Source organism: Coregonus lavaretus (assembly GCF_964263955.1).
Source record: "Coregonus lavaretus genome assembly, chromosome: 19".
NCBI lineage: Eukaryota > Metazoa > Chordata > Actinopteri > Salmoniformes > Salmonidae > Coregonus > Coregonus lavaretus.
The window spans coordinates 2,275,103-2,347,191 of record NC_140006.1 but is presented as its reverse complement, the minus strand read 5'-3'; the positions used below and the strand labels follow the sequence as shown (position 1 = coordinate 2,347,191).

At 44.1% G+C, this 72,089-nt stretch overlaps 1 protein-coding gene across 1 annotated transcript; it reads left to right on the top strand.

Annotated features, from left to right (window-relative positions):
* The first annotated feature begins 15,400 nt into the window (after positions 1-15,400).
* Positions 15,401-44,419, top strand: LOC311146830 (bromodomain-containing protein 1-like). The gene is made up of 14 exons (XM_084183426.1): positions 15,401-15,714; positions 19,176-19,750; positions 20,972-21,795; positions 23,617-23,782; positions 24,077-24,208; positions 26,602-26,730; positions 27,429-27,741; positions 29,645-29,947; positions 32,355-32,906; positions 34,715-34,853; positions 35,175-35,308; positions 36,468-36,577; positions 43,186-43,340; positions 43,604-44,419. Exons 2-14 carry the CDS (start codon positions 19,193-19,195, stop codon positions 43,785-43,787), a joined length of 3,699 nt encoding a protein of 1,232 aa, XP_084039552.1. The 5' UTR covers positions 15,401-15,714; positions 19,176-19,192; the 3' UTR covers positions 43,788-44,419.
* Positions 44,420-72,089: the final 27,670 nt, after the last annotated feature.

Here is a 72,089-nt window from a genome sequence, read left to right as displayed (position 1 = left end):
TGAAAATAACTTACTGGGCTTGCGCGGACGAATACGGACACGATACCTGTCTACGATTACATTTGGTGGAGTCGAAAGAGATGGAGGGCCCAGGTCCTATATTTAATCCATTAATAGCGATTGACCAAGTAAATCAGTCAAGGGATGACGGAGTCAATTCAACTAACCCGTCCACTATGAAAGATTTTCTCCTCCAAGAATGGAACCAAGGGGAAGTAGAGGGAGTCCCGGATGAAAATCTCAGGTTAAAGTGGATGAAGTACACTGCTAGGGCCTTGGGGGAGACCAATTGTTATGCATGCTCCATTGGGCGACCGACAATGTTGACCGCCCCAATGCCAAAGGCAATGTTTCCCTGTGTATTAGACCTGGGGTCCAATCAAAAAGAGCACAATTGCACAGGAATTGGGCTAGCAAAGTTGACTTACTCGGCTAGCCCACCTAGGTTCACTTTAACTCCTGGCGAATACCAGTGTTACAGACATAGAAATGGCACCCGTAACTTGGGTGATTTTGATGGCTGTAAGGAGATAATTAATGTGACTGATTTAGATAGGGGAGGGGGGAAAAAATTATGAACCTTACCATCCCTCTGACTGATGTGTGGTGGGCATGTACTAACAAAGGGAGCATTCGACAGACATTACCAGAAGGATGGGTGGGTACTTGTGCCCCAGTATTGTTGGTCCAACCTGTAAGAATTAGTCATCAAAGACCAGTGACAGGAAGAATAATCAGGAGGAGAAGAAATATAGGTCAGGAAGGAAATAGCCCAATTTGGATAGATGGTATAGGCATCCCCAGGGGTGTTCCAGACTAATACAAAGCTATGAATCAAATATGGGAGGGTTTTACCACAACATTTTTCTGGTGGGTGACAATAAACAAGAATGTGGATTGGATTAATTATATATATTTTTTATTTATTTTATTTATTTCACCTTTATTTAACCAGGTAAACCAGTTGAGAACAGGTTCTCATTTACAACTGCGACCTGGCCAAGATAAACCAAAGCAGTGCAATAAAAACAACACAGAGTTACATATGGGGTAAAAAACATAAAGTCAAAAATACAACAGAAAATATATATACAGTGTGTGCAAATGTAGCAAGTTATGGAGGTAAGGCAATAAATTGGCTATAGTGCAAAATAATTACAATAGTATTAACACTGGAATGCTAGATGTGCAAGAGATTATGTGCAAATAGAGATACTGGGGTGCAAAAGAGCAAAATAAATAACAATATAGGGATGAGGTAGTTGGGTGGGCTAATTTCAGATGGGCTGTGTACAGGTGCAGTGATCGGTAAGGTGCTCTGACAACTGATGCTTAAAGTTATTGAGGGAGATAAGAGTCTCCAGCTTAAGAGATTTTTGCAATTCGTTCCAGTCATTGGCAGCAGAGAACTGGAAGGAATGGCGGCCAAAGGAGGTGTTGGCTTTGGGAATGACCAGTGAGATATACCTGCTGGAGCGCAGACTACGGGTGGGTGCTGCTATGGTGACCAATGAGCTAAGATAAGGCGGGGATTTGCCTAGCAGTGATTTATAGATGGCCTGGAGCCAGTGGGTTTGACGACGAACATGTAGTGAGGACCAGCCAACAAGAGCGTACAGGTCACAGTGGTGGGTAGTGTATGGGGCTTTGGAGACAAAACGGATGGCACTGTGATAGACTACATCCAATTTGCTGAGTAGAGTGTTGGAGGCTATTTTGTAAATGACATCGCCAAAGTCAAGGATCGGTAGGATAGTCAGTTTTACGAGGGCATGTTTGGAAGCATGAGTGAAGGAGGCTTTGTTGCGAAATAGGAAGCCGATTCTAGATTTAACTTTGGATTGGAGATTCTTTATGTGAGTCTGGAAGTTGAGTTTACAGTCTAACCAGACACCTAGGTATTTGTAGTTGTCCACATACTCTAGGTCAGACCCGTCGAGAGTGGTGATTCTAGTCGGGTGGGCGGGTGCCAGCAGCGTTCGATTGAAAAGCATGCATTTAGTTTTACTAGTGTTTAAGAGCAGTTGGAGGCTACTGAAGGATTGTTGTATGGCATTGAAGCTCGTTTGGAGGTTTGTTAACACAGTGTCCAATGAAGGGCCAGATGTATACAAAATGGTGTCGTCTGCGTAGAGGTGGATCTGAGAGTCACCAGCAGCAAGAGCGACATCATTGATATACACGGAGAAAAGTGTCGGCCCAAGAATTGAACCCTGTGGCACCCCCATAGAGACTGCCATAGGTCCATACAACAGGCCCTCCGATTTGACACACTGAACTGAGAAGTAGTTGGTGAACCAGGCGAGGCAGTCATTTGAGAAACCAAGGCTATTTAGTCTGCCAATAAGAATGCGGTGGTTGACAGAGTCGAAAGCCTTGGCCAGGTCGATGAAGACGGCTGCACAGTACTGTCTATTATCAATCGCGGTTATAATATCGTTTATGACCTTGAGCGTGGCTGAAGTGCACCCGTGACCAGCTCGGAAACCGGATTGCATAGCGGAGAAGGTACGGTGGTATTCGAAATGGTCGGTGATCTGTTTGTTAACTTGGCTTTCAAATACTTTCGAAAGGCAGGGCAGGATGGATATAGGTCTGTAGCAGTTTGGATCTAGAGTGTCACCCCCTTTGAAGAGGGGGATGACCGCGGCAGCTTTCCAATCTCTGGGGATCTCAGACGTTATGAAAGAGAGGTTGAACAGACTAGTAATAGGGGTTGCGACAATTTCGGCGGCTAGTTTTAGAAAGAAAGGGTCCAGATTGTCTAGCCCAGCTGATTTGTAGGGGTCCAGATTTTGCAGCGCTTTCAAAACATCAGCTGTCTGAATTTGTGTGAAGGAGAAGCGGGGGGGGCATGGGCAAGTTGCAGCAGAGGGTGCAGAGTTGGTGGCCGGGTTAGTGGTAGCCAGATGGAAAGCATGGCCAGCTGTAGCAAAATGCTTGTTGAAATTCTCGATTATTGTAGATTTATCGGTGGTGATAGTGTTTCCTAGCCTCAGTGCAGTGGGCAGCTGGGAGGAAGTGCTCTTATTCTCCATGGACTTTACAGTGTCCCAAAACTTTTTGGAGTTAGTGCTACAGGATGCAAATTTCTGTTTGAAAAAGTTAGCCTTTGCTTTCCTGACTGCTTGTGTATATTGGTTCCTAACTTCCCTGAAAAGTTGCATATCGCGGGGGCTATTTGATGCTAATGCTGTACGCCACAGGATGTTTTTGTGCTGGTCAAGGGCAGTCAAGTCTGAGGAGAACCAGGGGCTATATCGGTTCTTAGTTCTGTATTTTTTGAATGGGGCATGTTTATTTAAAATTGAGAGGAAATTACTTTTAAGGAACAACCAGGCATCCTCTACTGACGGAATGAGATCTATATCCATCCAGGATACCTGGGCCAGGTCAATTAGGAAGGCATGCTCGCTAAAGTGTTTTAGGGAGCGTTTGACAGTGATGAGGGGTGGTCGTTTGACCGCGGACCCGTTACGGACGCAGGCAATAAGGCAGTGATCGCTGAGATCCTGGTTGAAGACAGCTGAGGTGTATTTAGAGGGTATGTTAGTCAGGATGATATCTATGAGGGTACCCATGTTTACGGATTTAGGGTTGTACCTGGTAGGTTCGTTGATAATTTGCGTGAGGTTGAGGGCATCTAGCTTGGATTGTAGGATGGCTGGGGTATTAAGCATATCCCAATTTAGGTCACCAAGCAGTACAAACTCTGAGGATAAATGGGGGGCAATCAATTCACATATGGTGTCCAGGGCACAGCTGGGGGCTGAGGGGGGTCTGTAGCAAGCGGCAACAGTGAGAGACTTATTTCTGGAAAGGTGGATTTTTAGAAGTAGAAGCTCAAACTGTTTGGGCACAGACCTGGATAGTATGATAGAGCTCTGCAGGCTATCTCTACAGTAGATTGCAACTCCACCCCCTTTGGCAGTTTTATCTAGACGGAAAATGTTATAGTTGGGGATGGACATTTCAGAATTTTTGGTGGCCTTCCTGAGCCAGGATTCAGACACTGCTAGAACATCAGGGTTGGCAGAGTGTGCTAACGCAGTGAATAACTCAAACTTAGGAAGTAGACTTCTGATATTTATGTGCAAGAAACCAAGACTTTTGCGATTACAGAAGTCATCAAATGATAGCGCCTGGGGAGTAGGAGTGATACTGAGGGCTGCAGGGCCTGGGTTAGCCTCTACATCACCAGAGGAACAGAGGAGGACTAGAATAAGGATACGGCTAAAGGCTTTAAGAACTGGTCTTCTAGTGCGTTGGGTACATAGAATAAAGGGGGCAGATTTCCGGGTGTTAGAGAAAAGATTCAGGGCATTATGTACAGACAAGGATATGGAAGGATATGAGTAAAGTGGAGGTAAACCTAAGCGTTGGGTAACAATGAAAGAGATAGCATCGCTGGAGGCATCAATTGAGTCGGTCTCCGCGTGTATAGGGGGAGGGGCAAAGGAGCTATCTAATGCAGGTTTAGCTAGGCTGGGGGGTCTACAGTGATATAGTAAAATTAGAAATAACCGAAACAACAATAAACTAACCATGTTTGGGCTGAGGCTAAACATAAACAGGATGTAGTACCGTAAAAAGGAACAGTCCAGCAGACATCAGCTGTATAGCTGAGTTATCATAAGGTCCGGTGGTAAACTAGTGAGTAAGAGGCCACGGCTAGCGTGTGCTAGCGGGCCGGGGCTAGCAGATGGATGGAATCTTCGTGGTTAACGTCGTAACCACATCAGACGATTTCGTCGGCAGACCAGTCGTGTAGGATCGGCGGGGCTCCGTGTCAACACTAGGTGGTCCCGTCCGGTTGACAGAGAGGTAGATAGCCGGGAGATGGGCCTAGCTCAGGATGATTAGCCAGACCACAGCGTCCGTTTTGTTGTAGCTAGCTGATAGCGATGAATCCGGAGTTAAAGGTCCAGTGATTCAGTGATTCCGGGGGAAAAACTGATATGTTCTGGGTCGATAACGTGCTGTGCAGACTGGCCGAATATCCGGTGATTAATGTCCAGTGATTAAAATTAATCCCGCAGAAAAAAATCCAATGTTCTGGGTGAAATACCGCTAGCTGAGGCTAATAGCAAGTAGCTAGTTAGCTGGCTAGCTGGCTAGCTAGGTTCAACTGGAGATTCTAGATTCTAGATAAAGGTAAGTCAATAATAGAATCCGTTCCACATTGAGTGAGGCGGGTTGCAGGAAAGTATATTTTGTAGAAGGATGAAAAGTCTGATATGGAAATATGTACGAAAAATACAGAAAAATAGGGTATTTACAGGCTATTTACAGACATACGATAAAAACACAACTGCACTACTACGCCATCTTGGTAGCCTATTACAACCAACAACGATGTATTAACCAGACTAGAGATGCAGTAAAGGGGATCTCCGAACAATTATCCGCCACTTCACTCATGACTTGGGAAAATCGGTTGGCTCTGGATATGTTGCTGGCAGAACGGGGCGGAGTCTGTAAAATGGTGGGGTGCCATAGTTGCACATTTATCCCTAACAACACCACACCGGAGGGGACGGTAACCAGAGCTCTTGCAGGATTAACTGTTCTAAGTGAAGAATGGGCTGAAAACTCAGGAGTTAGTGCATCTTGGACAGGGTGGTTTGATACCATGTTGGTAAATGGAAAACCATAGCAGCCACCATCTTAGGGGCAGTCAGCGTTTGTATGAGTATTCTTGTATTATGTGGTTGTTGTTTTGTTCCCTGTGTCCGAGGATTGGTGAGTAAGGCTTTGATGAATGCAGTATCTCACCAAATGATGAGAGATGGACCGACTCCGGACTCTGACGAGGAGAGTGGGAAATGCGATCCTCCAGGCTTGGGGGATAACAAGGACTTTGACCCTGAAAGACCGCAATTGGATGAAACGTTTATTGGTTCTGACGTATGAAGGTCATAGGGAAAATCTTAAAAAGAAGACATGGAAGGGCACCTTAACACGAACAGTAGGAATCCCTAACCTATAAGAATATTGACGATCAATAAAATTCCCAGCTGCGCCTGAATCTACTAGCGCCTTATGCTGGGAATGAGGAGAAAACTCCTCTATACACAACTGACCAACAGGGAGCTCTGGGTGAGTCGGGTGCCTACTCACCTGAGATGGTCGACCAGTGCTCTGCTTACTGCCTCGACTCCCTGGGGACCCTCCCCAGCACCGGCCCGCAGTGTGTCCTCTGCGTCCACAGTTGGTGCAGGGGATGGCCCCTCTCCTGGTCTCCCTAAGCGCAGTACCTCCGAGCTCCATGGGGGTAGAGTCGGAGGTGCTGGGGGATGGAATGAATGGGCCCCGATCAGAACATCCGCGGGTCTCCAACAGGTTATCCAGCCTGATGGACATCTCCACCAGTTGGTTCAGGATGAGATTGGTATCCCTGCAGGCCAGTTCCTTCCGAACGTCCTCCCGTAGGCTGCACCGATAGTAGTCGATCAGGGCCCTCTCATTCCATCCGGCGCTGGCTGCCAACATCCTGAACTCCAGCGCAAATTCCTGGGCGCTCCTCTTCTCCTGTCGTAGGTGGATCAGACGCTCGCCCGCCGCTCTCCCCTCCGGTGGATGATCGAATACCGCCCGGAAGCGGCGGGTGAAATCCTCGTAGCGGACCGATGCAGCGTCAATTCCTCCCCACTCGGTGTTGGCCCACTCGAGCATCTTCCCCGACAGACAGGAGATGAGGGTGGACACGCTCTCGTATCCCAAGGGCGCCGGGTGAATAGTTGCCAGGTAGAGCTCTACCTGGAGAAGGAAACCCTGACACCCGGCTGGTGTACCGTCATATGCCCTCGGGAGCGAGAGCCGAATCCCACTGGGTCCAGGTGGCGAAGGGGTGGACTATGGTATGGGTGGTAGAGTGGTTGGAGGAGGTGTGGGCCACCTCTCTCCCAACGGTCCATAGTATTCATCACCCTCTCCATTGCAGTGCCGAGAGCCTGGATGATACTCTCCTGTCGTTGAAATCGTTCCTCCATCGATTCGGACTGACTGGCTGTACCTGCTTACTCCATAATGGTGCGTGGTTCTGTCAGGAGTGTCAGTGTAATACGGTGGGTCGAAGTCAGGCGCAGGACACAGAACTCGAAGAAACGTACTTTACTGAGAAATGAGTAAAGAATACAATACAGAAATCTCTCCACACAGGGAGGAACTAACCCGCTCAAAAACGACACACGAAACGAAAACAACCACGCCCAAAACACATTGGGAGCCACTGGGTTAAATAGGGAAGGCGTGATTACAATAATGGGCAACAGGTTTGTGACAATAGACAACAGGTGCAACATAGAAACATAAAACATAGATCGGCAGCAGCTAGTATTCCGGTGACGACGAACGCCGAAGCCTGCCCGAGCAAGGAGGAGGGGCAGCCTCGGCAGAATCCGTGACAATGGGGAAAAGTACTCAATGAAACTGGCATTAAATGTGGAGAATGATACATTTGCATCTGTTGGCCACCAAGAAGCCTATTAATTTATATGCCATTGTAGGCTACTTTAGGCTACCATTTGATACAATAAATATGTTGATGTTGAAATGACTATATCACTGGAGTCATTGCAAATCAATTTGTGCCACTTGTGTAGCCTACCTGGAGCTGGGAAACGGATTAAATAAATTGCCTATAACATCAGTGTATTGTTGTTGTAGCCTTGTGTTATTATGCAATTATTAATAGCCATGTTTAGTTAATTAAATTGGAAGTTATCAAAGCTCTATGGCAATTGCCGATCAGTTGTTAGAACTCATTAGATTGACGGTAACAGTCAGTCAGATTAGGCTACAGATAAAACAAATTACACACTGGCTGTTGTTGACAAGCATATTCAGTTCATATACATATTATTCATATTTAATTCAGTTATTGAAATTACGACCCCATCCTCAGTAGCCTATTCCAGCAGGCTATTGAGAAACACGAGCACTTCTTACCTCGAAATCGCCAAACTGTTCATGTTGAATAAACTAGTCTGTTAATTTGAACTAAGCAAGCTGCTAAATCGTTCAGTTTACATCTTGCCTACATTTTGCTTAGGCTACTGTAGACCATCTGAAAAAAATGTAGGCCTATAAGGGGTATAGGCTACCTGCTTCTACACTATATACAGTGCATTCGGAATGTATTCAGACCACTTCCTTTTTCCACATTTTGTTAAGTTACAGCCTTATTCTAAAATTGATTAAATTGTTTTCCCCCCTCACACAATGCCCCATAATGACAAAGCGAAAACAGGTTTTTAGGAATAAATATAAAAACAGAAATACCTTATTTACATAAGTATTCAGACCCTTTGCTATGAGACTCGAAATTGAGCTCAGGTACACCCTGTTTCCATTGATCATCCTTTTGAGATGTTTCTACAACTTGATTGGAGTCCACCTATGGTCAATTCAATCGATTGGACATGATTTGGGAAGGCACACACCTGTCCATATAAGGTCCCACAGTTGACAGTGCATGTCAGAGCAAAAACCAAGCCATGAGGTCGAAGGAATTGTCCATAGAGCTCGGAAACAGGATTGTGTCGAGGCACAGATCTGGGGAAGGGTACCAAAACATTTCTGCAGCATTGAAGTTCCCCAAGAAAACAGTGGCCTCCATCATTCTTATATGGAAGAAGTTTGGAACCACAAAGACTCTTCCTAGCTAAACTGAGCGATCGGGGGAGATGGGTCTTGGTCAGGGAGGTGACCAAGAACCCGATGGTCAATCTGACAGAGCTCCAGAGCTCCTATGTGGAGATGGGAGAACCTTCCAGAAAGACAACCATCTCTGCAGCACTCCACCAATCAGGCCTTTATGGTAGAGTGGCCAGACAGAAGCCACTCCTCAATAAAAGGTACATGACAACCCCCTTGGAGTTTGCCAAAAGGCACCTAAAGGACTCTCAGACCAAAAGAAACAAGGTACTCGGGTCTGATGAAACCAAGATTAAACACTTTGGCCTGAATGCCAAGCGTCACGTCTGGAGGAAACCTGGCACCATCCCTTACGGTGAAGCATGCTGGGGGCAGCATCATGCTGTGGGGATGTTTTTAGTGGCACGGACTGGGAGACTAGTCAGGATCGAGGGAAAGATGAACGGAGCAAAGTACAAAGAGATCCTTAATGAAAACCTGCTCCAGAGCACTCAGGACCTCAGACTGGGGCAAAGGTTCACCTTCCAAAAGGACAATGACCGTAAGCACACAGCCAAGACAACACAGGAGTGGCTTCGGGACAAGTCTCTGAATGTCCTTGAGTGGCCCAGCCAGAGCCCGGACTTGAACCCGATCAAACATCTCTGGAGAGACCTGAAAAAGCTGTGCAGCGACGCTCCCCATCCAACCTGACAGAGCTTGAGAGGATCTGCAGGAAATAATGGGAGAAACTTCCCAAATACAGGTGTGCAAAGCTTGTAGCATCATACCCAAGAAGACTCGAGGCTGTAATCACTGCCAAAGTACTGAGTGAAGGGTCTGAATACTTATGTAAATGTGATATTTCAAAAAACTGTTTTTGCTCTGACATGCACCGTCAACTGTGGGACCTTATATAGACAGGTGTGTTTCGACCCAAATCTTGTCCAATCAATTGAATTTCCCAATTGAATTTAAATGGAAACTGGATGTACCTGAGCTCAATTTGGAGTCTCATAGCAAAGGGTCTGAATACTTATGTATATAAGGTATTTCCGTTTTTTTATTTTTTTCTAAAAACCTGTTTTCGCTTTGTCATAATGGGGTATTGTGTGTAGATTGATGAGGGGAAAAGAACAATTTAATCAATTTTAGAATGAAGCTGTAACATAACAAAATGTGGAAAAAGGAAGAGTCTGAATACTTTCCGAATGCACTGTATACAAAAGTATGTGGACACCCCTTCAAATGAGTGGATTCGGCTATTTCAGCACACTCGTTGCTGACAGGTGTATAAAATCGAGCACACAGCCATGCAATCTCGATAGAAAAAGATTGGCAATAGAATGGCCTTACTGAAGATCTAATTGACTTTCAACGTGGCACCATCATAGGATGCCACCTTTCCAACAAGTCAGATTCGTCAAATTTCTGCCCTGCTGAAGCTGTCAACTGTAAGTGCTGTTATTGTGAAGTGGAAACCTGCCCCGGTCAACTGTAAGTGCTGTTATTGTGAAGTGGAAATGTCTAGGAGCAACAACGGGTCAGCCACGAAGAGGTAGGCCACACAATCTCACAGAACGGGACCGCAGAGTGCTGAAGCACATAGTGCGTAAAAATCGTCTGTCCTCAATACCGAGTTTCAAACGGCCTCTGGAGGCAACGTCTGCACAATAACTGTTTGTCGGGAGCTTCATGAAATGGGTTTCCATGGCCGAGCAGCCGCACACAAGCCTATGATCACCATGTGCAATGCCCAGCATCGGCTGGAGTGGTGTAAAGCTTGCCACCATTGGACTCTGGAGCAGTGGAAAAACGTTCTCTGGAGTGATGTATCACGCTTCACCATCTGGTAGTCCGACGGACGAATCTGAGTTTGGTGGATGCCAGGAAAACGCTGTCTGCCCCAATGCATAGTGCCAACTGTAAAGTGTGGTGGAGGAGGAATAATGGTCTGGGGCTGTTTTTCATGGTTAGAGCTAGGTCCCTTAGTTCCAGTCAGTGGATGCTCCTCAGAGGAGGAAGGGGAGGACCATCCTCCTCAGTGAAATTAATAAAACAATTTACACATTTAAAAAGTTATCCTTTTTAGATACAACTATACTGAATATATTCACGTCATCAAATAATTGATTAAAATACACTGTTTTGCAATGAAGGTCTACAGTAGCCTCAACAGCATTCTGTAGGGTAGCACCCAGGTGTAGCCGGAGGACAGCTAGTTTCCGTCCTCCTCTGGGTACATTGACTTCAATACAACACCTAGGAGGCTCATGGTTCTCACCCCCTTCCATAGACTTACACAGTAATTATAAACACTTATGGAGGACGTTCTCCAACCTATCCGAGCTCTTGCAGCATGAACTGACATGTTGTCCACCCAATCAAAGGATCAGATAATGAATCTAGTACTGAAAGCATAAACTACAGCTAGCTCTCACTGCAGTGCATAAATGTGGTGAGTAGTTGACTGAAAGAGAGAGAAAGACAATAGTTGAACAGTTTTGAACAAATAAATATATTCCAAAATGAAGAAGAAGCAAGAGAGTTTCACTTACTTAGCTAGCAAATGCAGCTAGCTAGTTTAGCCTACTCAAACACCCTGCTCAAACAGAGGGATGCTATGTTAGCTAGCTGGCTATGACTATCCAACAAGCTTTTGGTTTTACTAATTTATTGCCACAGGGGCCCACCGTTGTAAGTGCTAAACTGCTTACTGACTGTACACTGTAACATTACTGTATGATTGTAGCAGATTTAGTATTGCATTAATTCTATTAGCTATGTTGACCATGACGTTACGTTAGCTAATATGGTGACAACGATGTAGGCTGTGTGTAGTGGTTTGGCTTGGAAAGTTTTTTTGCCTGGTCACATACAGCTGATGTGTTGTGCATTGAAGTCCACAAGAGAAGGGAAGAGGTGAGAGGAGGAGAGTGCATAGATGTGAGAAGGAATACAACGTGGCTGCTATGAAAGTGAACTGTGTTTATGTGTGATCAGGGGTGTATTCATTCCGCCAATTCTGTTGAAAAACATTTCTTAAACGGAAGCAAACGGAACAGAACGGGGATAAACATACTGTACCTGAATTTGTCCAACGGAAACTATTGTTTGCAACTGTTGGACTAATGATTACACCATAGATCAGCTAGATGCAGGCAAGAGTGTGCAAGGCAGTATTGAATGTGTCACTGTCTGTCACCTCACATTTTTCTCTCAACCTGTGTACACGTACAGCATATTGTAAACTTTCATTCATAGGCTGTTACATTGAACTGGGTGAATGGAATATGAATGACAGTCATCCAATATGCTGTAATAGAAATAAGGCCATGCTTATGAGAAAGAAAAAAAACGTCCTCTCTCATCTTAAACGGCACCGACCACCACTGGTTCCAGTGAAGGGAAATCTTAATGCTACAGCATACAATGACATTCTAGACGATTTTGTGCTTCCAACTTTGTGGCAGCCGTTTGGGGAAAGCCATTTCCTGTTTCAGCATGACAATGCCCCCATGCACAAAGCGAGGTCCATACAGAAATGGTTTGTCGAGATTTGTGTGGAAGAACTTGACTGGCCTGAACAGAGCCCTGACCTCAACCCCATCGAACACCTTTGGAATGAATTGGAACACCGACTGCGAGCCAGGCTTAATAGCCCAACATCAGTGCCTGACCTCACTAATGCTCTTCTGACTGAATGGAAGCAAGTCCCTGCAGCAATGTTCCAACATCTAGTGGAAAGCCTTCCCAGAAGAGTGGAGGCTGTTATAGTAGCAAAGGGGGGACCAACTCCATATTCATGCCCATGATTGTGGAATGAGATTTTCGACGAGCAGGTGTCCACATACTTTTGGCCATGTAGTGTATCTAAGCAAACCATGGCAAAGTTGAATTTCGCAAATTGGCCATTTATAACTGTTTTTAGTCTTAATATCTGGCACATAATAACTGCTCAATTTTCAGAAAATAGCCTAACATTCGTTTTTTAAAGTTTGTCCAAGTGTTTGTTTCTCAGAGCTTTCGAGATCCTCTGTCCATCTTTCATCACTCAAACTCTCCTGTCAGATTTATCTATAGTTATGCACATGTGCAAAAGGGATTTATTTACAATTATAAACTGGGTTCGAACCCTGAATGCTGATTGGCTGAAAGCCATGGTATATCAGACCGTATACAATGGGTATGACCCCAAAAAATGTTTTACATTGGTAACCAGTTTATAATAGCAATAAGGTACCCTGGGGGTTTGTGGTATTTTGCCAATATACCACAGCTAACAGCTGTATCCAGGCACTCCGCCTTGCATCATGATTAAGAACAGCCCTTAGCACCATACCCTCTCGTTCCTTATTGCTTAATCATAGCAGTCAAACGACTTAAATCGACATCCATTGATGGAAAATGATCAGGGAAATTTATTAAATGCAAATTATATTTTCTCTTGCGACATATTCAAATTAGTTTATTATGTCATAGTTCGCAATTAATATTATTTTGATGAAAACCAAATGTTGCGTCTAACGTAGTTACAAGTTACGTCGATATTCCTTCTTAATTTGCTCCATAACATTATGTAAAACATTTTTTTTTTTATAAATGTGGCAACACCTCTCTTGCTGGGAATAAAAAAATTGGGCTAGTTTTCAGGCCATTTGGGCTGGTTCTGAGTGGTCATTGGGCTAGAAATTGTAGGTCATTGGGCTAGAAATTGTAGGTAGACCTGACAACCCTGAGGCCTAATGACAATCGCACAATGTCCCGAGTGGCGCAGGTCTAAGGCACTGCATCGCAGTGCTAGCTGTGCCACTAGAGATCCTGGTTCGAATCCAGGCTCTGTCGTAATTGGCCCAGCGTCTTCCAGGGTAGGGGAGGGAATGGCCGGTCAGGGATGTAGCTCAGTTGGTAGAGCATGGCGTTTCCAACGCCGGGTTGTGGGTTCGATTCCCACGGGGGTATGAATTTTTTTTTATGTATGCACTCACTAACTGTAAGTCGCTCTGGATAAGAACGTCTGCTAAATGACTAAAATGTAAAATTACAATACACGTAGGTGTTTTGTAACTGATGCCTCATTCCATTAATCAAATTGCGGGTGCACAGTGCACTGTTGGGGTTTGGATGCTGAAATTATTTAGTGAGTGAATAAATGTTCGCAAGCACCTTAGTTAAGAGATTTTTTGACAATTAGTTGAAAACATCATGACTGGTTATCTCCCGAGTGGTCTAAGGCTAGCTGTGCCACTAGAGATCCTGGTTCGAATCCAGGCTCTGTCGTAGCCGGCCGTGACCGGGAGACCTATGGGGCGGCGCACAATTGGCCCAGCGTCGTCCAGGGTAGGGTAGGGGAGGGAATGGGGTGGGATGTAGCTCAGTTGGTAGAGCATGGCGTTTGCAACGCCAGGGTTGTGGGTATGCACTCACTAACTGTAAGTCGCTCTGGATAAGAGCGTCTGCTAAAAGACTAAAATGTAAATGTAAAATGTTTCTGCCACATTAAAAGGCATAAGCCTTCCCTAAAGTAAATGTATTAGGCCTAGCCTAATTAGCTTACTCCTGTCTATAGATAAATAAATAAAACCATAATAAATAGGCTACTACACCAGAAAGCATGATTTGGCCACAGAGGATCATTAGCTTCATCTTTTTATTTTTTAAAGCTGTGGATTGTTTTAAATGGCATAGCCTAAGGTCGGAAGGGCCCGCATTTTGGGCAGCACGCGCTGCAAATAACAAATTGATGATTGAGTTGCGACTGCCAGTGAAACGCAGAGAGACACAGCCAGGCATATCTCAATATTTAAAAATACAATCGCGGGAAAACTGTTTGGAAAGCGAATGGCTATTGCTGTAAAGAGATGACAATGAAAAGACTCCAATCTGTATTTTAGTTATCAAAATTCTTAATTTAATTGAGCAAACAGTAACCAATCTTATTGGCACCAGCGGAGAACATCTGCCATATTCCCGGTGAGTGTGCATATTCACTGTCTTTTATCATTGGGTCAGTACCAATGTGCCAGAGTGGCCCCGATCAGAAAGAATGAGGAGGTGGTGTCTCGCTGACCCTTCTGTTCGTCACTAGTTACCACAGCCACAAAGTAGGAAGACCCGCCTAATAGACCAATCAGATTACCAATCACACTCCCTAATTTGATTGGTCGACTAGGCGGGCCTTCTGACTTTGTGACTGTGTTAACTAGTGACGACCTTCTCTTCTGTCATGGATAACAAAGAATTGTATAACTAACCCAAGATAGACCAGAGCCTGTCGTTGCCAATGGGAGCTGGGCAGAACAAGCAAGGAGTTGGGCAGAGCCAAGCACGAGCTAGTGGAATCTTATTGGCTCGTTCTAGCATTTATTTGCATATTTCAGTTAGGGAACGCCTATTCTGTGAAATGCGCGTGTGCAATAACTAAATTCGCCCTTGCACTCCTAAACAACACCATTTTTTAAAACTTTGGCAAAGGCTAAAGTCTACAAAACGCAGTCCACTCTGTTTGTTACAGATTCTTGGAAACGGAAAACTGTATGGAGATGAAATGTTTCATCGATGAGCAAATTTGCAGAATGTCGGCCAAAATCCATATCGCTCCATCTTTTTAAACGCCAACCGAATGCGTCACATTCATACATTTGTGAAATATCTGGCTCATTGTTCTATTTGTGTGTATAATTTGTGGACCCATGCCACGACATGACCTTTAGCGTTAATAGTTGCGTTGTGCGTAGCGGGTGGGACAACGCTCGTGCACTGCATTGTTGTGGGGGGAAGCGCTCGAGCTCGCAGTTGCAGCCTCGAAACGGTTCTAGGCTATAGGGAGGAAGCAAATTCAGATCCGTGAGCAAATACTTTTATGCTCAGGATAGAATCCAATCTAGTATTTATCAAGACGCAGAGTGCTCCCAAATGCATTCTTCTCCTTTATTACTGAAAAAGCCTAATCATTTCCTGTTGGATGAGAACATTTTGTACGAAATTACAGCCATTGAGCAGGCCACATCGCCATTGCTTTCAAAGGCTGTTGACTAGCTTATATCTTCAACCAGCAAAGCTGTTTCTAGTTCTGGGGTATGTGGTTTTTTTGTTTATTTTTCCGATGTATTTGATCATGGATTATGAAGAGCATAGTCGGTCAGTAACTGATTAATTCTGCGTGTGTTGTAGGAAGCACAATACATGTTTAAAGGGCTCGGTTGCCTTGTTTTGTTTGACGCCATTTGCTAGCGTTAGGTTGTTAGCTAACTGTAACTAGCATTAGTAACTACAGTAATGTTATTGTTAGCTACTAGCCCACACTGGCTTTCTCTGTTTGAGCTATTCGTTGGTATCGCTGTTCTCTTTCTTCAGCCAGCTGCTAGTTTACTAGAAAGAACCATGACGTCCGCGGAACGGACCAAATGTTAAATGAAATGGTGCAATTTATCATGGTGCAGTTTATAGTTTGGTGAGTGGGGGGCTTGGCTCAGTTGGCTGCCACTCCTAGGCGCAACAAAGTTAACACAATTTTAAAAGGCTAAAGTAAACATTCCCCTTGTTTTACGCAGACCGTGTGAACAATTTGTCCTCACTGGCATAGCAAACGTTATTGATTAGACATTTCGATTGTCTCTAACAACCCAAAACATTTCCTGTGTCTGTCTTGTGTTGTAATGTTTAGGCCCTGTGTTATTTAATGCGGGATATTGGAGCTCAAATCTTGAATGATCCATAAGAATAACCAGACAGTATTTATATATATAAACACACTACCGTTCAAAAGTTTGGGGTCACTTAGAAATGTCCTTGTTTTCAAAAGAAAAGCAATTTTTTTGTCCATTAAAATAACATCAAATTGATCAGAAATACAGTATAGACATTGTTAATGTTGTAAATGTCTATTGTAGCTGGAAACGGCTGATTTGTAATGGAATATCTACATAGGCGAACAGAGGCCCATTATCAGCAACTATCAGTCCTGTGTTCCAATGGCACGTTGTGTTTGCTAATCCAAGTCTATCATTTTAAAAGGCTAATTGATCATTAGAAAACCATTTTGCAATTATGTTAGCACAGCTGAAAACTTTGTGTGGATTTAAAGAAGCAATAAAACTGTCCTTCTTGAGACTAGTTGAGTATCTGGAGCATCAGCAATTGTGGGTTCGATTACAGGCTCAAAATGGCCAGAAACAAATAACTTTCTTCTGAAACTCGTCAGTCTATTCTTGTTCTGAGAAATCGAACCAACAATTGCTGATGAACCAGATACCCAACTAGTCTCAAGAAGGCCAGTTTTGTTGCTTATTTAATAAGCACAACAGTTTTCAGCTGTGCTAACATAATTGCAAAGGGGTTTTCTAATGATCAGTTGGCCTTTTAAAATGATAAACTTGGATTAGCAAACACAACGTGCCATTGGAACACAGGACTGATGGTTGCTGAATCATGTAGTAACCAAAAAAGTGTTAAACAAATCAAAATATAATTTTTATTTGAGATTCTTCACTCTTGGCATTCTCTCAACCAGGTTCACCTGGAATGCTTTTCCAACAGTCTTGAAAGAGACTTGCTGAGCACTGCTTTTCCTTCACTCTGCGGTCCAACTCATCCCAAACCATCTCAATTGGGTTGAGGTCGGGTGATTGTGGAGGCCAGGTCATCTGATGCAGCACTCCATCACTCTCCTTCTTGGTCAAATGGCCCTTACACAGCCTGGAGGTGTGTTGGGTCATTGTCCTGTTGAAAAACAAATTATAGTCCCACTAAGCGCAAACCAAATGTGATGGCGTATCGCTGCAGAATGCTGTGGTAGCCATGCTGGTTAAGTGTGCCTTGAATTCTAAATAAATCACTGACAGTGTCACCAGCAAAGCACCTCCACACCATCATACCTCCTCCTCCATGCTTCACGGTGAGAATCACACATGTGGAGATCATCCGTTCACCTACTCTGCGTCTCAGAAAGACACGGCGGTTGGAACCAAAAATCTCAAATTTGGACTCCTCAGACAAAAGGACAGATTTCCACCGGTCTAATGTCCGTTGCTCGTGTTTCTTGGCCCAAGCAAGTCTCTTCTTCTTATTGGTGTCCTTTAGTAGTGGTTTATTTGCAGCAATTTGACCATGAAGGCCTGATTCACGCAGTTTCCTCTGAACAGTTGATGTTGATCTGTCTGTTACTTGAACTCTGTGAAGCATTTATTTGGGCTGCAATTTCTGAGGCTGGTAACTCTAATGAACTTATCCTCTGCAGCAGAGGTAACTCTGGGTCTTCCATTCCTGTGGCGGTCCTCATGAGAGCCAGTTTCATCATAGCGCTTGATCGTTTTTGCGACTGCACTTGAAGACACTTTCAAAGTTCTTGAAATGTTCCGCATTGACTGACTCATGTCTTAAAGTAATGATGGACTGTCGTGTCTCTTTGCTTATTTGAGCTGTTCTTGCCCTAATATGGACTTGGTCTTTTATCAAATAGGGCTATCTTCTGTATACCCCCCTACCTTTTCACAACACATCTGATTGGCTCAAACACATTAAGAAGGATAGAAATTCCACAAATAAACTTTTAAGAAGGCACACCTGTTAATTGAAATGCATTCCAGGTGACTTCCTCATGAAGCTGGTTGAGAGAATGCCAAGAGTGTGCAAAGCTGTCATCAAGGCAAAGGGTGGCTACTTTGAAGAATCTCAAATAAAAAATGTATTTGATTTGTTTAACACTTTTTGGGTTACTACATGATTCCATATGTGTTATTTCATAGTTTTGATGTATTCCCTATTATTCTACAATGTAGAAAATAGTAAAAATAAAGAAAAACCCTTGAATGAGTAGGTGTCCAAACTTTTGACTGGCACTATGTGTGTGTGTGTGTATGTGTATATGTATATATATATATATATATATATATATATATAATATCCAACCAACCACTCTAAAGCGGAACACATTTTTCATACATACCCATGCAGAGATATTTCTTGTTCAAACTTTTAATTAAACTCTTATCTTGTTAGCAGCTTTAGCAGTTATCGAATACTTTTGCTGTCATGGGAAACCTGAGTATCTTTTTTTAACACAAGCCATGCCTTTCCCTCTAATATCACTAATATCCCCTTGTCCCTCATGCTTTTTAGTGACACACTTTTTTATTAATATGTCTTAGCAGATGCTCCACTCTCCCAGTCCCCATTTCCACTCATGATTATACATTATAGTTTCTAATGTAAACAAATGAAAATTCAACAATGCTATGGAAATGGAAATCCTCAAACTGATATCACACATTGTCGATCAACAGATAGGCCAACTTCCAGCTATCTTTTCAAATACCTTCACCAGTTGATGCTTGTTTACATTGTCCTCGTGTTTGTCTCCGTTACCACACCCGTAGGAGGTAAAACCTGTCAAAAATACTATTTGTTTACACAGTTTTTTAACTTAATGACATTGTATTGTGATGGTAATCTGTCTGCTTCTGTCTTCCCCATGCTTGTTTACTTTCTCGTGTTGTGATATAGACTCATCTATGTACCTGCTTTGCTTCTCCTTGCAGCTGTTCAGGTGTCGAGGATGAGGAAGAAGGCTCGGCACCACAGGGTCCCCGTGCCCCAGCGGCCGCCCTCCCCCATCCGTCCGTCCCCCAACAAACAGACTCTGACCTACGCCCAGGCCCAGCGCATGGTGGACATGGAGATTGACGGCCGGGTGCACCGGATCAGCATCTACGACAAGCTGGACGTGATCGCGGATGATGACCCTACGGCCCAGGAGATGATGGAGTGCACCAGCAATAAGGAGAACATGGAGAAGCCTCAGCAGACGCCGATGCGCTCCGTCCGGTTAAAAAACAGCCAGGAGAAGAGGAGTGCAGCTGCGGTCGCACAGAACCACACAACACATGGATCTACAGCAGCACAGGCAGCACCAGCACAGACACTTCCAGAGGCCAAGATCCGGACTGTGGAGTATAACCTTCCAGCTGTCCCCGGGAGGCCCCCAGTGTATTATAAGTATGTGGAGAAGACGTCGGAGGAGCTGGATGAGGAGGTGGAGTATGATATGGATGAGGAGGACTACGCTTGGCTGGAAGTAGTTAACGATAAGAGGAGAAGTGAAGGCGTCAGTCAGGTAGGCCTTTTCAGAATTACAAAACTTCATGGTGAGGCTGCTCCCCCGTAGCCTGGGTGCCAGTCAATCCTTTTTGCCATGTTTTTTTTTACTGTGTATTTAAATACATATTCTAAGATTTCTACTACTGTACATTGCATTTTAGTTACACTCTTTATACACCACATATTTATTTATATACTGGATTCTTGACATAGCTCACTCTGAGACACTCCGTGAACAAAACATTAGGAACACCTGCTCTTTCCAGGACATAGACTGACCAGGTGAATCCAGGTGAAAGCTATGATCCCTTATTAATGTCACCTGTTAAATCCATTTCAAATCAGTGTAGATGAAGGGGAGGTGACCTGTTAAAGTAGGCTTTTTAAGCCTTGAGACAATTGAGACATGGATTGTGTATGTGTGCCATTCAGAGGGTGAATGGGGAAGACAGAATATTTAAGTGCCTTTGAACAGGGTATTGTAGTAGGTGCCAGGCACACCGGTTTGAGTGTGACAAGAATTGCAATGCTGCTGGGTTTTTCACAATCAACAAATTCCTGTGTGTATCAAGAATGGTCCACCACCCGAAGGACATCCAGCCAAATTGACACAACTGTTGGAAACATCCCTGTGGAACGCTTTCGACACCTTGTAGAGTCCATGCCCCAATGAATTGAGGCTGTTCTGATGGCAAAGGGGGGTGCAACTCAATATTAGAAAGGTGTTCCTAATGTTTTGTACACTCATCGTATAGCTACTGCTGTACATATACTAAGAATGATATCTTGTGTAAATTTAATCAGGTGTAAATACGCATAGATTGCATTTGGATAACTGTTACAGTGGTATTTGGGTTGTTAATTGGATTAATTCTGGCATTTCTAGTTGTTTTTTATTATGTATTTATACTTTTTTTATTATTTGTGAACTTTGCCATTATACTGCATTGTTAGGAGCTAGTAACATAAGCTTTTCGCTGCAGCCGCTATAACATCTGTTAAACTGTGTACACGACTAATAAACTTGGATTTGATTTCAGTCTGTTTCTACTCTTTTGCCAACTAGACAAGAGAGCAGAAACAGACTGACACTCAGGCTAGCTCCCCCCTCCCCCAAAGAAACAAAAACAAATGGATCACAGGCTAAGAAAACAATACAACACAACAATAGTCAACAAAGTATAATTAATACTACAATAAATGTGCAACTGTTTACTGTTCTCCCTCCCACCACCAGGTGTCCTACAACGTGTTTGAGTTCCTGGTGGACCGCTTTGAGAAGGAGACCCAGATGGAGATGGAGAGCCAGGGCCAGGACAAGCTGACCATAGACGAGGACGCAGTCTGCTGCATTTGCATGGACGGAGACGGCCAGGACAGCAACGTCATCCTCTTCTGTGACATGTGCAACCTGGCCGTGCACCAAGAGTGTTACGGCGTCCCTTACATCCCAGAGGGACAGTGGCTGTGCCGGCACTGCCTCCAGTCGCCCACCCAGCCCGCAGGCTGCATACTGTGTCCTAACAAAGGCGGAGCAGTGAAAAAGACTGACGATGACCGCTGGGGTCACGTGGTGTGCGCCTTGTGGGTGCCGGAGGTAGGGTTTTCCAACACGGTCTTCATCGAGCCCATCGACGGAGTCGGCAACATTCCGTCCGCCCGCTGGAAGCTCACCTGCTACCTCTGTAAGGAGAAGGGGGTGGGGGCCTGTATCCAGTGTCACAAGGCTAACTGCTACACCGCCTTCCACGTCAGCTGTGCTCAGAAAGCCGGACTCTTTATGAAGATGGAACCCATCAAGGAGGTAACGGAGACTGGCGAACCAACGTTTTCGGTGAAGAAGACGGCTTACTGCGGGGCTCACACCCCAAACAGCTCGGTCAAGAGACCCCTCACCATCTACGAGGACGCCAAACCCCAAAATGGATTGTGTTCCCCTCTGAAAGGGGAGAACACTAGGGGCGCCAATGCACTGGCGAAAGGCAGGAAGAGGAAGAGGAAGAAGGTAGAGCCAGAGGAAGAGGTCCCACCCGTGTCTGTGCCTAGCTTTCCTCCCCAAAGGTAGATTCACTCACCATTCATCTAAGCGTAATTTTCATAATTTGCAGATGCCCAGACGTATCAGTAAATGTACAATACACAACATACAGTGCCGTGAAAGTATTAGCTCCCTTTCTGATTTTCTCTATTTTCATATTTTTGACACTGAATGCTATTAGATTTTCAACCAAAACCTAATATTAGATGTAACAAATAATACAAAATGTTCATAATTATTTAATTTAAATAACAAAATTATGCAACACCCAATGCCCCTGTGTGAAAAAATAGTTGCCCTCTTACACACAATAACTGGTTGTGCCACCTTTAGCTGCAATGACTGCAACCAAACACTTCCTGTAGCTGTTGATATTAATATTAGATTTTGGTTGAAGATCTGATAACATTCAGTGTAAAAAATATGCAAAAACAGAGAATCAGAAAGGGGGACAAACTCGCTGTTGGCTGGGCTCCCCACTTGTGCCATCAAACCACTGCAACTTATCCAGAACGCAGCAGACCAGCTGGTTTTCAACCTTCCCAAGTTCTCATGTCACCCCGCTCCTCCGCACACTCCACTGGCTTCCAGTTGAAGCTTGCATCCACTACAAGACATTGGTGCTTACCTATGGAACAGCAAAGAGGAACTGCCCCTCCCTACCTTCAGGCTATGCTCAAACCCTAGACCCGAGCACTCTGTCCTGCCAACTCAGGTCTCTTGGCCCTCCCACCCCTACCGGAGGGCAGCTCCCGCTCAGCCCAGTCCAAGCTCTTCTCTGTCCTGGCACCCCAATGGCGGAACCAGCTTCCCCCTGAAGCTAGGACAGCAGAGGCCCTGCCCATCTTCCGAAAACATCTGAAACCCTACCTCTTCAAACAGTATCTTATATAATCCTCCTCCTCACCTTGACCCCTCCCTCCCCCCCAAAAAATTGTAAGGGCTCCACGGTGCAAGCATTTCACTCGCATTCGTGAATAAAAATAGAGTTAGAAGTAAAGTATGAGCACATTTATAGAAAAATAAATGCTGCTGTATCTGCTGTTTCATAGCTGGTAGCTAATCACACAAAGAACTGCTAGCGAAGACCACATTGGCTACTAGTCAGATTCTCTATCTCACAGGCACACTGGACTCAAGCAGTGTCCTCGTTGCCATGGTAAACTCCCACCCTTTTTTTTTTTTTTTGTCATTTAGCAGACGCTCTTATCCAGAGCGACTTACAGTTAGTGAATACATATATATATTTTTTATACTTGCCCCCCGTGGGAATTGAACCCACAACCCTGGCGTTGCAAACGCCATGCTCTATCAACTGAGCTACATCCCTGCCGGCCATTCCCTCCACGACGCTGGGCCAATTGTGCGCTGCCCCATGGGTCTCCCGGTCGCGGCCGGCTGCGACAGAGCCTGGATTCGAACCAGGATCTCTAGTGGCACAGTTTGCACTGCGATGCAGTGCCTTAGACCACTGCGCCACTCAGGGACAGCTGAACATTTTTGTCTCATCTGTGATATTTTGGTTAAAAGACTCCAGTCACAAATAATGAAATAACATTGAGCAATATACCACATCACTTCTTACTAGTAATACATTTATTGTGTTTAGAAACATTACAAAGCATGCTCATCCGTCTTGTGGTGTAATTATGCACCCCAAAAAATATATCTGGTAAGAAAGATTTTTAAATCTACCTGCCACAGTGGCTGGTGGACCAACAAGTTAGTTTCAGGCCCTGTTAAGCAAAAGAGAAGGTCAGGACATAAAGTGAAAAAATTGACATTTTCCTTACTTCAATAAGCAACATTTAAAAATCGTTCCTATCTTCTCCATCTGTTCCCAGGTTAAACACCATCCTCAACCGGGTGTCTATGCAGAAGAAGAAAGTGTTTGTGGAGCTGGCTCTAAACTACTGGACTCTAAAGAGACAGGCGAGGAACGGAGTACCCCTCATCAGACGACTACAGTCCAGCCAACAGTCCCACCAGAAGACCCATGCTGCACAGCCGGTCAGTCAGACTCTTGTCCCCCTGTTTCTGACACAATTCTCGTCCCCTGGCTGGTACACTCCATTCTCTCTCACACTCCTATCATTATAACATTCCACTCTCCTTATTACCGTAGCAATGTCAACGAGAACTGGCCAAAACTACCCAGAGGCATATGATTGTTTATATAAATGAGAGCTCCACTGTTGGATTACAATTCTACTGTTTTCTAACCCTAATATTGGTGATATTGTTTTTTAACTGTACATGTCTGCGATGTTTTCTAAATCCTGATGTGTGTGATTCCCACCACAGAAGGAGAGTGAGGAGGTGAGCCGGGCTCTGAAGGAGCAGCTAAAGGAGTGGCATCGTCTAAGACATGACCTGGAGAGAGCCAGGCTATTGCTGGAGCTCATACGCAAGAGGGAGAAACTCAAGAGAGAAGAGGTAGGTTAGATAACTGAAGCTGTCCCTGCAAGCCAACAATACATACATATACAGTACCAGTCAAAAGTTTGGACACCTACTCATTCAAGGGTTTTTATTTAAATTTAATGTTTTCTACATAGTAGAATAATAGTGAAGACATCAGAACTATGAAGTAACACATATGGAAGCATGTAGTAACCAGAAAAGTGTTAAACAAATCAAAATATATTTTACATTTTAGATTCTTCAAAGTAGCCACCCTTTGCCTTGATGACAACTTTGCACACTCTTGGCATTCTCTCAAGCTGCTTCATGAGGAATGCTTTTCCAACAGTCTTGAAGGAGTTCCCACATATGCTGAGCACTTGTGGCTGCTTTTCCTTCACTCTGCGGTCCAACTCATCCCAAACCATCTCAATTGGGTTGAGGTCGGGTGAATGTGGAGGCCAGGTCATCTGATGCAGCACTCCATCACTCTCCTTGGTCAAATAGCCCTGGTCAAATAGCCCTTACACAGCCTAGAGGTGTGATTTGGGTCATTGTCCTGTTGAAAAACAAATTATAGTCCCACTAAGCACAAACCAGATGGGATGGCGTATCGCTGCAGAATGCTGTGGTAGCCATGCTGGTTAAGTGTGCCTTGAATTCTAAATTAATCACTGACAGTGTCACCAGCAAAGCACACCCACACACCTCCTCCTCCATGCTTCATGGTGGGAACCACACATGCGGAGATCATCCGTTCACCTACTCTGCATCTCACAAAGATATGGCGGTTGGAACCAAACATCTCAAATTTGGACTCATCAGACCAAAGGAGAGATTTCCACCGATCTAATGTCCATTGCTCGTGTTTCTTGGCCCAAGCAAGTGTCTTCTTCTTATTGGTGTCCTTTAGTAGTGGTTTATTTGCAGCAATTCGACCATGAAGGCCTGATTCACGCAGTCTCCTTTGAACAGTTGATGTTGAGATGTTTCTGTTACATGAACTCGGTGAAGCATTTATTTGGGCTGCAATCTGAGGTGCAGTTAACTCTAATGAACTTATCCTCTGCAGCAGAGGTAACTCTGGGTCTTCCATTCCTGTGGCGGTCCTCATGAGAGCCAGTTTCATCATACAGAGGGTAGTGCGTACGGCCCAGTACATCACTGGGGCCAAGCTTCCTGCCATCCAGGACTTCTATACCAGGCGGTATCAGAGGAAGGCCCTCAAAATTGTCAAAGACTCCAGCCACCCTAGTCATAGACTGTTCTCTCTGCTACCACACGTCAAGCGGTACCGGAGTGCCAAGTCTAGGTCCAAAAGACTTCTCAACAGCTTCTACCCCCAAGCCATAAGACTCCTGAACAGCTAATCATGGCTACCCAAACTATTAGCACAGCCCCCCCACCCCCACCCCATCTTTTTACGCTGCTGCTACTCTGTTAATTATTTATGCATAGTCACTTTAACTCTACCCACATGTACATATTACCTCAACTAGCCGGTGCCCCCGCACATTGACTCTGCACCGGTACCCCCCCTGTATATATAGCCTCCCTACTGTTATTTTATTTTACTTCTGCTCTTTTTTTCTCAACACTTTTTTGTTGTTTTATTTTACTTTTTTTTATTAAGAAATAAATGCATTGTTGGTTAAGGGCTGTAAGTAAGCATTTCACTGTAATGTCTACACTTGTTGTATTCGGCGCATGTGGCCAATAAAATTTGATTTGATTTGATCATAGCGCTTGATGGTTTTTGCGACTGCACTTGAAGAAACTTTAAAAGTTCTTGAAATTGTCCATATTGACTGACCTTCATGTCTTAAAGTAATGATAGCTGTCGTTTCTCTTTGCTTATTTGAGCTGTTCTTACATAATATGGACTTGGTCTTTTACCAAAAAAGGCTATCTTCTGTACACCACCCCATACCTTGTCACAACACAACTGATTAAGAAGGAAAGACATTCCACAAATGAACTTTTAAGAAGGTACACCTGTTAATTGAAATGCATTCCAGGTGACTACCTCATGAAGCTGGTTGAGAGAATGCCAAGAGTGTGCAAAGCTGTCATCAAGGCAAAGGGTGGCTATTTGAAGAATCTCAAATATAAAATATATTTTGATTCGTTTAACACTTTGTTGGTTACTACATGATTCCATATGTGTTATTTCATAGTTTCGATGTCTTCACTATTATTCTACAATGTAGAAAATAGTAAAAATAAAGAAATCGTTGAATGAGTAGGTGTGTCCAAACTTTTGACTGGTACTGTAGCTCACAAGCCAACTATAAGACAATTAGTAGTATAGTATAAATTGGAGCTGTAGCCCCCTCATCCTCTCTCTGTCTCAGTCTCTCTCCCTCCATGGTTCAGCAGCCATATACAGTACATGATGATGCTAATGGTCCCCTGTGTGTCCTCAGATGAAGCTGCAGCAGAGCCTGTTGGAGGTCCAGCTGACTCCCTTCAGTATCCTGCTCAGGTCTGTGCTGGAACAGCTACAGGAGAGAGACCAGGCCAAGGTCTTTGCCCATCCTGTCGACATCAAAGAGGTAAGGCTTACTCACCATGGCTAGGAGAACAGCTCTTACTATAACATGTGCGTACGGCCTGAGATGATGGAGAGTTGAGATATCCTTGTTGACGCGACTCGTGTGGTGCACAGCGAGGGAGAGGCGCTGGTCTGGACAGGAGTCTGTTTGATAATTAATATTCGGCCAGAAATTGATCAAGCTTTTATTGGTTCTCTCAAATGTTTTTTTCCCCCCTGGAGAGTTTAAACCTCTTGTTGTTTTGGATTTAAAAATCCAACAGTTATAATGGAAGGGGGCGGCGCTCAGGGGGGTGTGTGTGGCTGTACATGTGGGTGTTTGAGGAAGAAGGACACAGAGGTGAACCAAGCAGTATAAAGCACAGTCGCCTTCATTATCAACTTCATTAACCCGAACATCAAACAGCCTCTCCAGACTCTGAAGTCAGAAGTATGGTGTCAGCCAGACTAGAGTTGAGATGCTGCTTATGCCCTTTCACGTTATTCTTTTTTAAACTTTCATGATTCTGTTTTGTTTTCTTTACTAGATTTATATCTACATTCTTCATTCTCCTCCTAGCATAGCATTTGGCCCATCTCATTTGGGCTGATTTTAAAATAAAAAAATATCAGACTGTGGATTTTACATCTACATCTCAATGCCTTGTAGGCGCCGACAATCAGATGTTTTTATATCTCTGTCTATCATTAAACCTGTAGGTGCCTGACTACCTTGACCACATCAAGAACCCCATGGACTTCTCCACTATGAGGAAACGCATTGACGACCAGGCCTACAGCAACCTGGACGACTTTGAGTCCGACTTCAACCTCATCATCTTCAACTGCATGAAGTACAACAATAAGGATACCTTCTTCCACCGGGCGGCCGCCCGTCTCAGAGACCAGGGTGGTGCTTTGATCAGGAAGACGCGGAGGGATGTGGAGCGAATCGGCTTCGAGAAGGACAGCGGGATGCACCTGCCCGAACCGCCCAAGATCGAAGCGCCTCCGCCGTTTTCCTGGGAGGATGGTAAAGAGAGACTGAGAGGGCCGTAGAAGTATTTGTAGAAATATAATGGATAAATGAGTCAATATAGAATACTGGAACGGACAGCAGTGTTTGCACAGATCCACATTTACAGTGAGGGAAAAATGTATTTGATCCCCTGCTGATTTTGTACGTTTGCCCACTGACAAAGACATGATCAGTCTATAATTTTAATGGTAGGTTTATTTGAACAGTGAGAGACAGAATAACAAACAAGAAAATCCAGAAAAACGCATGTCAAAAATGTTATAAATTGATATGCATTTTAATGAGGGAAATAAGTATTTGACCCCTCTGCAAAACATGACTTAGTACTTGGTGGCAAAACCCTTGTTGGCAAACACAGAGGTCAGACGTTTCTTGTAGTTGGCCACCAGGTTTGCACACATCTCAGGAGAGATTTTGTCACACTCCTCTTTGCAGATCTTCTCCAAGTCATTAAGGTTTCGAGGCTGACGTTTGGCAGCTCTAACCTTCCGCTCCCTCCACAGATTTTCTATGGGATTAAGGTCTGGAGACTGGCTAGGCCACTCCAGCTCCTTAATGTGCTTCTTCTTGAGCCACTCCTTTGTTGCCTTGGCTGTGTGTTTTGGGTCATTGTCATGCTGGAATACCCATCCCCGAACAAATTTCAATGCCCTGGCTGAGGGAAGGAGGTTCTCACCCAAGATTTGACGGTACATGGCCCCGTCCATCGTCCCTTTGATGCGGTGAAGTTGTCCTGTCCCCTTAGCAGAACCCCCCCCCCCCAAAGCATAATGTTTCCACCTCCATGTTTGACGTTGGGGATGGTGTTCTTGGGGTGATAGGCAGCATTCCTCCTCCTCCAAACACGGCGAGTTGAGTTGATGCCAAAGAGCTCCATTTTGGTCTCATCTGACTTCAACACTTTCACCCAGTTCTCCTCTGAATCATTCAGATGTCCATTGGCGAACTTCAGACAGGCCTGTATATGTGCTTTCTTGAGCAGGGGGACATTGCGGGGCGCTGCAGGATTTCAGTCCTTCACGGCGTAGTGTGTTACCAATTGTTTTCTTGGTGACTATGGTCCCAGCTGCCTTGAGATCATTGACAAGATCCTCCCGTGTAGTTCTGGGCTGATTCCTCACCGTTCTCATGATCATTGCAACTCCACGAGGTGAGATCTTGCATGGAGCCCCAGGCCGAGGGAGATTGACAGTTCTTTTTATGTTTCTTCCATTTGCGAATAATCGCACCAACTGTTGTCACCTTCTCACCAAGCTGCTTGGCGATGGTCTTGTAGCCCATTCCAGCCTTGTGTAGGTCTACAATCTTGTCCCTGACATCCTTGGAGAGCTCTTTGGTCTTGGCCATGGTGGAGAGTTTGGAATCTGATTGATTGATTGCTTCTGTGGACAGGTGTCTTTTATACAGGTATCAAACTGTGATTAGGAGCACTCCCTTTAAGAGTGTGCTCCTAATCTCAGCTCGTTACCTGTATAAAAGACACCTGGGAGCCAGAAATCTTTCTGATTGAGAGGGGGTCAAATACTTATTTCCCTCATTATAATGCAAATCAATTTATATCATTTTTGACATGCGTTTTTCTGGATTTTTTTGTTGTTATTCTGTCTCTCACTGTTCAAATAAACCTACCATTAAAATTATAGATGGATCATTTCTTTGTCAGTGGGCAAACGTACAAAATCAGCAGGGGATCAAATACTTTTTTTCCCTCACTGTATAAAGCATATTCCTGGTCTAAGAAGCACTATCAATTGACTCGCTCCTTTGAGCATTTTTGTCTAGGAGTTTGATTAATCTGGATCTTCAATATAATTCTACTTACCTAGGCTACTCATTGTTTAGTTAACATCAAGCAAATGTCTCCCAATGACTGTGTTATCTTGTTGTCATTTCCCAGTGGACCGGTTATTGGTCCCAGCCAACCGGCAGCACATGCCTCTGGAGGAGCAGCTGAAAGAGCTGCTGGAGAAACTGGACCTGACGTTCTCCATGAAGTCCAGCCCGTCACGCTCCAAACGCCTCAAACTGCTCAAGAAGAGCATCAACGACGTGCGCATCGAGATGAGCCTCAGCCTGAGGAGGGCCTCCCACCACTCCCATTCTCACTCCTCTTCCTCCCTCTGGTCCTCCCATCCAGAAAGGAGTAAAGCTGGGGAGGCAGAGGGGGTGAAGACCAATGGACAGAGCCCTGATAACGAGGGTAGGTTTTTTCAAGTTGTTACTTTATCTGCATTGGAAAACCCAATATATAATAATAATAATAATAATATTAATAATTAATAATAATTTAATATTTATAGCGCTTTTCATTACATAGTTATGTCAAAGCTCTATGGAGGAAAAAAATAACATTATATACAATACAAATGTACAACATATATTTAGAATCAAGGCAGGTAAAATAGCAATAGTGGGCTAGGTGCTAAATACATTTTAGATTGGCACTAAGACTGTTAAAAAGAAAGTCTGTAGAAGTGGGTCAGGGAGAGCATTCCATAGAGGCAAGGGAGCAGAAGGCTCGGTCCCCCATAGTTCGGAGATGTGTCTTGGGGACTTGAAGTAGTAGGGAGTGGCTTGAGCGGAGAGTCCGAGGTGGCTCGTTGATTGAGATGAGGTCGCTGATGTAGGTGGTGCTCACTCCATTCAAGGCTTTAAATACAAGCATGACGATTTTGAAGTCGATCCTGTAGTTGATCGGTAGCCAGTGGAGTTGGGCCAGGATCGGGGTGATTTGGTATGACTTCTTGGTCCTGGTCAGGACCCTGGCAGCACTGTTCTGGATTTCTTGGAGCCTCTGTAGTGATATCTATGGCTTCTGGCAGGGTGGCTCTCTCTTCAGCATGGCCAAGTCAGACAGTAGCTAGGTTTCCATCTAATTTGTGACTGATTTTCATGCAAATATTCTAAAATCTGCATAAAGAAAATATTCAAATTTTCCACCAGTGTGTTTCCATCAAACTGACGTTGTGGGGTGTGGGTGGGGGTGGGGGGGGGGGGGGGGGATGTGTGCGACGATGTAGTGCACATAAAAGGCACTTTTCATGTACCGAATAAAAATCTAAAGTTCAATGTGTTTCTATCGCATTTTAAAATCGACTGATGGTTTTGTCACAAACACTGTTGCGATATTAAGCAAACTTGTTTTGGCACATGCTCTCTAAACAACAGTTAACTGATAGTGTACAGGTTAGGTTATATAATGAGATATGAATAAGAGCAATATCATTTTTGTTTGATAATTGGCAGCCAAGCATCGATCATCATGTCACCAGCATTCAAATAAAACCCTCGATATTTGTTGGAAATTTGCATCAGGCTCATCAGCATCCAGCATCTGCCTATGCTTTTCCACGTCGTAGTGGTAGTACAACATAGCATATCATCGGTTTATAGTATCATCGGTTTATTATATAAATATTTGCCATAAAGGAGAGGGGTAGACCCTGTCAAAGAGGTGGTGCTTTAGGAGGGACTGAAAGATGGTGATGGACTCAGTCACGGATGGCTGGAGGGAGTTCCAGAGCCTAGGAGCAACCCTGAAGCAGGCCTTTTCGCTGAAGCTCTCTAGTTTTGACCTGGGATGGCAAGGTGGCCTGTTGTGGTGGAACAGATTGCGCGTGTGGTTTGGTAGGGGAGAAGAAGGTCTGAGAGGTAAGAGGGGGCAGGGTGGTGAAGGGCTTTGTAGGTCAGAGGAAGGATCTTGTAATTAATTTGTTGGGAGACAGGGAGCCAGTGGAGTTCACAGAGGACATTGGTGATGTGCTGCCAGGGCTTAGTGTGGGTGAGAAGTCGGGCTGCTGAGTTTTGAACCATTTGGAGTTTATGGAAGGCGCTTGAGTTGATGCCGGAGAGTAGTGAGTTGCAGTAGTCAAGACTGGAGGGGATGAATGCATGTATGAGGGTTTCAGCATCAGGACGGGAGAGGGAGGACCTGACTTTGGCCAAGCACTCGGATATCCCCAGTGACCTGGTGTCAGGATGTCATGTGCTTCTCAGTCCTTTGTTTTATTGGCGGAAACTAGATTTAAACTCAAGCTAGATCAGGATTTAACTGTAACCTCTAACCCCAAGTAAGTCATGCTATCATACCATATAGTATGCTTAGCCATGCTAACCTGCTACTACGTAGTCTGGTGTTCATGCTAGGTCATATGATATCCCTTGCCTCAGGACATCCCTTTGCCTGGTTAATGAGTGTGCCTGCTGAAGTGGGATACTATTGTAGTTATACATTATATCTGCGTGGCTTTCTCTTTAACATGGTCATGGTACAGTGGAGTTGATATGCTAAGAGCCTGAATTGATTCACAGTAAACCTACACTGACCTACACTTCTAGAATGCAGAATACTTTGCGTGCTGTAATTTAATATATTTTGCTGTCTCATTGGTTATTTAGCTATGCATTCTAGAAGGCAAGATAATTTGTATTGAAGTCTTGTAATTCTGAAAGGAATAAGTCTTCACCCTGAGGATGATGTGCTTTAGGAATGGTTCTGGTGTTTTTATGCAAGATATACAGTACTTATTTTCATATTACATTGTGATCTATATAATGTTATGCTTTCTATGCGTTTTCTCACTGTATTCTCTCCTATTCTTCAACAGGGGACAAATCATTACCTCCCAAATTGGAACCCTCTGACTCCCTACCTCCTCTCCTGCATTTCGAGAGCAACTCAGAACCCCCTACCCTCAAACCCATCCACCCCAACCCCACCCTGGACAGCAAGACCCACGGACAGGTCAAATTTGACCAGGAGAAACCCAACAATGCTTCCTCCACCACCCCCAAGACCCTTCTCAATGGCCACACTGACTCCCAGAACCCCCTGCTTCTCTCGGAGGGGAATGTGAGTGTGGTGGCCACCTCCACCATAGCCCAACCCTCGGGGATGACTGTCAACCGCCGCACTGCTGTGCTCTTCAGGAAGTCCAAGACCTCTAGCCCTGGGAAGAACCAGGGGGGCAGAGGAGGAGGCGAGGCCCAGACAGGGTGCCCTCAGCTGGGCACCAAGGCCTTCCTGTCGGTGATGATCCCCAGGCTGGAGACCCTCCTCCACCCCAGGACCAGGAAGAGGAGCCACAGTCCAAGCGGGGGGGACAGCGAAGGGGGCGGAGACGGGGAGGACGAGTCCCCTGTCAAACGCATTGACACAGGTAAATAGGGTTCTTCTCACTTGTCAGAAAATAAAGTACTTATCTTAATGGGACTGTTAAATAGAGCATGAATAAGTAGAAAATGATTTTCACAGACTTGTGAATTAAGAGATCAGGTTCCCCTGTCCATGTAATCTTATTAATTATAATCTGAAAGGCTAAACTGATTCTAGATCAGCACCCCTACTCTGAGACGCTTTAAGAAAAAAGGTCAAAATGTTAAACAGTCTTGGTCAAAAGTTGAGAATTACACCAGTATTCGTCTTCACAAAGTTCGCTGCTTCAGTGTTATGAGATATTTTTGTCAGATGTTACTATGGTATACTGAAGTATAATTACAAGCATTCCATAAGTGTCAAAGGCTTTTATTGACAATTACATTAAGTTTATGCAAAGAGTCAATATTTGCAGTGTTGACCCTTCTTTTTCAAGACCTCTGCAATCCGCCCTGGCATGCTATCAATTAACTTCTGGGCCACATCCTGACTGATGGCAGCCCATTCTTGCATAATCAATGCTTGGAGTTTGTCAGAATTTGTGGGTTTTTGTTTGTCCACCCGCCTCTTGAGGATTGACCACACGTTCTCAATGGGATTAAGGTCTGTGGAGTTTCCTGGCCATGGACCCGAAATTTCGATGTTTTGTTCCCTGAGCCACTTAGTTATCACTTTTGCCTTATGGTAAGGTGCTCCATCATGCTGGAAAATGCATTGGTCGTCAACAAACTGTTATTGGATGGTTGGGAGAAGTTGCTCTCGAAGGATGTGTTGGTACCATTCTTTATTCATGGCTGTGTTCTTAGGCAAAATTGTGATTGAGCCCACTCCCTTGGCTGAGAAGCAACCCCACACATGAATGGTCTCAGGATGCTTTACTGTTGGCATGACACAGGACTGATGGTAGCGCTCACCTTGTCTTCTCCGGACAAGGTGTTTTCCGGATGACCCAAACAATCGGAAAGGGGATTCATCAGAGAAAATGACTTTACCCCAGTCCTCAACAGTCCAATCCCTGTACCTTTTGCAGAATATCAGTCTGTCCCTGATGTTTTTCCTGGAGAGAAGTGGCTTCTTTGCTGCCCTTCTTGACACCAGGCCATCCTCCAAAAGTCTTTGCCTCATTGTGCGTGCAGATGTACTCACACCTGCCTGCTGACATTCCTGAGCAAGCTCTGCACTGGTGGTGCCCCAATCCCGCAGCTGAATCAACTTTAGGAGACGGTCCTGGCGCTTGTTGGACTTTCTTGGGCGCCTTGACGCCTTCTTCACAACAATTGAACCTCTCTCCTTGAAGTTCTTGATGATCCGATAAATGGTTGATTTAGGTGCAATCTTACTAGCAGCAATATCCTTGCCTGTGAAGCCCTTTTTGTGCAAAGCAATGATGATGGCATGTGTTTCCTTGCAGGTAACCATGGTTAACAGAGGAAGAACAATGATGTCAAGCACCACCCTCCTTTTAAAGCTTCCAGTCTGTTATTCTAACTCAACACTCTCACCTGTGTTAACGAGATAATCACTGACATGATGGCAGCTGGTCCTTTTGTGGCAGGGCTGAAATGCAGTGGACATGTTTTTTTGGGGATTAAGGTCATTTTCATGGCAAAGAGGGACTTTGCAATTCATCTGATCACTCTTCATGACATTCTGGAGTATATGCAAATTGCCATCATCAAAACTGAGGCAGCAGACTTTGTGAAAATTAGTATTTGTGTCATTCTCAAAACCTTTGACCACGACTGTAGGTTTATGCTATAGTTGGTTTATGTATAGTACACTTACTGTACTGCTCTGTGTTTCTCGCCTCAGGCCTGTCTAATGGTTTTGTGATGGAGGCGGTAATTGATGAAGAGAAGGAGCTAGGTACCAGCAAGCCTCTAGAAACCAGGAGACGGTGTGCCTCAGAGTCCAGCATGTCATCTAGTGGTAGTCTGCTGGGCAGCACCAGGTAGGTACATGCATATACCTCACAGCAGACCTGGGTTCAAATAGAATTAGTTGTCTTTCAATTACTTAAACTGAGCTTAATTGAGCCCGCCTGGCACAATGGAACCACTAGAGTAGTCCCAACTGTAGAAACGCAGGCAGGCTCAAATCAAACGCTCAAAGCAACATAGGCTAGGCGTCTCTAGCTGCTGCACTTTTCACTGCTGAACATGGTTGGTGGTACTTGGTAGTTCAACTATGTAGTCTGGTAATTTCTCTGTAGTGTGTCATGTAGAAGGCAGTCTGACTCACATACAGTGTGGATGTCTTTTCCTGATTTCAGCAGCACCCTCAGTCTTCCAACATGTGGTAAGGGCAAACCGGCCCTGGTCCGAAGAAACACTGTGGATGATAAGAATGAGCTCATTGCCTCTATAGAAACCGGGAACTTTGCCAGAGCTGCTAGGATTGCTGCAGGTAAATTGGCTGTGTTGATGTTAATCATACAGGAAAGTGGAGATTGCAGACGGAAATGTGTTTGTATGTATTGTATCAGATGAGGTCTGGCTGAGAGTCAGAGGAGTAGATGTACTGCTATAGGGCCAGGAGTTTTGGGGCAGCTTTTGAGGCACTGTTCCTTTACCGGTATTTCCAGCATGATCCACTAGGTTTGCTGCAGGTAGAAAATCCTAGGAAATGTTATTTAATTGACACAAACTGTCTCCAATCAATCAATGTCTTGTTGTGTGTTTGGTGGGGGATCGCCTAAGCCACGGGAAGCCATTGACAGTCGCTGGATCCAGGTTTGAGTCCCAGTCGGGGCTACCCCCCGAATGTTCTACACTATACTTCCATGGTTGGTTATTTTGACTCTCCCCTTTTGGTCCTCTGTAGCTCAATTGGTAGAGCATGGCGCTTGTAACGCCAGGGTAGTGGGTTCGATCCCCGGGACCACCCATATGTAAAAATGTATGCACACATGATTGTAAGTCGCTTTGGATAAAAGCGTCTGCTAAATGGCATATTATTATTATTACTGACCCTAATTGACCCATTTTTAGCTACAACTTCCAAGTCCGTTGGAGAGGATCAGCTTGAGCAAAGTGAGGTGTAGAATCACTGATCTACAAATAGTATTCTCTGCAAATAATAGGTTTTGTGCGATTTTAATATTTGCAGAGCTATTCCTCCCCTGGCTTAGGCAATCCCCCCTGCCAAACACACAACCAGACATTGATTGATTGATTGGAGACAGCTTGTGTCAATTACAGAACATTTCCAAGGATTTCCTAACTGCAGCAACACTAGTGGACAATGCTGGAAGTACCGGTAAAATCACAGTACCTCAAAATGTGCCCCAAAACTCCTGGCCCTAGCTTTAGGATATAACCAGAGCCCAGAGTTTTACTGAGTAGTATACTACGATGCAAGCTAGATAAACATAAATTAAAGCAATTCTATTCATGATTTACAGTCCAAATTTTATTATTTTTGTAATGTCATGTCTTTCAGTGAGTTGTGACGTCTTTAACCTGTGTGTGTTGATGCTGTCACTATTAGCATGGCTCTGGAAGTGTTTTGCTCTATTTACAGTGAACCCCTCCTTATTTGATTGTTGTTATTCCTGCTTCCATAGAAGTTGGCAACAGCAATATTTGGATGCCTGCTAGTGCTGCAACAGTTGTTCTGGAACCACTAAAGCTAGTTTGGGCAAAATGTAGCGGATACCCTTCCTATCCTGCCTTGGTGAGTGACAGTGAGCATGTGTATGACACCTGACTATCTCCTTCTCACTTCTCAGTGCTTGCTACCAGGGCCAACAACTAACTTTTTTGTCTACCAGCCACTCAGATTTTTTTTAGGAGCCAACATTCTTTTGTTGTTGCTTTAATTACACCAAAAAACACAAATCAAAATGGATGAGTATGCTTAGCAATGTTTCTAAATCAATGAATGTATTACTAATAAGAAGTAATGTGAGATATTGCTCAATTTAATATTTTGTGACCCGAGTCTTTTAACCAAAATATCACAGATGAGACAAATGTTCAGCTTCCCCTTTTAAGCCTACCGTGGTAACGGGGCCGCTCAAGTCGTCACATGTGCCCTAAGGCATCAGCATGCTCGGCTAGGCGAACCGAACGAGTGTGCTCGCATACTCCCCTAAAAGACCTTCGCTTGAAAAACTAGAAAAAAGCAGCAATCGTACTGTTTGTCCATTTTGAGACGCCGTAGCCAGTATACGCTTCCTCAAAATAGTCAGAATTAATCTAAGATTAGTCAATAAATCTGTCATTAATTTTGAAGTTTTGCAGAGATCTTAGTTGCGCAATTTTGCATCTGACTAGGATGTTTTGTGCAGTATTTTTCAAGTGGAAACATTTTGTCGCTTGTTGAATGACTACAGGCACTTTATTGAAGAACACCTACTGTTGACCAATCGCAGACGAGGGGGCGTAGACTTCGGCTACCGACTTCGGCTACCGACTTCGGCTTGTCTTGTGAAAATGTTTTGTGTGCTCGAACATCTGAAAAAACCCTTGCCGAAGTCCAAAACAAACAAAAGTCACAAAATGTCATCATAATATATGCACAAACTATTTCGGATGGGAAGCATGCGGATGCCTTTAGTGGTGCACGACTCCAGAATTTTAGGAGTCGACTCTGACTTCTGTGGTTGGAGTTGAAAGAGTCGACTCTTGCTCGACTCCCAAACAGACGCACACACACGTACACACCACCTCATTATTGCAGCGTCCTACTAGGAAGACTACGTTTGCGTTCTAGAGGACTGACATGAACATTGCTGCCCATTTGTTCATTAACTTAGCCTATAAAAGTCATATTTTGTTTGAATATAGAAGGTGATGTGTAGGAACTAGAATATTTCAGTGATATTTCTGCTGTGCGCAGCCTTGACGGATCCCATGTGATGATGCTGCGCATCCTACGCTGATAAGGACATTCTTTGCCATGTTATAGCCCTATTCGGACGGGTATTACTAGAGACCTTGGTTATGTAATTATTATCCAAGCATGTGCGTTATTCCAGAGGATGATTCACACAGGATTACTTTTCCCAACTGCCCCCTGTAAATCTTTATTTTTCCAAATGTAATTGACTCATGACGGAAACCTGGAGGTTTTTGTTCTAGGTGTGAAGATATTTCAATGTCATGTCTAGACCATAATAGGCTACACTGATAACTCATGCTTGGCTGCCAAATGTATACAGTGACTTCAGAAAATATTCACAACCCTTGACTTTTTCCACATTTGTTGTGTTATTTTTTATTTTTTTGATGTTGCGCCGGAGGGGATTGCTGCCGTTTTATGGGCTCCTAACCAACCGTGCTTTTCTTTTTTCACATTGTTTGTAACTTATTTTGTACATAATGTTGCTGCTACCGTCTCTTATGACCGAAAAGAGCTTCTGGACATCAGAACAGTGATTACTCACCTTGAACTGGACGAATAATTTTTCTTTAATGAGTCGGACGAGAGGGATTTGCTCCAGACACCCGGCACGGCCCTCATCCCCTTCATTCGCAGTAGAAAGAGACAGAGATATCGCGGAAGGAGATCGGAGTGCCTGGTAAGGAGCCGGCGACGAGTGGCTAATCTGCCTTTGCCATCGGTACTATTGGCCAACGTACAATCTCTTGATAATAAAGTGGACGAACTACAAGCATGTATATCCTACTAATGGGACATTAGAAACTGTAATATCTTATGTTTCACCGAGTCGTGGCAGAACGACGACATGAATAACATACAGCTGGCGGGTTATACACTGTATCGGCAGGATAGAACAGCAGCTTCTGGTAAGACAAGGGGTGGCGGTCTATGTATATTTGTAAACAACAGCACGATTTCTAAGGAAGTCTCAAGGTTTTGCTCGCCTGAGGTAGAGTATCTCATGATAAGCTCTAGACCACACTATCTCCCACGAGTTTTCATCTATATTCTTCGTAGCTGTCTATTTACCACCACAAACCGATGCTGGCACTAAGACCGCACTCAATGAACTGTATACGGCCAGAAGCAAACAGGAAAACGCTCATCCAGAGGTGGTGCTCCTAGTGGCCGGTGACTTTAATGCAGGGAAACTTAAATCCGTTTTACCTCATTTCTACCAGCATGTTAAATGTGCAACCAGAGGGAAAAAAACTCTAGACCACCTTTACTCCACACAGAGATGTGTACAAAGCTCTCCCTCGCCCTCCATTTGGCAAATCTGACCATAATTATATCCTCCTGCTTACAAGCAAAAACTAAAGCAGGAAGCACCAGTGACTCGGTTAATAAAAAAGTGGTCAGATGAAGCAGATGCTAAGCTACAGGACTGTTTTGCTAGCACAGACTGGAATATGTTCCGGGATTCTTCCGATGGCATTGAGGAGTACACCACATCAGTCACTGGCTTCATCAATAAGTGCATCGATGACGTTGTCCCCACAGTGACTGTACGTACATACCCCAACCAGAAGCCATGGATTACAGGCAACATCCGCACTGAGCTAAAGGGTAGAGCTGCCGCTTTCAATGAGCGGGACTCTAACCCGGAAGCTTATAATAAATCCCGCTATGCCCTCCAATGAACCATCAAACAGGCAAAGCGTCAATACAGGACTAAGATGGAATCATACTACACCGGCTTCGACGCTCGTCGGATGTGGCAGGGCTTGCAAACTATTACAGACTACAAAAGGAAGCACAGCTGCGAGCTGCCCAGACAAGAGCCTACCAGATGAGCTAAATTACTTCTATGCTCGCTTCGAGGCAAGTAACACTGAAACATGCATGAGAGCATCATCTGTTCCGTACGACTGTGTGATCACGCTCTCCGTAGCCGATGTGAGTAAGACCTTTTAAACAGGTCAACATTCACAAGGCCTCAGGGCCAGACGGATTACCAGGACGTGTACTCCGAGCATGCGCTGACCAACTGGCAAGTGTCTTGACTGACATTTTCAACCTCTCCCTGTCTGAGTCTGTAATACCAACATGTTTCAAGCAGACCACCATAGTCCTTGTGCCCAAGAACACTAAGGTAACCTGCCTAAATGACTACCTACCCGTAGCACTCACGCCTGTAGCCATGAAGTGCTTTGAAAGGCTGGTCATGGCTCACATCAACACCATTATCCCAGAAACCCTAGACCCACTCCAATTTGCATACCGCCCCAGCATATCCACAGATGATGCAATCTCTATTGCGCTCCACACTGCCCTTTCACACCTGGACAAAAGGAGCACCTATGTGAGAATGCTATTAATTTACTACAGCTCAGTGTTAAACACCATAGTGCCCTCAAAGCTCATCACTAAGCTAAGGATCCTGGGACTAAACACCTCCCTCTGCAACTGGATCCTGGACTTCTTGACGGGCCTCCCCCAGGTGGTAAGGGTAGGTAACAACACATCCACCACGCTGATCCTCAACACGGGGGCCCCTCAGGGGTGCGTGCTCAGTCCCCTCCTGTACTCCCTGTTCACTCATGACTGCATGGCTAGGCACGACTCCAACAACAGTATTACGTTTGCTGATGACACAACAGTGGTAGGCCTGAACAACGACGAGACATCCTATAGGGAGGAGGTCAGAGACCTGGCCATGTGGTGCCAGGACAACAACCTCTCCCTCAGCGTGATCAAGACAAAGGAGATGATTGTGGACTACAGGAAAAAGAAGAGGACCAAGCACGCCCCCATTCTCATCGACAGGGCTGTAGTGGAGCAGGTTGAGAGCTTCAAGTTCCTTGGTGTCCACATCACCCACAAACTAACATGGTCCAAGCACACCAAGACAGTCGTGAAGAGGGCACAACAAAACCTATTCCCCCTAAGGAGACTGAAAAGATTTGGCATGGGTCCTCAGATCCTCAAAAGGTTTACAGCTGCACCATCGAGAGCATCCTGACTGGTTGCATCACTGCCTGGTATGGCAACTGCTCAGCCTCCGACCGCAAGGCACTACAGAGGGTAGTGCGTATGGCCCAGTACATCACTGGGGCCAAGCTTCCTGCCTTCCAGGACCTCTATACCAGGCGGTGTCAGAGGAAGGCCCTAAAAATTGTCAAAGACTCCAGCCACCTTAGTAATAGACTGCTCTGAAAATGGTTGTCTAGCAATGATCAACAACCAAATTGACAGCTTTAATAATTTTTTTAACAATAATGGGCAAATGTTGTACAATCCAGGTGTGGAAAGCTCTTAGAGACTTACCCAGAAAGACTCATTTGTAATCGCTGCCAAAGGTGCTTCTACAAAGTATTGACTCAGGGGTGTGAATACTTACATAAATGAGATTTATCTATTTCATTGTCAATAAATTTGCAAACATTTCTAAAAACATGTTTTCACCTCGTCAGAATGTTTTTAAAAAATCCATTTTGAATTCAGGCTGTAACACAACAACATGGAAAAAGTCAAGGGGTATGAATATTTTCTGAAGGCAATGTAGGTGTCCCCATAATATTTAAATTGATTAAGTGTGATCATAATCATTATTTTAGTGATCCATTGTAGGCGGCCTTCCTAAAAACAATGCAAATCCTGTTGATTTGAGCTGCTGAACCGTATTTGCATTTGAGATGCATTTATGGATGAGAAAGTGAACTTGTCATTTCCAGGTTTAGTGGGGATGCCTTGCTTTGCGATCTATTGCCTAGGACAGGGCTCTCCAACCCTATTCCTGGAGAGGTACTGTCCTGTAGGTGTTCACTCCAACCCTAATCTAGCGCATCTGATTAGATAATTAGCTGGTTGATAACCTGAAACAAGTTAGTTACAACTGGCTTTTGATCGAAAACCTACAGGAAGGTAGCTCTCAAGGAACAGGGTTGGAGAGTCTTGACCTAGGACATCAACAGCCAGCCAGGGTTTCATTAAATAAGCTATAGGCACAATACTTGTCATTGCACATTTAGGCCTAATTAAACTGATGCATTTGGCGATGTTCAACTTCATTTCACAGCCACAATGAAGAATAGCTTAGTCATAGTCATTGATAGACTAATATATACTTTATTGTACTTTTGGTGAATTTACAAGGCATTGCAAGACAAGACATTGCGATATACAGATTACCAAGATATAGCATATGCGCACGGTTCCGACAGTCTGCCTGCCCCGATCCACTCTCTCCCTCACTGGCTCGCCTGCTCTTTCTCTTCGCTATGAAAAACACTAGCGTGTGTTTGATCTTCAGTCTGTTTTGTGTAGAATAACTCAGTCTACTCATTTATTGCTCCTATTAGTGAATTTACGCAAGACATTGCAAGCCAAGAAATTGCAAGACACAGCATTGCGATAGCCTATACATCTTTTGATTACCGATGCACGATTCTGACTGTCTGCCTGGTGGCCAACATGCCTGGCTGTGCCCCTCTCGGAAGTAGACTACCGCAAAATACTGAATCTTAGGAGTCGATTCCTAGCGGAATCGAAGCTTGACACCCAGAAATGGGAGTCGACGGGCAAGGAGTCGAGGAATCGATTCTAGTGTGCCTGTTTGAATCTGACTAGTAGAGGCTGACTACGTCTCTTCGCTAGCAGTGGAAGCAAACTCACACATTGAAAAACAATCTAATTTGTGAACAAAACAATGTAAATGTCTTAGAAACACGAGGATAAAGTCTCACTGTAGTAGTTAGACCACCTTTTATGCCTGTTCCCATTGCTTCTAAAAACAAACCTATTCAGCTCTTCACTCGCAGTGCACACAGCCCTCCAGCCAGGCAGTGTTGCTTCGCGAGGTGAGATAGCTAAAATGTTAGGATTCCTATTTCTTTGTGCATTACCAGATATGAAACAAAACGGCAGAAATACTTTGAAAACAGCTACTGCAGCATTTATTTTGCTATAAATCACTACTCGCACATGTGCCCATACTTGACTTTTGAACAATGTGGCTGGTGAATTAGAAATTCTTACACGCCAATGCCAAAATCGACCCTTATTTGGTGGGTGTTCATTTTAGGCCCTGCTTGCTACCCCTTTCATCGTATTGATTGAGTGACGTTCACACACACAAGACACACTAGCTGTTTGAGAGGTAACACACCCACACACACCCTACAATGTTTTGTCTTTCACTTAAAACCTAGGTCCATATCTTCCAAGTCCTCTAGATGGCGCCATTGTCAAATAAACAGGTCTGATTTGACCTTTAGTTTGAGAGGACTAAGTGGATGCACCTCTTTTCATCACAAGCACCAGCTGTGTGCGTTTGAGCGTGTGTGTGTTTGCGCGTGTGTGCAGTGCACGTCTATGTGTATGCAAGTATACTGTGTCATAACACCCCAGACACCACCCCTAGTAACCCTGGTACACCTCTCCCACCACGTTAGATCGTCGACCCCCACATGCCCCGGGTGGGGTGCCAGCACAACGGGGTGTCTATCCCCATGCCCCCCCTCAACGTCCTCCGGGTCGGAGAACGGATGCAGTACAAGAACGAAGGAAAACTCTTCCTCGTCCTATTCTTCGACAACAAACGCAGCTGGTGAGACACATCTTCTCTGTTCTTCTCCAATACTAAATGCTATGAAATTGACTTTTTGTTGTTGTTGCTAGCAACATACATGGATACACCATTTTACTATCCACATTTGCAATATTAAGTGTTATTTCAATACATGCCATTTTCATACACAACCAACAGACAACACAGATAACTCAAATTTGTATTAGAAGTGTTACATTTTTGCAGATTTGTATCAGAAGAAATGTAACTGTGAATTTGATTTAATTCTTCTCTCTTCTCAGGCAATGGCTTCCTAAGTCTAAGATGGTCCCTCTGGGGATAGACAAGACCATCGACAAGATCAAGATGATGGAGGGCAGAACGTCCAGCATCCGTAAGGCTGTTCAGACGGCCTTCAAACGTGCCATGAACCACCTTAGCATCGTCCAGGACGAACCTGTCAGCGACATGAGCGATGTGGACTAACGCACACACACACGCACTTACTCTCCATTACTTACACACACACACACACAACCCTGAATTACTGCTCATGGCCTTGTCCCGGACCTGAGCCTAGCCTACGCTCCTTCCTTCTATGCTGGCTGTGTTTACCAGGTGCCTGGCTTCCCCCCTGGCTTGGTATGGTACCCCCTTCCCCGTCAGCCCCCGCCCGCTGGTCTGACGGCTGCTGCTTTAATGAATGTGCCCGAGTTAACCTCCTATCTACCTTTCTCCATGGTCGTGTTCATGAGGCACTAAATGGAAGAACACAAATTGAAACCGGGAGGGTTACATGGACTTGCCTAATAAGAAACGCTCATTTCGTTTTCTGTTTCAAAACATTTTGATACGTTTCCTGTTGTGTTCCATAATGAACATGAACCCATGACTGTGCTGCAAGACTGCTGCCATGATCCTCCTTCTCTATGCCCTATGACCATGCCACTGCCAAGATGGCTGCTTCTTCCTCGCCTCACTCATCTCACCATACGCCATTTATTTCCACTCAAAACTACCTACTATGTATTTAAATTAACTCTGTAAATAACGGCAATATTTGTCTGACACACTTAAGTTATTTTGTAGATTGAAATAAATTGGTACTGTACAATGGATTTTCTTATTGGTATTTATCATTTTTGGTGAATTATGTAAGCACTACGGTGTGGTATTTCCAAGTGCTGTGAAAATAAGACCAGTGTAAAAAGCCTTAGCAGTGTAAAATAATGGGCCTAAAACTAACTTTTTTTCCCGAAAGTATTTCATTAAAAAAATTATATTTAATTTTTTAAGTTATTGGAGTTTATAAAATATAAGCTTCCCTTTGGCATTAGTCCTTTTGTAATGACTTTTTTTTTAACGATAGTTGTACTATATTTTTGTTCGTACATAATTTATTTATATATGATTGAATATATATATCTGTAAACTTCAGATGCTTACTGGTTGGGAAGTGTTTTGTTGTTATGGAAACCAAAAGTGCGTTGTTCTCAAGAAACCAAAAAACTTGCCGCCCAGATTATTTTATACTTTGATTTGTTACAAATGTATTTTTTACATCATGAATTTGACTCTTACTTACTTCTAGGACCTTTATTGCAGACATAGGAAGATGTGCCTGTTATTTATTGTAAAGTATTTCCATTACTTTATATTTGGAGAATCATGTAAGCGTTTATAGTGGTTATTGGCTCATTTTGTGGTGAATCCTTGGGTTGCGTTTTTTCTTAGTTACTTCTGGGTAATTTTGACGGTTTAGACTTCACAACATTCTTTTTTATATTGTTTTTCTGGGTAGCATTTGGTCGTTTTGGATACTTTCTTTTATACTTAGTAGATTTCTTTTTTTTATCAGGTCTATTGCTGGGACTGTTTCCTTCCTTTTTATCAAGACACAGATAATAAAAAGACAAGGATATAAAATCAATATGAGCAATGTCGTCTGTTATTATGATACAATCTATCTTTCAACAGTACTGTACACATTACTGATGACATGCCTCTTTCATTTTACATTTGAGTCACTTTCAGCAGTATTGACGGCCAGAGATCACATATGGACCAGCTCAGGAGCGACACCAGATTGAAGGATGAGATTGCGTCTGCAATGGAGGACAGGCAGCTTTGGAAGACCCAGTTTCCATCCTGTCAACCCCAGATGACCAGACGATGCTTGCTTTCCTGACTCTTATGCAAGGTTAGAATCGGACAGTAATGCCTTGTTTGAATACTGTTAAAATTCTCTCCTTTTTACCTTAGTGCTGGATCAGTGATTCGAACCCACTACCCTGGCGTTACAAGCGCCATGCTCTACCAATTGAGCTATTTTGAGATCAGTGATAACCTCAAGGAAGGCAGGATGCTCATTCAAACAGACGGTTCGTCCCAATAATATTAACCTTTCTCCTGAAATGTGCACTCATTCACTACTTCCCACAAATCTAAAAGCATTGGATTTGTGGAGGCATGGGATATCGCTTGATTCATATGGGGTGTCATTCTAACACTGTTCACATAGGGGCGCTGTGGCTCCATAAAAAAATTAGAAGGCATGATCCCTGGCATAAGACAGATCCCTCAATCAACTATGTTAGGTGTGCTGGAGAGTCAGCTTGTTTAACGTGCAGCTTGTACAAATAGCAGACATGTCAACAGATGGTATACCATTTTTATAAATGTTAATGTATATTGGCACCCTATTTCCTACATCAAATCAAAGTTTATTCGTCACTTGTACAGGATACAACAGGACGACATAGGGTATAGGGTGCCATTTAGAATGCAGACTGAGGCTTACTCTACTCTCACATCATACTACACAGATGAAGCCAGGTCTAATCATAGGGTATATAATAGAAACCATTATATAGCTTTATGATATGTACATTTTAATTAAGACACTGCAATACCGTGCATGGATTTCACATAATATAATATCCAAAGCGACATAGTCATGTATGCATACCTTTTACTTATGGGTGGTCCCGGGAATTGAACCCACTACCCTGGCGTTACAAGCGCCATGCTTTACCAACTGAGGACCACATGTTCAGAGAAGATATTGTTGTTTTTTTTACCACAGAATGAAAGAGCACAGTATTAACCTATAATTTTATGGTGGGTTTAATGGTATTTTTATGCAACATGAAGTATGTTGCCGGTGACATTGAGGCCAGAGGCATATTCCTCCAACCTCCTAATCATCAGGTTGCACAGTGAGACCTCTTCACTCAGTCCCCAACCATCAACAATCAGATGCTAATTGTGTAGGAAAGTAAACAACACAACAGCAAGCACTCAGGTGGAGAGAGAGAAGATGGGTGAGTCAAGCGTGAATATCAATCTCCCACATCATTGTCATCAAATGACTTTGACAGAGTTAAGAGCCCTCTAATTAGCCTAGTGGCATGTGGCTCCGCATGCACACACACACACACAGAAGCGCTCTCTCTCTCACACACACCTTACCGCCGCAGGCTGCCGAGCATGGCAGGGCTTTGGGCTCGGTGTGCTTGACATCACCCTGCCTGATACGTTGATAGGACGGCATGGAGGCAGCCAGCAGGTGAGACCATAGTGACAACTAGAGAGGAAGGGGATGAATGCATAATCTCACCAACATACAGATGTGTCACCAACCTGGTTTAGGGAGGAATAGGAAATGTCATTGATTTTATGCATTTCACATTGATGCGCATGGGTGCATGCACGCATATGAAGCACACACACACACACTTTTTGGTTTATGTCAAAATTCTGCAGCCGAACAACACTCAAATTGATGAGAGTAATCTCTCCTCAGGAACATTTGTGACAAGAACAAAACAGTATGAGGTGGGGGGTATTGTAGCACATTTAAATTAATTTATATTTTAAAACTGCATCTCTTGCATAAACATTAACACACAAACAGTCCAACTTTCAACTGAGAAACATGCAAACTATGGCAAATATTCAACATTATCCCCCAATATATTCCTCCTCCTCCAACCAATAGGCCCGTTCTCCAGTGGCTATGGTGAAAACACTAGCTAGGCCAGTAAGGGGCCCTAGGTAGATTAATATAAATATTTATGCACCGCGCTTAAACATACCACAGAGGAGAAATAGAAATGGAATGTTTCCAAGGTAAGCCAAACAAACAACTTTAAAAGAATATAAATGCAAGTCTTATAATTTCATTCGGTCATACAGTACATTTCTATGCGGCCATGCATGTTGGAGCTAGCTAATAAACATTTAATAACTTTACTTGATGACCTGATTACTATAGTCTGTCTCTGAGTGTGTTCCAAATGGAACCCTATTCCTTTTATAGTGTGCTACTTTTGACCGGGGCCCATAGGGTAGTAGTGCACTATATAGGGAATAGGGTGCCATTTGGAATGCTACTTTTTTCTCAATGTCATAGAACAGCTGAGAATTATTGGCAGGTGAGTAAATAAATTCAAACATACTGCTGTTGGCCTGATATTATGCCAACTCTGGATCCACATGCTTCAGTCAAACAACTGCGTTATTTATCCATTTGAGTCAACTGTGATTAGATATTATTCTACAATGTCATGGGATGAAAGGTGTAAACTGGTTTGAATAATAACAGATCATGTATGGTCTTTCCATACATTTATTACATTGATCCAATGGGGCATTATTCCATTACTCTCTCTTTCCGTCATATTGTAGCGATCCATAGTATGTATCTGAACAGTAGATACCTCGTTGAGAGGTTTGAACCTCTGGTGTAACGGCTTGGATGTTGCTCTGACAAACTGCATGGTTGTTCAGAAAAAGATGTTAATGTCCTCGAGTCAGTTCATTTTGCAGCAGTCAAAGTACATACAGACAAGATCACATATTAAAATGTAAAACACAACAACAGAAAAAAGAAACAAATATTTACAAACAAGTTGGCAGGATAGTGCAAGGGTCTAAAAATGTCTGAGTAAGCTGGGCCTATATTTGCATGTCAAAGTGCTTACTGCTTAAAGTGTATATTAGTCCAACATCTTGTACATCTGAGGTATTGCACTTGGAATAAAACAATTTCTGCCGCTGTTGGTTTATGCTTTTGGCTGCCTGTACCTGCGGCCAGAGAGGATGGAATTCAGGGTGAAGTGGATGGGGAAGAGTCTGATGCGATTTTACTCGCTTTCTGCAGGGCTCTGCCCAGATAGACAGATATAGGTCTATAGCACCTTTTATTTATTTACGGAAGCGTGTGTGTCTGAGTGTGTGCATTTCAAATCAAATGTTATTTATCACATACACATGTTTAGCAGATGTTATAGCGGGTGTAGCGAAATGCTTGTGCTTCTAGCTCCGACAGTGCAGTAATATCTAACAATTTCACAACATATACCCAATACACACAAAACTAGTAAGGAATGGGATTTAAGAATATATACATATATGGACAAGCAATGACAGAGCGGCATGGACTAAGATACAGTAGTATATTATAGAATAGAATGCAGTATATACATATGAGATGAGTAGTGCAAGACATGTAAACATTATTAAAGTGACTAGTGTTCCATTTCTTAAAGTGGCCAGTGATTTCAATAGGCAGCAGCAGCCTCTAATGTGCTAGTGATTGCTATTTAGCAGTCTGATGGCCTTGAGATAGAAGCTGTTTTTCATTCTATCAGTCCCAGCTTTGATGCACCTGTACTGACCTCGCCTTCTGGATGATAGCGGGGTGAACAGGCAGTGGCTCGGGTGGTTGATGTCCTTGATTATCTTTTTGGCCTTCCTGTGACATCGGGTGTTGTATGTGTCTTGGAGGGCAGATAGTTTGCCCCCGGTAATGCGTTCGGCAGACCGCACCACCCTCTGGAGAGCCCTGCGGTTGTGGGCGGTGCAGTTGCCGTACCAGGCGGTGATACAGCCCGACAGGATGCTCTCATTTCCGTGTGTGTGTGTGTGTGATAGTGTTAATGCTTATGTGCGAGTGTGTGTTTAGTACCCAACCTGTAGGGGCTCTTCTCACATGTCCTTTCATCCAACACAGCAGCACCATGGTGATCAGCCAATTATCTGTGAATGTCATGCTTCAGTCTACACAGGAAGCTGTGGGACCGGGCTTCATGGAGAGAGAGGGAGAGAGTCTGCGTCCCAAATGGTACCCTATTCCTTATATAGTGCACTATGTAAGGGATAGAGTGCTATTTGGGACGCAGACGGAGCCTTTGAAGTGAAGGATAATTACTTGTGTAGTTACTAAGATAATTAGCTAAAGTCCAGCAGTAAATAGACTTGTTAATGCTTTTTGACTGTACATTACTGTATGAGTGTTTCGCTCTGAAAGGTAAAAACCTAATCTAACATTGACTCGTCATTGCTTTTGGGTGGGTGTGTGTCATGTTTGTATGTGAGTGTGTATCATTTATCTGTGTGTGTGTCCACATATGTGTTGGATTTGGCACACAGTAATGTTCTCAGTGCGGCGTAATCTTGTTCCCAGTGTTTGATTGGCTGCGGTACGGTGCCTGGTGCGGGGGCGTGTTTTCGTTTGTGTGCGTGTTTGTCCATACATGCGAACGTGAGTTTTCACTCTTCATCTCTTGCTCCTAAGAGAGAAACTCCCCCTCCACCACCACCGGTAGTCTCATCAACATTCCTCTCTCTGTTCCGAGGGCAGCCAGTGTACTGCTGCTACTGATGGTGCTTAATGTGCATCTAGCCACAATTGGATTTGCCAGAGGCCCTGTTCTGTAAGAATTATTAGTTACACTCTTTTCTTTTCCATCCCCCTCTTCTCTTTGTAACATAATTACCTCTCTGAGAGCATTAATAGTGTAGGATGTCTGTCTCTAGATCTGTGTCACAGTGTGAGGTGTCTTTGTGGAGAGCTGCGTATGTCTTTGCATGGGTGGATGGGACAAGGAGTGTAGGGGCAAGTTGGGGATTATGTGTAAGTATGAGTAAAGGAGTGTGTGCATCATGTGCTTATGTGTGCGCATGCACATTCCTGTGTGAAATAATATATAATATATGCCATGTGTGTGTTTTGTGTGCACTACCGGTTGGCGTTTGTCTATACCTGTGTTTATCCATGTGTGTGTGGCATTGCGTGCCCGTTTATACCTGTGGATGCAGAGGGGATTATAGACAATTACATTTTAGTAATTTAGCAGACGCTCTTATCCAGAGCGACTTACAGGAGCAATTAGGGTTAAGTGCCTTGCTCAAGGGCACATCGACAGTTTTTTCACCTAGTCGGCTCGGGATTAGAACCAGCGACCTTTCGGGTACTGGCACAACGCTCTTAACCACTAAGCTACCTGCCGCCCTGCAGTCGCTGAGCCATCATCGTTTTCATCACCGCTTGGTTTTTCCAGAGTAAACTGGCTTCTCCACTAATGTTTCTTGCATCAGAGGAGTGAACAAATGAAATGGAACGTTGATATGTGGCAGGCTTGTCACAGAACCCAATCACACTCTGTTCCCTGGTGGTAAACCACAGCATGAGTTTATTCAAAACGTTTCTAAGAGCTCAATTCAATCTATTCAATCATACTCTGAAGTGCAGGGTGAAGTTTGTAAACAAAGACACTGCATATACACTGCTCAAAAAAATAAAGGGAACACTTAAACAACACAATGTAACTCCAAGTCCACTTAGGAAGCAACACTGATTGACAATAAATTTCACATGCTGTTGTGCAAATGGAATAGACAACAGGTGGAAATTATAGGCAATTAGCAAGACACCCCCAATAAAGGACTGGTTTTGCAGGTGGTGACCACAGACCACTTCTCAGTTCCTATGCTTCCTGGCTGATGTTTCGGTCACTTTTGAATGCTGGCGGTGCTTTCACTCTAGAGGTAGCATGAGACGGAGTCTACAGCCCACACAAGTGGCTCAGGTAGTGCAGCTCATCCAGGATGGCACATCAATGCGAGCTGTGGCAAGAAGGTTTGCTGTATCTGTCAGCGTAGTGTCCAGAACATGGAGTCGCTACCAGGAGACAGGCCAGTACATCAGGAGACGTGGAGGAGGCCGTAGGAGGGCAACAACCCAGCAGCAGGACTGCTACCTCCACCTTTGTGCAAGGAGGAGCAGGAGGAGCACTGCCAGAGCCCTGCAAAATGACCTCCAGCAGGCCACAAATGTGCATGTGTCTGCTCAAACGGTCAGAAACAGACTCCATGAGGGTGGTATGAGGGCCCGACGTCCACAGGTGGGGGTTGCGCTTACAGCCCAACACCGTGCAGGACGTTTGGCATTTGCCAGAGAACACCAAGATTGGCAAATTCACCACTGGTGCCCTGTGCTCTTCACAGATGAAAGCAGGTTCACACTGAGCACATGTGACAGACGTGACAGAGTCTGGAAACGCCGTGGAGAACGTTCTGCTGCCTGCAACATCCTCCAGCATGACCGGTTTGGCGGTGGGTCAGTCATGGTGTGGGGTGGCATTTCTTTGGGGGGCCGCACAGCCCTCCATGTGCTCGCCAGAGGTAGCCTGACTGCCATTAGGTACCGAGATGAGATCCTCAGACCCCTTGTGAGACCATATGCTGGAGCGGTTGGCCCTGGGTTCCTCCTAATGCAAGACAACGCTAGACCTCATGTGGCTGGAGTGTGTCAGCAGTTCCTGCAAGAGGAAGGCATTGATGCTATGGACTGGCCCGCCCATTCCACAGACCTGAATCCAATTGAGCACATCTGGGACATCATGTCTCGCTCCTTCCACCAATGCCACGTTGCACCACAGACTGTCCAGGAGTTGGCGGATGCTTTAGTCCAGGTCTGGGAGGAGATCCCTCAGGAGACCATCCGCCACCTCATCAGGAGCATGCCCAGGCATTGTAGGGAGGTCATACAGGCACGTGGAGGCCACACACACTACTGAGCCTCATTTTGACTTGTTTTAAGGACATTACATCAACGTTGGATCAGCCTGTAGTGTGGTTTTCCACTTTAATTTTGAGGGTGACTCCAAATCCAGACCTCCATGGGTTGATAAATTTGATTTCCATTGATCATTTTTGTGTGATTTTGTTGTCAGCACATTCAACTATGTAAAGAAAAAGGTATTTAATAAGATTATTTTATTCATTCAGATCTAGGATGTGTTATTTTAGTGTTCCCTTAATTTTTTTGAGCAGTGTACATTGCTATGGTGGGTTGATTGAAGTCCAATATGAAGGCACCAACCTTCTCTACAATCACCTTTAAATGGGATCATGTCAATATACAGTGAATTCGGAAGGTATTTAGACTCCTTGACTTTTTCCACATTTTGTTACGTTACAGCCTTATTCTAAAATTGATTAAATGTTTTTCTAATATCAATCTACACACAATACCCCATAATGACAAAGCGAAAATAGTTTTTTTTAGAAATGTTGGCAAATGTATTATGTACATAAGTATTCAGACCCTTTGCTATGAGACTCGAAATTTAGCTCAGGTGCATCCTGTTTCCATTGAACATCCTTGATGAAAACCTGCTCCAGAGCGCTCAGGACCTCAGACTGGGGCGAAGGTTCACCTTCCAACAGGACAACAACCCTAAGCACACAGCCAAGACAACGCAGGAGTGGCTTCGGGACATGTATCTGAATGTCATTGAGTGGCCCAGCAAGAGCCCAGACTTGAACCCGATCGAACATCTCTGGAGAGACCTGAAAATAGCTGTGCAGCGACGCCTACCCATCCAACCTGACAGTGCTTGAGAGGATCTGCAGAGAAGAATGGGAAAAACTCCCCAAATACAGGTGTCCCAAGCTTGTAGTGTCATACCCAATAAGACTCAAGTCTGTAATTGCTGACAAAGGTGCTTCAACAAAGTACTGAGTGAAGGGTCTGAATACTTATGTAAATGTGATATTTCAGTTTTTCTATTTTTAATAAATTTGCACTCACATTTTTTTTTTGCTTTGTCATTATGGGGTATTGTGTGTAGATTGGTGAGGGGGGGGGGGGGACAATTTAATCAATTTTAGAATAAGACTGTGACGTGGAAAAAGTCAAGGGGTCTGAATACTTTCTGAATCCACTGAGCCACTTTCCAAATATATCCTGCATGGCTGGTGGGATCTGTCACTATTGACTCCCCGTGTCTGCTTATCCCCATCACTCATTGCTGCAGTGGCACTAAAATACACACTGCTTCCAATTTTAACAGAGAGAGGGGGAAGAGAGAGGGGGGGCAGGAGAAAGGGAATGAGGGAGATGGAGAGAGTTTGGTTTATTAGGATCCCCATTTAGCTACTGCACATACAGCAACTACTCTTCCTTGGGTCCACATAAAACGTATGAATACTCCAGTACTAACCAATTGACAGCGTGAAAAAAGGGAGCCTGTACAGAATAATCTTCCAAAACAAGGCACTAAAGTAATACTGCAAAAAATGTGGCAAAACAATTAACTTTTTGTCCTGAATACAAGGTGTTATGTTTGGGGCAAATCCAATACAATACATGACTGAGTACCACTCTCCATATTTTCAAGCATAGTGGTTGCTGCATGATGTTATGGGTATGCTTGTAATCTTCAAGGACTGGAGAGTTTTTCATTATAAAAAATAAATGGACAGGCAAAATCCTAGAGGAAAACCTGGTTCAGTCTTCTTTCCACCAGACCCTGGGAGATGAAGCAGGACAATAACTTAAAACACAAGGCCAAATCTACACTGAAGTTGCTTACCAAGAAGACAGTGATTGTTCCTGAGTGGCAATGATCAACAACCAATTTAACAGAGCTTGAAGAATTTTGAAAAGAATAATGGGCAAATATTGTACAATCCAGGTGTGCAAAGCTCTTAGAGACTTACCCAGAAAGACTCACAGCTGTAATTGCTTCCAAATGTTATTCTTTTAAAAGCTTCTCTGAAAATCCGAATTAAACAGCAGTTGGACTGATCCTACAGCCGTCTTACGCTCAACAACCCTGAAGCAATTGTCAGCACACAAAAAATAATCACTAAAATCAGAGATCACCCAAAAAGAAAGATTAGACACCGTTCAAACATTCGCGTGGAGAAAAGCACCAGGAATGGTTTTACATCTTCTGAGGGTGGTTTTAACCTTCCAGACATGGAATTGTATCAACACGCCACCCAAGGCTTTTACTTGCACTAAAGAGGAACAATGTGTACATATTGAAGATGCGCATGCTCATCCCTTAATCCTTTCACATGTCTATTTTCAAATGATAAAGCCAGAACATTAACAACTTTATAGTTAAGAACACTATAACAATATGGAACGAAATGAAACAACCAATATCACTCCTTGAAAACACAACCCTATGGAAAAAATCTTTGTATAGCTTTTCAGAATTCGCCGATTTTAAATTGGTCCACATGGAAAACTAAAGGTATAGAAACCATAAATTACTTGGTAACAGGAAATACAATTATTTCCATGACAGAATTAAAAAGCTATTTTGGACTGACCAATGTAGATATTTTCAAATACATGCAACTTAAAAGTTTAATATCACGAAATTTCGATTTGAAATCTTCTGGACATCAGAGCAATCTTGAGGGAATCCTATTTTCTGTCAGAAAGGATTACAAAGTAAATTAACTTTTAATCCACCTGTCTGCATATTTCAAGACATGGCATATGAGGTTGCAGTGAGATACCCGATGGGTTGGACGATACTTTTCTTGTCAATTATCTTGAAAAAACGCATACTTAAAAACTGGAAATCAACCAATCCTCCATCGTTAACACAATGGAAAGCTCAAATGCTTTATCATCTAAATGTTGAAAGTGCATGGGAAACAGAGCGAAACAAAACAGTTTGAGGACAGTGATGCTGGAGAAGGGGGGTGTGAGCATTGATGTTTGTGTGCGTTTGTATGTTGTTGTTTGTATGTGTATTTTCATCTATTGTTGAAGAAAAAAAGAATAATGGGCAAAGTTGCACAATCCAGGTGTGGAAAGCTCTTAGAGACTTACCCAGAAAGACTCACAACTGTAATCGTTGAGTCAGGGGTGTGAATACTTATGTAAATTAGATATTTCTGCATTTCATTTTGTCAATTAGAAAAAAAATCTAAAAACGTGTTTTCACTCTGTCATTATGGGGTATTGTGTGTAGATGGGTGAGAGAGAAAAAATATATTTAATCAATTTTGAATTCAGGCTGTAACACAACAAAATGTTGAATAAGTCAAGGGGTGTGAATACTTCCTTCACAACAACATTGTCATTATGATTTCACCATGATAAGGGACCATCCAATGTTACTTCTAGGAGTTCAGCTTCTTCAACTTGTTCAATGGTCACACCCTTTATGCACAACCCCAGTTGAGGTTTAGGTCTAAGATAATGCTTTGAACCAAAAACAATGCTTTTGGTTTTAGATGTTTTTAAGACCAGTTTATTGTTAATTACCCATTCTGTCTTTGACTGTAACTCTTTGCTAAGGTCTCAGTGAGCTCACTGGCTGTAGGTGCTGATGTGTAGAGTGTGCAATCATCAGCATACATAGTCATTTTAGCTTCTTTTAAGACAAGTGGCAAATCATTTGTAAAAATGGATAAGAGTAAAGGCCCAAGGCAACTGCCCTGATGGACACCGCACTGTACATATCTGATGTTAGAGAAGCTTCCATTGAAGAATACTCTCTGAGTGCTATTGGATAAGTAACTCTCCAACCATGTGATGGCAGGTGATGCAAAGTTTTTTTCAATAACAAAGCATTATCAATAACATCAAAGGCTGCACTGAATCTAACAATACAGCTCCAACTATCATATTATTATCCATTTATTTTAGCCAATCATCAGTCATCTGAGTCAGTGCAGTACAAGTTGAGTGCCCTTCTCTATATGCATGCTGAAAGTCAGTAGTTAACTTGAAAAATAGCACTGTATTTGTTCAAACACAATTTCCTCCATCAGTTTGCTAAGAACAGGCAGCAAACTGATTGGGCAGCTGTTAGAGCCAGCAAAAGGGTGCTTCACTAGTTTTAGGTAGTGGAATTACTTAAGCTTCCTTCTATTCCTGTGGACACACACACTCCTTTACACTTTGGTTAAAGACATGGCAAATAGGGTTGGCAATACAGTCTGCTACCATTCTCCATAGTTTCTCATCTAGGTTATTACCAGGTGGCTTATCATTATTGATGGATAACAACTGTTTTTCCACCTCTTCCACACAAACCTGACCAAATTCAAAACAGCAATCCTTCTTTTTCATTATTAGATCTTCAATACACAAATACTGTATGATGGTTCACTGTTCAATGTTGTCATTTCAATTTTCAGATTGTCCACTTTAGCAGTGAAATAGTCATTGAAATTATTGGCTATATCAAAAGGTTTTGTTATAAATGACCCATCAACTTCAAAGAATGATGGAGATGATTTGGGTTTTCTGCCCATAATATCATTTAAAGTGCTCAAGTCTTTTTCCATTGTTTTCTATGTCATTTACCTTGTTTTGGTTATGCAATATCTTATGTTATTTTGTTAAGTTTAGTCACAATTTCCCAATTAACAGTATATCAGCCAATAATTTATTTGAACCATATCATTTTTCAATACATCCTCGATCCAGGGGGCTCAAATAGTTCTCACAGTTAGTTTCTTAACAGATGCATGTTTGTCAACAATTGGCAATCATTATTATACAAATACTCCTTCTGGATTCTTCTCCTTCTACACAAACCAACATAAAAACATTTACGTCTTCAACAAAAGGTTAATGAGAAAGCATTTCGTATGATTTCTTATAAATAACTTTAGGCCCTGCCTTTGGTACTTTGGATTTCCTTGTTATTGCCATAATGTTATGGTCACTACAGCCAATGGGAACTGATATTGCTTTGGAGCAAAGCTCTGCAGCATTAGTGAAGATATGGTCAAGTGGATGTCACAGATCCAACACTATTGGTATACACTGTAGTTGGTTGAGTGATAACCTGGGTCATGTTACAGGCATTAGTCACAATAAAAACCTTCATCTTGAGAGGATAACTAGATTATAATCAGTCAATGTTCAGGTCACCAATATACACTATATAAACAAAAGTACGTGGACACCCTTTCAAATTAATGGATTCGGCTATTTCAGCCACAGGTGTATAAAATCGAGCACACAGCCATTTAATCTCCATAAACAAACATTGGCAGTAGAATGGCCTTACTGAAGAGCTCAGTGGCTTTCAACATGGCACCGTCATAGGATGCCACCTTTCCAACAAGTCAGTTTGTCAAATATCTACCCTGCTAGAGCTTCCCCGGTCAACTGTAAGTGCTGTTATTGTGAAGTGGAAACATCTCAGCCACGAAGTGGTAGGCCACACAAACTCACAGAATGGGACCGCAGAGTGCTGAAGCGTGTAGTGAGTAAAAATTGTCTGTTCTCATTTACAACACTCACTACCGAGTTGCAAACTGCCTCTGGAAGCAGCGTCAGCACAGGAACTGGTCATCGGGAGCTTAATGTAATGGGTTTCCATGGCCGAGCAGCCGCACACAAGCCTAAGATCATCATGCGCAATGCCAAGCATCGGCTTGAGTGGTGTAAAGTGTGCTGCAATTGGACTATGGAGCAGTGGAAACGCGTTCTCTGGAGTCACGCTTCACCATTTGGTAGTCCGACGGACGAATCTGGGTTTGCCAGGAAAACGCTGCCTGCCCAAATGCATAGTGCCAACTGTAAAGTGTGGTGGAGGAGGAATAATGGTCTGGGGCTGTTTTTCATGGTTAGAGCTAGGTCCCTTAGTTTTACAGTGGATGCTCCTCAGAGGAGGAAGGGGAGGACCATCCTCCTCAGTGAATTTAATAAAACAATTTACACACTTAAAAAGTTATCCTTTTTAGATACAACTATACTGAACATATTCACGTCATCAAATAATTGATTAAAATACACTGTTTTGCAATGAAGGTCTACAGTAGCCTCAACAGCACTCTGTAGGGCAGGGTTCTTCAATTCCGGTCCTGGAGGGCCGAAACACCTCTGTTTTTCATCCTCTCCTTCTAATCAGGGGCTAATTCAGACCTGGGACACCAGGTGAGTGCAATTAACTACCAGGCAGAAATAAAAAACAAAAGTGTTTCAGCCCTCCAGGACCGGAATTGAAGAACCCTGCTGTAGGGTAACACCAGGGTGTAGCCGGGGACAGTTAGTTTCGGTCCTCCTCTGGGTACATTGACTTCAATACAAAACCTAGGAGGCTCATGGTTCTCAACCCCTTCCATAGACTAACACAGTAATTATAACAACTTATGGAGGATGTCCTCCAACCTATCAGAGCTCTTGCAGCATGAACTGACATGTTGTCCACCCAATCAAAGGATCAGATAATGAATCTAGTACTGAAAACATAAACTACAGCTAGCTATCACTGCAGTGCATAAAATGTGGTGAGTAGTTGACTGAAAGAGAGAGAAAGACAATAGTTGAAGAGTTTTGAACAAATAAATGTATTCCAAAATGAAGGAGAAGCAAGAGAGTTTCACTTACTTAGCTAGCAAATGCAGCTAGCTAGTTTAGCCTACTCAAACACCCTGCTGAAACAGAGGGATGCTATGTTAGCTAGCTGGCTATGACTATCCAACACAACACTGGAACTCTTCCAAGTCAAGGTAAGCTTTTGGTTTTACTAATTTATTGCCACAGGGGCCCACCAGTGTAAGTGCTAAACTGCTTACTGACTGTACACTGTAATGTTACTGCATGATTGTAGCAGGTTTACTAATGCGTTAATTCTATTAGCTATGTTGACTATGACTTTACTTTAGCTAATATGGTGACAACGATGTAGGCTGTGTGTAGTGGTTTGGGTTGGAAAGTTTGTTTTAGCCTGGTCACATACAGCTGATGTGTTGTGCATTGAAGTACACAAGAGAAGGGAAGAGGTGAGAGGAGGAGAGCGCATAGATGCGAGAAGGAATACAACGTGGCTGCTATGAAAGTGAACTGTGTTTACGCGTGATCAGGGGTGTATTCATTCCGCCGATTCTGTTGAAAAACGTTTCTTAAACGGAAGCAAATGGAATGAAACGGAACGAAACGGGGATAAACGTACTGTACCTGGATTTCTCCAACAGAAACTCTTGTTTGCAACTGTTGGACTAATGATTACACCCTAGATCAGCTAAATGCAGGCAAGAGTGTGCAAGGCAGTATTGAATGTTTCACTGTCCGTCCATGTGTCACTGTCTGTCACCTCAAATCTTTCTCTCGTCCTGTGTACACCTACAGTATGTTGTAAACTTTCACTCATAGGCTAGGTTGTAGCAACCTCATGATGGGTATAGGGAAGATTTGAGTATCACGTAGTAGCCTAAATCTATCGCTGTTACATTGAACTGGGTGAATGGAATATGAATGGCAGTCATCCAATATGCTGTAATAGAAATAAGTCCATGCTTATGAAGAAAAAATTTAAAAGTCCTCCCTCATCTTAAATGGCACTGAACGCCAGTGGTTCCAGTGAAGGGAAATCTTAATGCTACAGCATACAATGACATTCTAGACAATTCTGTGCTTCCAACTTTGTGGCAACAGTTTGGGGAAGGCCTTTTCCTGTTTCAGCATGACAAAGCCCCTGTGCACAAAGCGAGGTCCATACAGAAATAGTTTGTCGAGATCGGTGTGGAAGAACTTGACTGGCCTGCACAGAGCCCTGACCTCAACCCCATCAAACACCTTTGGGATGAATTGGAACGCCGAATGCGAGCCAGGCCTAATCGGCCAACATCAATGCCCGACCTCACTAATGCTCTTGTGGCTGAATGGAAGCAATGTTCCAACATCTAGTGGAACGCCTTCACAGAAGAGTGGAGGCTGTTTAAAAAATATATAATGTAGGGGGAGGCTGTTATAGCAGCAAAGGGGGGACCAACTCCATATTAATGCCCATTATTTTGGAATGAGATGTTCAACGAGTAGGTGTCCACATACTTTTGGTCATTAGTGTATTTTCTTTCTCTATTAGCATCAGAGAACTTATCTAACATCATACACATATTTTCCAGATACAGACAGTTTGCACTTGGTGGCCTATAGCAGTACCCTAAAAGAAGAGACTTCAGATGAGGCAGGTGAACCTACAACCAAAGCACTTCTGTCACTGGTGTAGAGAGGTGGAGGCAGTCGCAGGTTTAGAACTACTGAATTTATTTAAGCACCATAGATCAAAGCGGGAAGAAACCAAAACGCTGTTTTCCTCAAAATATATCTTCATAAACAAAAAGGCACAGGGTGAACCCAAAATGAAAAATATAACATACTCAGGAAATAGTAGGCGAGATTTCTCTCAGGAAAACAAGTAACATTTACAATGACCGACAAAGACAAATGACAGAGGGAGTGTATATACAGTGATAGAGTGGGGATTGGAACCAGGTGTGTGTAATGATGAAGAGACAAGTCCGGGGTTGATGAGTGAGGGGCGTTTGCCAGCAGCAGGTTCGGCAGCATCTAGACGGCCAGCGACGCCGAACGCCTGAGCTGGACAGGAGGGGGAGCCAAAGCGAAGGCTGGTGTGACAACTTCTACTATATTCGAAATAAGATCCTCTCTGAGCTTTACAGGAATATGGCTCTGAATATATATATATATATATATATATATATATATATATATATATATATATATATATACTACCGGTAAAAAGTTTTAGAACAAGTTTTAGAACACACTCATTTAAGGGTTTTTCATCATTTCTACTATTTTTTACATTGCAGAATAATAGTGAAGACATCAAAACTATGAAATAACACATATGGAATCATGTAGTAACCCAAAAAGTGCTAAACAAATCAAAATATATTTTATATTTGAGATTCTTCAAATAGCCACCTTTTGCCTTGATGACAGCATTGCATACTCTTGGCATTCTCTCCACCAGCTTCATGAGGTAGTCACCTTTCCTTCTTAATGCGATTGAGCCAATCAGTTGTGTTGTGACAAGGTAGGGGGGTATACAGAAGACAGCCCTATTTGGTAAAAGACCAAGTCCATATTATGTCAAGAACAACTCAAATAAGCAAAGAGAAACGACAGTCCATCATTACTTTAAGACATGAAGGTCAGTCAATATGGAACATGTCAAGAACTTTGAAAGTTTATTCAAGTGCAGAACTTTGAAAGTTTATTCAAGTGCAGTCGCAAGAACCACCAAGCGCTATAATGAAACTGACTCTCATGAGGACCGCCACAGGAATGGAAGACTCAGAGTTACCTCTGCTGCAGAGGATAAGTTCATTAGAGTTACCAGCCTCAGAAATTGCCGCCCAAATAAAGGCTTCACAGTTCAAGTAACAGACACACCTCAACATCAACTGTTCAGAGGAGACTGTGTGAATGAGGCCTTCATGGTCAAATTGCTGCAAAGAAACCACTACTAAATTTAGAATTCAAGGCACACTTAACCAGCATGGCTACCACAGCATTCTGCAGTGATACGCCATCCCATCTGGATTGGGCATAGTGGGACACACCTCCAAGCTGTGTAAGGGCTATTTTAACAAGAAGGATAGTGATGGAGTGCTGCATCAGATGACCTGGCCTCCACAATCCCCCAATCTCAACCAAATTGACCGCAGAGTGAAGGAAAAGCAGCCAACAAGTGCTCAGCATATGTGGGAACTCCTTCAAGACTGTTGGAAAAGCCTTCCAGGTGAAGCTGGTTGAAGGAATGCCAAAAGTGTGCAAAGCTGTCATCAAGGCAAAGGTTGGCTATTTGAAGAATCTCAAATATGAAATATATTTAGATTTTTTTTTTACATTTTTGAGTTACTACATGATTCCATATGTGTTATTTCATAGTTTTGATGTCTTCACTATTATCCTACAATGTAGAAGATAGTAAAAATAAAGAAAAACCCTTGAATGAGTATTTGTTCAAAACTTTTGACCTGTAGTGTAGTAAGGAATAGAATTTAAGAATATATACATATATGGACAAGCAATTACAGAGCGGCATGGACTAAGATACAGTAGAATATTATAGAAAAGAATACAGTATATACACTACCGTTCAAAAGTTTGGGGTCACTTAGAGATTTTCATGTTTTCCAAAGATAAGCAATTTTTTTGTCCATTCAAATAACATAAAATTGATCAGAAATACACTATAGACATTGTTAATGTTGTAAATGGCCATTGTAGCTGGAAATGGCTGATTTTTTATGGAGTATCTATCTAGGCGTACCTAGGCAATTGTGGGTTCGATTACATGCTCAAAATGGCCAGAAATAACTTTCTTCTGAAACTTGTCAGTCTATTCTTGTTCTGAGAAATGAAGGCTATTCCATGCGAGAAATTGCCAAGAAACTGAAGATCTCGTACAATGCTGTGTACTACTCCCTTCACAGAACAGCACAAACTGGCTCTAACCAGAATAGAAAGAGGAGTGGGAGGCACCGGTGCACAACTGAGCAAGAGGACAAATACATTAGAGTGTCTAGTTTGAGAAACAGATGCCTCACAGGTCCTCAACTGGCAGCTTCATTAAATAGTACATGCAAAACACCAGTTTCAACGTCAACAGTGACGGGATTCTGACCTAGACAGAGTTGCAAAGAAAATGTCCAGTGTCTGGACGAGGTCTTCAGTTTCTTGGCAATTTCTCGCATGGAATAGCCTTCATTTCTCAGAACAAGAATAGACTGATGAGTTTCAGAAGAAAGTTCTTTGTTTCTGGCCATTTTGAGCATGTAATTGAACCCACAATTGCTGATGCTCTAGATACTCAACTAGTTTCAAGAAGGCCAGTTTCATTGCTTCTTTAATCAGCACACCAGTTTTCAGCTGTGCTAACATAATTGCAAAAGGGTTTTCTAATGATCAATTAGCCATTTAAAATGTAACTTGGATTAGCAAACACAACGTGCCATTTAAACACAGGACTGATGGTTGCTGATAATGGGCCTCTGTATGCCTATGTAGATATTCCATAAAAAATCAGCAGTTTCCAGCTACAATAGCCATTTACAACATTAACAATGTCTACACTGTATTTTTGATTTACATTTTAATCATTTAGCAGACGCTCTTACCCAGAGCAACTTACATACATTTTCATACTTTTTCATACTGGCCCCCCGTGTGATACTCTGGCTCCATGGACTTTGATTATTTGAGCCAGGGTTGTTCATTTTCATTGTTTGGGTGTATTTCTATGTTGGGTATTCTAGTTGTTCATTTCTATGTTTGGGTATTGTTCTTGATTAGTCATATGACTCCCAATCGGAGGTAACGAGTGTCAGCTGTCGGCTCGTTATCTCTGATTGGGAGCCATATTTAAACTGTGTGGTTTCTCCTTGGTTTGTGGGTTTTTGTTCCATGTTTCTGTCAGTGTTACAGAGGACTTCACTATCGTCATTTGTTGTTTTTCGTGGTTGCTTTATTATATAAAGTCATCATGTTCACTCCACGCGCTGCGTATTGGTCCGCTTCTTCAGACGATCGTGACAGAAAAACCCACCATCAAAGGACCAAGCAGCGTGTCAAGCGGCAACAGGACCCAGCTCCAAAGGCTTCCTGGACATGGGAGGAGATTTTGGACGGAAAGGGGTCCTGGACTTGGGAGGAGATCCTGGATGGGATGGATCGCCGTCCATGGAGCGAGACGGTGGAGAGGCGACGGCGAGAGGAGCAACGGCGTCAGCAGGGCCATCGTCGGAAGGACGAGAGGCAACCCCAAAAAGTTTTTTGGGGGGGGCACATGGCTTGGGCGGCTGGGCAGCAGGAGGCTGCCACAGGGCTGACGGAGGCAGAGAAGGGGCGAATTCAAGAGGCAACCAGGTTACGGGGGTCACTGGCCAAAGTAGGGAAAGGAGATGTAGGGGCACGGCGAGTGGTACTGGGGTGTATTACCAGTCCGGTCCGGCCCGTTCCAGTTCCCGGGGTAGAGCCAGTGGTGTGTGCCTCCAGTACGGTCCGGCCTGTTACGACCCCTCGCACCAAGGATACGGTGCGCTTCGCCAGCCCGGCCCGGCCTGTTCCGGCCACTCGCACCAGGGATACGGTGCGCTTCGCCAGCCCAGCCCGGCCTGTTCCGGCCACTCGCACCAGGGATACGGTGCGCTTCGCCAGCCCAGCCCGGCCTGTTCCGGCCACTCGCACCAGGGATACGGTGCGCTTCGCCAGCCCAGCCCGGCCTGTTCCGGCCACTCGCACCAGGGATACGGTGCGCTTCGCCAGCCCGGCCCGGCCTGTTCCGGCCACTCGCACCAGGGATACGGTGCGCGTCGCCAGCCCTTTCCCACCAGTGCCTACACCACGCCCCAAGCCTCCTGTGTGTCTCCCGAGTCCTGTGCGTCCTGTTGCTGCTCTCCGCACTAGGCTTAATGTGAGTCCCCAGGGTCCAGCATGCCCTGTTCCGGCTCTCCGCACTAGCCCTTATGTGCGTTCCCAGGGTCCAGCATGCCCTGTTGCTGCTTCCCGCACTAGCCCTGAGATGCGTGTCCTCAGCCCGGTACCTCCAGTTCCGGCACCACGCATCAGGCCTACGGTGCGTCCCCAGGGCCAAGCATGCCCTGTTGCTGCTTCCCGCACTAGCCCTGAGATGCGTGTCCTCAGCCCGGTACCTCCAGTTCCGGCACCACGCATCAGGCCTACGGTGCGTCCCCAGGGCCAAGCATGCCCTGTTGCTGCTTCCCGCACTAGCCCTGAGATGCGTGTCCTCAGCCCGGTACCTCCAGTTCCGGCACCACGCATCAGGCCTACGGTGCGTCCCCAGGGTCCAGCATGCCCTGTTGCTTCTCCCCGCACTAGCCCTGAGATGCGTGTCCTCAGCCCGGTACCACGCACCAGGCCTACGATGCGCCTCAGACGGCCAGAGTCTGCCGTCTGCCCAACGGGGCCTGAACTGTCCGTCTGCCCAACGCCGTCTGAACTGCCCGTCTGCCCAACGCCGTCTGAACTGTCCGTCTGCCAAGCGCCGCAGGAACTGCCCGTCTGTACTGAGCCTGCAAAGCCGCCCGTCTGCCATGAGCCTTCAGAGCCGTCCGCCAGACCGGAGCCGCTAGAGCTCTCCGCCAGACAGGAGCAGCCGGAGCCTTCCGCCAGACAGGAGCAGCCAGAGCCTTCCACCAGACAGGATCAGCCAGAGCCTTCCGCCAGACAGGATCAGCCAGAGCCTTCCGCCAGCCAGGATCCGCCAGAGCCGTCCAGCCAGGATCCGCCAGAGCCGTCCAGCCAGGATCCGCCAGAGCCGTCCAGCCAGGATCCGCCAGAGCCAGCCAGCCAGGATCCGCCATTCAGTCCAGTGCTGCCCCTTAGTCAGGTACTGTCCCTTAGCCCGGTGCTGCCCCTTAGCCCGGTGCTGCCCCTTAGTCCGGTGCCGCCCCTTAATCCAGTGGGGTTTAATTGGGGGGTGGTCAGGTGGAGGGGGCTACGGAAGCGGATAGTGACTAAGGTGGGGTGGGGACCACGACCTGGGCCAGAGCCGCCACCATGGACAGACGCCCACCCAGACCCTCCCCTAGACTGTATGCTGGTGCGCCCGGAGTGCGCACCTTTAGGGGGGGGTACTGTGATACTCTGGCTCCATGGACTTTGATTATTTGAGCCAGGGTTGTTCATTTTCATTGTTTGGGTGTATTTCTATGTTGGGTATTCTAGTTGTTCATTTCTATGTTTGGGTATTGTTCTTGATTAGTCATATGACTCCCAATCGGAGGTAACGAGTGTCAGCTGTCGGCTCGTTATCTCTGATTGGGAGCCATATTTAAACTGTGTGGTTTCTCCTTGGTTTGTGGGTTTTTGTTCCATGTTTCTGTCAGTGTTACAGAGGACTTCACTATCGTCATTTGTTGTTTTTCGTGGTTGCTTTATTATATAAAGTCATCATGTTCACTCCACGCGCTGCGTATTGGTCCGCTTCTTCAGACGATCGTGACACCCCGTGGGAATCGAACCCACAACCCTGGCGGTGAAAACGCCATGCTCTACCAACTGAGCTACACGGGACCTGATAAATGTTATGTTATTTTAATGGACAAAAAAATTGCTTTTCATTCTAAAACAAGGACGTTTCTAAGTGACCCCAAACTTTTGAACGGTAGTGTACATATGAGATGAGTAGTGCAAGATATGTAAACATTATTAAAGTGACTAGTGTTCCATTTCTTAAAGTGGCCAGTGATTTCAATAGGCAGCAGCAGCCTCTAAATTTATTCAGCCTCCTGAGGTTGAAGAGGCTCTGTTGTGCGTTCTTCACCACACTGTCTGCATGGGTGGACCATTTCAGTTTGTCAGTGATGTGTACGCCAAGGAACTTGAAGCTTTCCACCTTCTCCACTGCGGTCCCATCGATGTGGATAGGGGGGTGCACCCTCTGCTGTTTCCTGAAGTCCACAATCATCTCCTTTGTTTTGTTGATGTTGAGTGAGAGGTTATTTTCCTGGCACCACACTCCCAGAGCCCTCACCTCCTCTCTGTAGGCTGTCTCGTCATTGTTAGTAATCAAGCCTACTACTGTTGTGTTGTCTGCAAAACTGATGATTGAGTCGGAGGTGTGCTTGGCCACGCAGTCATGGGTGAACAGGGAGTACAGGAGGCGGCTGAGCACACACCCTTGTGGGGCCCCAGTGTTGAGGATCAGCGAAGTGGAGATGTTGTTTCCTACCTTCACCACCTGGGGGCGGCCCGTCAGGAAGTCCATGACCCAGTTGCACAGGGCGGGGTTCAGACCCAGGGCCTCGAGCTTAATGATGAGCTTGGAGGGTACTATGGTGTTGAATGCTGAGCTATAGTCAATGAACAGCATTCTTACATATTCCTCTTGTCCAGATGGGACAGGACAGTGTGCAGTGTGATGGCGATTGCATCGTCTGTGGATCTATTGGGGCGGTAAGCATTTTGAAGTGGGTCTAGGGTGACAGGTAAGGTAGAGGTGATATGATCCTTAACTAGTCTCTCAAAGCACTTCATGATGACAGAGGTGAGTGCTACGGGGCGATAGTCATTTAGTTCAGTTACCTTTGCTTTCATGGGTACAGGAACAATGGTGGCAATCTTGAAGCATGCGGGAACAACAGACTGGGAAAGGGAGAGATTGAATATGTCCGTAAACACACCAGCCAGCTGGTCTGCGCATGCTCTGAGGACGCGGCTAGGGATGCCGTCTGGGCCGGCAGCCTTGCGGGGGTTAACATGCTTAAATGTCTTACTCAAGTCGGCCATGGAGAAGGAGAGGTCACAGTCCTTGTTAGTGGGCCTCGTCGGTGGCACTGTGTTATCCTCAAAGCGGGCGAAGAAGGTGTTTAGCTTGTCTGGAAGCGAGACGTCGGTGTCGGCGACGTGGCTGGTTTTGCTTTTGTAGTCTGTGATTGTCTGTAGACCATGCCACATACTTCTCGTGTCTGAGCCGTTGAATTGCGACTCCACTTTGTCTCTATATTGATGTTTTGCCAGTTTAATTGCCTTGCGGAGTGAGTAGCTACACTGTTTGTATTCTGCCATATTCCCAGTCACCTTGCCATGGTTAAATGACTGCCATCTATCCATGGTTTCTGGTTAGGGTAGGTTTTAATAGTTCCAGTGGGCACAGCATCACCTATACACTTCCTGATAAACTCAGTCACCGTTTCAGTGTATTAGTCTAAATTATTTCGCAAGTTTCCTGGAACATATCCCAGTCCGCGTGATCAAAACAATCTTGAAGCGTGGATTCCGATTGGTCAGACCAGCGTTGAATAGTCCTTAGCACGGGTACTTCCTGTTTGAGTTTCTGCCTATAGGAAGGGAGGAGAAAAATGGAGTCGTGGTCAGATTTGCCGAAAGGAGGGTGGGGGAGGGCCTTATAACCATCCCGGAAGTATCGAATAGCAATGGTCGAGGATTTTAGCAGCGCGAGTACAACAGGGGATATGTTGATAGAACTTCGGCAGCCTTGTCCTCAAATTTGCTTTGTTAAAATCCCCCGGCTACAATAAATGCAGCCTCAGGATATGTGGTTTCCAGTTTGCATAAAGTCCAATGAAGTTCTTTGAGGGCCGTCGTGGTTTCGGCTTGAGGTGGGATATACACGGCCGTGACTATAACCGAATAAAATTATCTTGGGAGATAATACGGTCTGCATTTGATAGTTAGGTATTCTAGGTCGGGTGAACAAAAGGACTTGAGTTCCTGTATGTACTACAATTACACTATGAGTCGTTAATCATGAAACACACACCTCCACCCTTCTGCTTCCCGGAGAGATATTTATTCCTATCTGCGTGATGAACTGAGAACCCATCTGGCTGGACCGATTTTGACAGAATATCCCCAGAGAGCCATGTTTCCGTGAAACAAAGTATGTTACAAGCCTTGATGTCTCTCTGGAAAGAAATCCTTGCCCGGAGCTCGTTGACCTTGTTAACCAGAGACTGAACATTAGCGAGTAGTGTACTTGGAAGCGGTGGGTGGTGTGCGCGCCTCCTAAGTTGAACCAGCAGGCCGCTCCGAGTGCCTCTCCTCCTCCGGCGATGTTTTGGGTTAGCCGCTGGAATCAGTTCAATTGCCCTGGGGAGAGCAACCAAAGGATCTGCTTCGGGAAAGTCTTATTCCTGGTCGTTATGCTGGTGAGTTACCGCCGCTCTGATATCCAATTGTTTTTCCCGGCTGTATGTAACGATACAAAACACTTTCTGAGCTAATAATGTACAAAATAATACATCAAAAAACAAAATACCGCAAAGTTTCCTCAGAGCTAGTCGCGAGGCCGCCATCTCCGTTGGCACCAGGTACTGTACATGCGGCAGAATACCGAGAAGCAGTATGCTCTGTATAGAAGAGAATGTCAGAGATTGTATTCTTGTCTCCAATTAGGGTGTATTGTACATAGTGATGTTATTATTGTACATCATTTTGTAATTGTGTTTTTTGTTGCATAATAACAAAAATGGGGGTTTGACTGCTCTGGGGGTTGATCACTCAGATCTAATGGTCTTGACTCTCAGAGTTGCAGAATTGAGATGAAAAGTATATATTTTTTGGCTTAGGCCTAATAGCTAGCAGGCTGTTTTGGATTCAAATAATGCAACCCCCGCTTTATTGTTTCTTCTGTCGGGAAGAATCACAACAAGTACTGCATGCTGTGTCCAGAGATGGCTCAGGGACTGTTCTTAACCACTGACAAGATGTGGTGATTTTTTGTGCGCATTTCAGTAGCCGTGGCATCACCCAGGTGGGTGCTTAATTTTCGGCAATGGAGGACCAGTACCTACGGAGTAACTGACCGTCAGAGAAGCAGATGTGGTGCACTGATGAAGCGCTCCAGGCCTGTTTGTCAGACTGTCTTTGGCTGTGTCTACACTTGACACTTACATGCAACTTCTGCTATCAGAATACGAAGATGGCATTGAAAAGACAAGTCTATGCGCACAAAAGTCGCATTGTCGTCGGATTGTCGTTGGATTGTGTTCAGATCTGGCTGACTAAGAAGTTGTGATTTGGACATTAGAGACATTCAATCTCCATCTCTACCATTTCAATTTGTTGTTTGTTTTGCTTTTCATGTGCTTTGAGATTATTTTCTGTAATGAAAAGCGCTATACTAGTTCAATACATTATTATTATTATTATTATTATTATTATTATTATTATTATTATAATCAGCTAAACATTTCTCAGGGTTTTCCTTCAGCAGCTTTTGTTTGTGAGGCTTTTTATAATGTTCAGAGTTATTTTCTGCTGGTAGATCAAATTTAATGCTCCTGCTACTGTTGACATTGTTATTTTTTTAATTTGAGCATTGATGTATGTAACTTTTTAAATAACGCACTTTTATAATGAAAATATAAAGCTATTAAATGTGTGTTTAGTGTAATTAACACTGTACACATCAATTACAATGTCCAGAACAATCCAACTTTGCCTTTGTGCTTTTCTGTTAGTTTGTTATTGTTTGTTTCCTTTTCAATACCTTGTACTGTATTTATTTTAGAAATCCTCCAGAAATCCTTATGTGCTAGTCCCTCCAGATGTGGAGAACACAGAACTTCATTAAAACAACAATACTGTTCACTAAAAACAAAATAATTTAACAAAAATAATTACATTTTAGGAGGAGCTCTCCCTAGCTGCTGAGAGAGAGCGAGAGAGATAGATAATTATATGCTGCTGCCATTTGAAGTGATAGTGTTTTAATATGCTGCAGTTCCCACCAGCCCAAAGTGTTAAATGATTAATGTTGAATAAAGGCTGTTGCCTCGCTGCTCTCCTCTCCTATTTGAAAGGAAACTATTGATTGGAGAACAAAGGGATGGAAGGATGGGACATTGCCCTACAAATTACTAGGGGATGCAGAATAATTACCTGGTTCTGGCTGCAGTCCTCTCTCTGCTCTCTTTCTTTTTTATTTCTCTCTCTCTCTCTCTCTCTCTCTCTCTCTCTCTCTCTCTCTCTCTCTCTCTCTCTCTCTCTCTCTCTCTCTCTCTCTCTCTCTCTCTCTCTCTCTCTCTCTCGCTCCTCTCTCTCTCTCTCTCTCTCTCTCGCTCCTCTCTCTCTCTCTCTCTCTCTCTCTCTCTCTCTCTCTCTCTCTCTCTCTCTCTCTCTCTCTCTCTCTCTCTCTCTCTCTCTCTCTCTCTCTCTCTCTCTCTCAATATGCATCAGGCCTTTGTGAATACATCTCTTTGTGAATAGATCTAAAGGAAGTATCTATAGCTCTGCTCAGTGGGCAGCCCAGCAGGGTGTCCTCCGGGTTATGTTCTCTGCACCACCGTAGGCCCTTTAATGTGAGCCAAGGCCCTTTGGAGAGGAACCACCTGGTTAGTGTCAAATGCTAAGTAATGAATTAGAGCGGATGCTTTTTAGGTTAGTGCAGCTGGAGGTCTCCTGGAGCTCTGTGTTCATATGGATCAACCCTGAAGAGAGAAGATATTATTAAAGCGTTAACAAGCCTGACTGATTAGGTTTTGATTTTCATGTGATATCAACGTAGAAATCGCATTTTTAGATGTTAGATGTTGTTTATCATAGCTGTACCTTTTATATGTAGTGGTTCAGTATGTTACTCTCTTGGCAATTAATAATATCCACAATGTTTTGTGTGAAAAGAGGACATGCACATTTCAGAGAAAATAATGAAAGAACACACTTGAGAATATCCTTTGCATGCAAACACAAAACCAGATCATAAAGAAAACAGTAGCACAAAAAAATTATATTCTTTGCATATGTGTGCTAATATTTGTTACATTTGCCAGGCACAGCTCTTGCAATGTCAGAGGAGTGACACTTGTTTTCATTTATGAGCTGCATGGAATTTGAATTTCTTTCCATTAAATGTTCCCAACATCTAGGTGCCAGTGTGCTTTGGGACATTTATATTTCCATTCAGCCTCACAACATTTAATCTCTTTAGAAAAGACATGTAAATAAGGCTAATTTGCACTCCCCACTAAAATTCACAAAATGTTTCCGATGCCAAAATGATACTGGCTTTCAAATGACAAAGTGCTGCCCCACTAAGGTGCCTTATTGTCAGAGTAATGCTATCTCCTGTAGTGCTTCTAGGTCAGTATGCTTCCTCTATAAGGCACTTTTAATCGGAGGATGGACTCATTGTAAAGGCTGGGCAACAATGAGTCCATTCTCCGATTTCTCCCTCCACTATGGCTCCACTGTGATGGACCAGCCAAGACCCTTCCTGTAGAGTACCTCGACCCTTGACCTGCGTGTCTGCTCTGCTCTTCCATATTCACGCCTACAACAGATTCTAGACTCTGAACCTGAGGCCTTGGTGATATGGCCAGCAGCATGGGTGGGAGAGAGAGTGCCTGGAATGGACTCCAATGGGAGGCGAAGACATCAGAGTCATTTGAAGGTAGGGAGGGAGAGATAGGAGAGAGAGAGAGTTAGAT

Bases quoted from the DNA above. Each gene is read 5' to 3' on its own strand.
- LOC311146830 (XM_084183426.1), top strand. From the start codon at position 19,193: ATGAGGAAGAAGGCTCGGCACCACAGGGTCCCCGTGCCCCAGCGGCCG. The intron at 23,783-24,076 runs GTCAGTCAGACT...TTCCCACCACAG, and splicing joins AGACCCATGCTGCACAGCCG to AAGGAGAGTGAGGAGGTGAG. The intron at 27,742-29,644 runs GTAAAGAGAGAC...GTCATTTCCCAG, and splicing joins GCCGTTTTCCTGGGAGGATG to TGGACCGGTTATTGGTCCCA.